General features: G+C 40.7%; 1 protein-coding gene across 2 annotated transcripts; it reads left to right on the top strand.

The window, feature by feature from the left end:
* The first annotated feature begins 47,127 nt into the window (after positions 1-47,127).
* Positions 47,128-60,712, top strand: fgf3 (fibroblast growth factor 3). 2 transcript variants are annotated; one of them, XM_062967823.1, is made up of 4 exons: positions 47,128-47,918; positions 54,427-54,530; positions 55,509-55,569; positions 59,552-59,722. In XM_062967823.1, exons 1-4 carry the CDS (start codon positions 47,624-47,626, stop codon positions 59,572-59,574), a joined length of 483 nt encoding a protein of 160 aa, XP_062823893.1. In that variant the 5' UTR covers positions 47,128-47,623; the 3' UTR covers positions 59,575-59,722. The 2 variants fall into 2 exon arrangements, with proteins under 2 accessions (XP_062823893.1, XP_062823892.1); XM_062967822.1 differs by lacking the exon at positions 55,509-55,569 and having other exon boundaries at positions 47,167-47,918; positions 59,552-60,712.
* Positions 60,713-72,089: the final 11,377 nt, after the last annotated feature.

The raw sequence follows: 72,089 nt of genomic DNA, 5'->3' as shown, positions 1-72,089 counted from the left end.
TTTGGCTGCTCTAATAAAGGTGTGGTGGGTGCAATGTGTATTTTGGACTTTGTTATATTTTGTTGCATGGCTTTTGCAGCTACCCAGAATATGTTTTGTCGAATCTCTTATAAATTATCGATACGTATCAAGTGATAATATGTTTGTGAATATGAAACGACAGTGCAATAAAACACCTTTATTCAAATGGCTTGATAATTATATTTACATGAATAGTTTATTGTTATGAATGGTTTGTTAGACGCTGAGGCTGAATAATATTTGTGATAATTTTTAGCTAGGAGCAGCCAATTTCCAAGCTTGGATTTTTGGACAGGAATCTTTCGTTGTCCTGCCCACTCTCATTTACAATTTAGAATACATTTTCTGGAATGATTTTCAGTTCCAAGTGTTAATTATAGTGGCTCTGCAAACAGTCCATCTTTCTGAAGTATGAGCTAAGTATGAGTTATTGTCAGTGTAAGAAGAAAGAATCATGAACATAGCTGTGAAGATGGAATTTTGGTTAGAAATATCCTGCATATGAAAAATATTCTGCCCAGTTAGTGTAGTAGTTATTTGTGGTTGGTTGTGGTATGTGGCAGGGGAGAGAAACAAATAAACAACAGGAAACAGAGACAGAGGAAAGAGGGAGTTTAAATTAGCAGTGTGTTCCAAAAATAAGAGATTGCTCACAAAAGCACAGGAAATTGTACAATGATCATTCATTGACTAATTATATAGGCACATCTGGATTTTTTAAAAACTGTAGATGAAATACCGCAAATGTGTAGTGCTTCCTGGGGAGCGTTTAAACTACTAAATAGAATGTACTATTCTTACCTTCTGAAATATACCAAAATTTGCAGCTGCTCAAATCTAATGTTTTCTACAATGGTATGATAACTGGTGTCCCTTTCATAAAATGGTTAAATCAGGGTTTGCACTTTGGATTTTAAAAATATATTTTCAAGCCACGAGTGGCTGAATCCATGGATGCAGTGGATTGACTGTATTTATGTTGCTTCTGCTAGTAATTTTGATTTCTACTAATTGACCTGAAATGAGAAAAATAACTTGGTTATAATGGTGAATCCATCCCCGCCTCCCCTTCTTTTTTGTGACCTAAATCTGATGCTGTGATTCATGAATAGGATGCCTGGCATATATATTTTTTGGAAATGTAATGAGGCATTGCAGAAGATGGGGATTGTATGGGAGCTGTGACACATCTGGTGGCAATGCGAGGAGGGAATTGTACACATTGAGGTCACAACCAAGCCCGTAGCCAAGGGGGTGGTTTAGGAATTCAAACCACCACTGAAAAATTTCAGGTAATAAATCCCCTGGTTTACTCATGCCAAGTATATGATAAGCAAAAAATAGTGTATCTCCAGAACTGCAAGCGCTATTGCTTTGGTAATTCACACTACCAATTTTACCAATTTACATTGCAATAGTAGCAATAGCTGACATAGTGGAAGTGACCATAATAGAAGCTGCCAAAACATGGTAGCAGGCAGGCAAAGCCTAAGGCGCAGGCGGGGGTGGCTCAACCGTAAGGCAATTTAGGCAGTTGCCTAAGGCGCCATCGTTTGGGGGACGCAGTTGAGGCACCTCTTGAGGCACCTACAAGTGCCCTAAAGCCAACTTTTTGTTCACGCATGGTGCCGCTTCCAGCGAGGCTGCCTCCCACTGGGTGAAACGGCTGGCAAGCGCACGCGGCACCACTTCCGGCGAGGCAGCCTCCTGCCGGGTAAAGCGGCTGGAGAGCGTGCGCGCTGCCGCTTCCAGCGCGGTCTCTTGGAAACTAGGCAAGTGGGGTTTATATGTATGTGGAATGTATATCCTTGAGGCAAGTGTGAATGTTGTAAGTGGCCACCTTAATTACCATTGAATGGCTTTGCAACATCAAAGCCTGTCTGCTTCCTGCCTGGGGGAATCCATTGTTGGGAGGTGTTAGCTGGCCCTGATTGTTTCCTGGCTGGAATTGCTGTTTTCTGAGTGGTGTTTCTGAGGGCATCCCTTCCTCTGATCTGCATAGGCCATACTTCTTCCAGGACTGAGCTCGGAAGTTGTAATGATCCATTAATCTAATTCCAGGGCTTAAATGGGCCAATGAGTGTATGAGAAAGAAACAAAGGAAGATGTACTTTTCTCCTGAAATGGAGGGCTGTTACAAGATTTTCAACACTTTTATTTCCAAATGGTCCTTTTATTTGTAGTCAAAGGCTTTCATGGCCGGAATCACTGGGCTGCTGTGAGTTTTCCGGGCTGTCTGGCCATATTCCAGAAGCATTCCATCCTGTTGTTTCTCCCACATCCAGAGGTTGTGAGGTCTGTTGGAAACTAGGCAAGTGGGGTTTATATATCTGTGGAAGTGGCCACCTTAATTACCATTGAATGGCTTTGCAACATCAAAGCTTGTCTGCTTCCTATCTGGGGAAATCCATTGTTGGAAGGTGTTAGCTGGCCCTGATTGTTTCCTATCTGGAATTCCTCTGTTTTCTGAGTGGTGTTCTTTATTTACTGTCCTGATTTTAGAGTTTTTTTTAATACTGGGGGCCAGATTATCTTTTGGTGGCCTTTTAATTGTGGATTATCTGCCTTGATATTCTGGGTTATATGGCTGTGTGGAAGGACCCTCAGGGCTCTTTCACACAGTCATATAACCCAGAATATCAAGGCAGAATAACCCACAATGTCTGCTTTGAACGCGGTTATCTGAGTCCACACTGCCCTTTATCCCAGTTCAATGTTTGGTGCTAAATTCGCAAATATAGTAAATCCTACATAACATTACCATGTATTGAACTGCTTTTTCTGTCGATTTGTTGTAAAACATGATGTTTTGGTGCTTAATTTGTAAAATCATAACGTAATTTGATGTTTAATAGGCTTTTCCTTAATCCCTCCTTATTATCCAACATTTTCGCTTATCTAACGCTTTTATATTTCAGTGATTGGTTTGGGGGGGGGTGCAAAATTCTTTTCGCCTACACTTGAAAATTACCTAGGGCTGGCCCGGGGTGCAGGTGGAACAGGGATTTAACCTGGATCGCAGGTGAAAACGGAGGGAACTGTGGAAACTGAGTTGTCCATCACTGGTTCATCTAACAAGCCCTGCCAAAGAAACCATGGAACAGGAGCAAAGACAAGAAGCTGTGTAATTGTTAGCTCTTGGGCATTATATGAACAAGACTGTTTCTGATGACCAAGTGAAAGCTCAATTAGTGCAAAATCCACAGACTCCATTGCCAGGATATGTATTTCCTGTGGATAAGAAGAGGCATCTCAGTTTTTAACTGAAATGGTTCAGCAGATTTCCCTGGTTAGTCTACTCATTTCATGTACAAAGTGCACTCTGTAAGTATGGTGTGGTGTTTGGAGAAGTTGGAGGTAAAAGTGGTCATCAGAAACTTGGTGCATTGGTTGCTAAACGAGTCATATGATGGCAAAATGCAATAGATGTTTTCAATAGACACCAAAAAAAAAAAAAACAACAACAACAGAGTATCATCAGAACAACTTGTGCTTGGCTGAAAATTCATTGCTAATGCACAATGGAAAATGTCTTGATGTAACCTGTCATCATGATAAAGGAAATAAGAAGAAAGCAGAAGAAAACAGAAATAAACTTCTGCCAGTTGTGGAAATTATTATCCTTTGTGGCCAAAAAGAACTGGCTTAAAGAGGGAGCAATGATTCAGGATCTATTGCCTGTGAAGAACCTTTGCACAATGATGGTCATTTCAGGGCCTTGTTGAGATCTTCTGCCAGATTAGAAGACACTGACCTGAAAAGTCATCACATCTCATGTTGCGTGTAAGAGATTCACAAATTCACCTAAAAGCGCTACTTTCTGTTGAAGTTTTAAAGCATCTATGCTAAATGTTGCACAAATGTTAAGTTGTGTGAACCCTTTCTAGCAAACAGGTGCATTCACAAATCCCAGTAGAATTATTATTATGCTTCGAAGAGTTCTTCCTCCCACCTAGATTCTTGCATCAGCAAGCTGTTGCCCACTCCATTTTGATCCAACAAGGGTATTACAGGGGAGGGAGGGCTCCTGCTATGTCACATTCTTTAGATGTGGTTTTGTTTTTGACCTGTAGGTCACCTTAGGCATCAGTAAAGGGCTTCATTGTACAGTAGAGTCTCACTTATCCAACATAAACGGGCCGGCAGAACGTTGGATAAGCGAATATGTTGGATAATAAGGAGGAATTAAGGAAAAGTCTATTAAGCATCAAATTAAGTTATGATTTCACAAATTAAGCACCCAAACATCATGTTAGACAACAAATTTGACAGAAAAAGTAGTTCAATACGGAGTAATGTTATGTAGTAATTACTGTATTTATGAATTTAGCACCAAAATATCATGATTTATTGAAAACATCAACTACAAAAATGCGTTGGATAATCCAGAATGCTGGATAAGCGAGTGTTGGATAAGTGAGACTCTACTGTATGTACAAAAATAACCTGGCATCACTGTAGACCAAAGATGGGCATCTTGTCATCCAGATTTTGTTAGTTTGTAGCTGTCACCAAACCTAGATCACATTTACATTGGTACTATAATACAGTTTCACTGTGCAATCGATTAGATTGAAAGTTCCAGAACTAGTTTGAAGCCAAGAAGGTAATCATTACAATAACTATGGAACCTGGTCTCAAACAGCTCTGCCAATCATCTTCCCGCCATAGGAGGTGAAAAAGGTAAGAGTAAGAAGCAGACAAAATCAATTACCCTTTCCAGGGAAACAATTAGCACCCTGGAAGCCAACCATTCGTTTAAGGCATTTTTGGCAGTCCCAATCAGGATTCTTTATTGGGCTTCAACAGGGGGCGGTGTCTACAATGGGCTCGACATTCTGCAGATCCAATTTTGCCCTGTTATCTGGGATACAATGGGATCTGCTGTAGAACATTAAAGGCCTGAACTCAGACCTTCCTGTGACTTTCTTTAATGTACTGTGTAGCCTTAAATGTGTGCTGCAGCACTCACTGGTGCCGTGTGTTTTGTGGCGACTGTGGTTTTGAGTCATCTTGAAGCTGCATTATGGAGTGAGAATAGATGGACCCCCAGTCAGCATAGTTCCCAGTTCAGGATTGTCCCAGCCCTTGAGGTTTATGGGCCAAAACTTGAGACCTCGGCCCCTTCTACATTGGTACATAAAATCCAGATTATCTGCTCTGAACTGGATTATATGGCAGTGTAGACGCAGATAATCCAATTCAAAGCAGATAATGTGAAGTATTTACTTTGATAATTTGGGTTATATGGCAGTGTAGAAGGGCCTCTAGAAATGCCCCATGTGATGTCATTGAGCATTATAGGCTTACGGTTTGTCATGGAGGGGGAGGGGGCATACTGTTCTGTTCATAAAAGAAAACAGAAGTCTTAACAAAGGGAGCTGTTCCCATAGGAGGATTACTCCTTCTCACCTATTTAGGGAGATGGGATAAGGCAGTGGTTTTCAACCTGTGGGTCCCCAGATGTTTTGGCTTTCAACTCCTTGAAATCTTAACAGCTGGTAAACTGGCTGGGATTTTTGGAAGTTGTAGGCCAAAACACCTGTGGATCCATTGGGATAAGGAATATTTGCTAGAACGCAAATGCAGAGCAGAATAGAGGATGAGCTCTAGCACCATAATGACTGAGATAGAAGTAGGAAGGTAAACATGTAAATACAGAGATAAGCCCCCCTACCCACCCAAGAGAGTTTTGGAAAGTCACAGCACCAAGCCTTACTTATTGTCACAAGCTGTTGCTCTAACAGAGCCTTTTCCCCCTGTCTGGAGCTGAGCCCACCAAAGGTGGAGAACAGGGCCCTAGTCTTCTACCTGGAAATGATCCATGAAAACCAAAAATGCCAGGCCAAGCCTTAAACTCTGGCAACCCTAGTACAGTAGTTCAATAAGGAAATGAATACCATTTTTTCACATAGCACTCTAAATTTCATAGATGCCAGTATGCCTTGGGAACTCTGTTGGGTCACGAGCAAATAAATAAATGGCATAAATGCTTAAACAAAGATATAAATGTATTGTTGAAGGCTTTCATGGCTGGAATCACTGTGTTGCTGTGAGTCTTTCAGGCTGTGTGGCCATGATCCAGGAACGTGGCCATACAGCCTGAAAGACTCACAGCAACCCAAAGACATAAATGAATAATAAGATTGGCACACTGGGTGCAGTTCCTAAAGACTTTGGCCTGCACTTAAACACAATCGGCGCTGACAAAATTACTATCTGTGAGCTGCAAAAGGCCACCCTACTCGGATCTGCACGAATTATTCGCCGATACATCACACAGTCTTAGACACTTGGGAAGTGTTGGACGTGTAATCCAATACAACAGCCAGTGTAGTAATCTTGTTTGTTGTATACTAATCCTGTTGTGTCCCAAATAATAAAAATAATAATTTTTATTTCTTACTCACCTTTCCTTATGGCTTGTGGTGGGTTACAGAATAATTAAAACACACAAACATTGTAAAAATGCCACAAATACATATTAAAATGTATTTGTATAAAATATATTAGCATGTATTTCTATAAAATACATATTAAAATACACAAAACAGATATTAAACAAAGGACACAAGTTTTAAATACGTGTTAAAAAACTGTTTGGATAGGCCTGCCGGAAGAGATAGGCCTTTAGATGGTTTTTAAATTCCAACATCTCATTTAGCTGTTGGAGTTCTTCTGGCAGGTTGTTCCACAGTCTTGAAGTGGCCAATGGAAATATAGGCATGGATTATTAGTCTACTACCTAGGAATGAATTGAACACATGTGATATACCAGTATTTATGCATCCATGTCAGCGGTCTACCAAAAATGTTGGATCTGTAGTATCAAGAACAAGATATTTTCATTGTTTTGTTATTTTTTAGGGAGCAAAGTATTGAGTGAATAGAACATTTTCACTGGTTTTATGCTGAATCTAATTATACTGTGAAGCATCAAGGAATGCCTATTAAAATCATGCTTTCTGTGAATGACAAGAAATGGGTAGTAAAAGTGCTTATGGAAACACAGCATGACTGCATACTGTCCCCAGTGATCAATAATAAAGTCAGTACAGTACTGTAGTCAGGTTTTACAAAACAGAAAAGGACAATCCACTTCCCAATGCCCCTGGGAGGGAATGCTGTGACATTTCCCTTGACAACTAGGGAAGTAATTGCATTTGTAGTTTCCCTGTAAAATGGCAATTTGCCACTTCATTATCAGTTTGATGGATGGGGACTGTCTTAAAATTTCTGTCAACATTTTGATTGTTCAATTCTGACCTGTTGGCTAATTCCTGGTTCCTTTAAAAAGAAATGTTGCTATGCATGACAAAATGTTTTCCTTGACAAAGAGACATTGATAAACTTTGAAAAAAAATTGTTTGCACCGAAACCATTGTGAAAGAGTCCTTGCATGTGTGTGGTGCTGGTGAATGAAGAGTTAGGCAATGTCTACAGAGGTGGCTCTATTGTAGCCGTTGGATGTGCAGGGTGGCAAAAATGAAAGGGTATGCCTCGTTGCTCCACAAAGACAGAAGCACACATTGCCTTTTGCAGTGATACTGCTTCATAGGGTGCATCTACACTGTAGAATGAAAGCAGTTTGACACCAAGCTAGCTGCCATGACTCAATGTTGTGGAATCAGAGGAGTTGTGTTTTGTTGAGGCACCAGTACTCTGGCAGAGAAGGTTCAAGACCTTGCAAAATTACAACACTCACAATCTCCACAGAACAATGTCCCACATCAAAGGTTTCCACTTTTGTATTATTTTGTGCTGACATTTTACCAAGTACCCGTACAGATTTCCAAAAAGGTAGTTATGTTAGTCTAGAATAGATAGCAATGATCAAAGAATGTTAGAAAATCCTGGAACTGAATGATTAATCTTGTAGATTAGAAAATATCTAATGTAGGAGTTGAGAATGTGCAGCCCCAAATTCTTGTTTTGACCCAACCCCCCTGACTAAACACCCTCAATTTTTTTCAAAGGAAATATCCCCTCCCCCACAAAATCCGAAAACCACGTCTGCACATTTTCTTATATATTGCAATTTTTCAAAAATCAAAACTAGTGAAATCTAAGTGTTTATGAAATGATACAAAGTTCTACACAACAACAGTAATTTTCTGTGGCAAAATGGAGAGAAGGAATCACATCTTCATTGCCTTCACCTGTCCAGAAAATTAAAACAAGGGGAAAATGCTTAATACAGGCTTCTCCAATCTTGGCGACCTACTCAGATGGAATACAATTTCCATCATCTCCCTAGTCAAAACATCTGGAAGCCACCAGGTTGAAGAAGGATGATCTAGTTGAATCTCGACATTCTTAAGGGTTGTCAATTGTCTTCTCAAAGAGGGAGAAGTCAAGAATGTGTCACTTTATAATTGATGCCCCTTCTCCAATGAAATGGAGGCGAGTAGAAGGGAAAGGGGGGCATTCTGCCTTTTGTTTGTTAGCTGTGCCAGAACAGCACTGTTATTCTCCCATGCCTTTTCAATGAGTCAAGCAGCTTGTTAGACAAGACTGATGACAAGGCATGGGCTGACTTAGCGATAGCTAGGGTTTGTCAGTGCAAAAGGAAGGAATCTGCTGATCACTTAAGGAAAGAGGAGACACGGTTTCTCCTGTGAACCTTTCTGTTTTTGTTTTTTCTAAGTCGAGAGGGAGAGAAGAAGGCCCTTTGTTATGTGCCTTTCATCTGCATGAAAACAAGACTTGTTGATAACATAATGTTTGAAACATGAAAGGGCCAGCAAGACACTGGCTTTAGTGGTTACTGTGCAGATCTCTCAAAAGAATACTGAGTTGCAAGACTTTCCCCTTGGAAATAGGGGTACTTATTTTATTTTATTTTAATTGTCTGAGGGAAAACAAGCACTGCCTCCAGGTTAGGTTGGGTGCTCCATCTGTAACCATAGCTGGTGAACAAGGGGAATTGGGATCCTATAGGTAAAAGCCAATTCCTGATACACTTTTGCAGTGCTTCTTTTCAGGGTCTGCAATGGTTGGAACATTGCTAGAGAGTTACAGGACCACTGGAACAGAGTTTGGAAAGGTGGCATCTCCAATGTGGATTTAAGGAAATTGCTGTGTTAATCTGGAATTATGCACAGACCTTGAAACACCTTAGAGACCAAGAAAATGAAATTGGTAGCATAAGCTGTTGCAGACTTCAGGTGCATCTATACTGTAGAACTGATGCTGTTGGACACCCCTTTAACTGCCATGGCTCCATCCTATGGGAGTTGTAGTTTTACAAGGTTTTAAATCTTTTTTGCAAAAGAGTGCTGGTGCCTCACCAATCTACAGATCCCATGACAGTTAAGTGATGTCAGATTATATTAAATCTATGGTGTAGAAGGTGCTACAAAATACCTTTACATACTGATGTTCCATTGATAGCTAAAAAGAAAAAAGAAACCCTCAGAATTACACAAACAAACAACACAACCTCCTGGCACATTTGCCTCATCTGGAGAAATCCGCTATCTCTGTCCACAAGGCAAGTGCTCTACTATGAGGAAATATTTTTATTTGCTTATTATCCCTTTTCTTCAGTTAATGCTCTGACCAAACTAGGAAAAGGAGAAGAAGCGGAAGTCGTTTACACTGAGATCACATTCTCGGGGGCAATTGTCACCAGAGTACATTCTTCTGGATCCTGACACAGTTTGGCAGGCGGTTTTTGCAACAGAGTCATGATTTAATGGACAGCAGCTGCTGCAGAAAGGATTTTGACCCTCCTTCTGGTGGGCCTGCTTCCAGGGAGATGTTCCAAAGTTGTTTTATATCACATTACATAGCAACAAAATACACAAGGCTCCTGCACTTCTCCTTCTGGACTTGGTCAATGCGAGGTGGTAAGAATTATCATTAATAAGAAGGAACTAACAAGGAATTATAACATTATGTCCTATAACTACACCTTTAAATTCATAACAGAAATTTGATCCAAGACACACAAATCATTCTTTTAATTATTGCAATCAAGCAGCTCAAAGACTTTCCATTTCTCTAGTGTCTGTTCCCAGAGGGGTTTTATAGAGAGGATAATGTCCCTTTGCTAATACCACTAGATTAGGGTGGTTAAAACTTGAGCTGCTGCTCTCAGGCGGATTCCATTCACCAGCATCCATGATGAAACTCTTATGAACAAGTGGCACTATGGTGCATTCCACCAACATCAAGAACTTAACATGGATTTAGTTATGACACCATTTTTAAAGCAATTGTTTTACTCTCTGGAATATTGGAATTGCCTGCCTAGAATGGAATAATTCCCTGGCTGGCGTTCTGATTGCTATGTATGGGGAATCTGAAATGACCCCCAAGAGCCACCCCAGCCTTCCAGATGACCATTTCATACACATTTTGCAGTATGGGAGAAGCACAGTATCACACTGTAACCCATCTTGCTACAAGATGGGCACATTTCACATTTTCAGGATCTGTTTTTTGATATTTCCTTGAATGCCAGGGTTTGCTAAAGGATGGTGACATGAAAAACGGGGGCTCAGAGGAGCATGGAGTCACCCACATGCAAAGGGTGGCTTGAAGTGGAGGCAGTAACCTCCTTGACTCCTAGAGTCACTCAGTAGGATTGCTTATAGGTGTGTGCATAAGTCTGCACCAGAGTTCCTGCAGATCAGCATTTCCTCTTTCTCTGTGCTGATGAGTGCAGAGAAAAGGGGATGGCAGTGGTGGCTCTTGTGGATGGCAAACTGAGCTGTACCCAAACTGCATGGATGCTCTCTATCAACCCAGTTTACTCCACAATAAGGAACAGAAGTCCCAGGATGTCATGAGGACAACCAGGAGCAACTTCCTGGCCGATGATGGTTATTCAGCCACTATAGACCAGCCCTGGGTCAAAGACAACTAAGTAATTCTGCTATTTTTACAGGTGATAAATACTGAAGCTGAGAGATAAGTCATTAGCAAAATGCCAGCCATACCTGATAATGTGTTTAGAATTTTCAAGTGTAGCTGTCAGTACTGCTTAATTATCGGGAATCTGAAATCCTTGGATATCTTATTCCAGTTATGCAGATCTACCAGTAAATTCTGATATGCTTTCTGTTCAATCTTTTTATATATATATATAGGGTAGATTGAGATACATTGTGTTACCTGGATTCTAACAGCTGGCCTACACATTTAACTGGACAGACCAACTAAAAACTCTCTAGGGGTACAGATACAAAATAGTATGTTTGTGGTTTGACTTAAACTACTATGACTCAATCCTATGTAATCATGAGAACTGTAGTTTTACAAAGTCTTTAGCCTCCTCAGCTAAAGACTGCCGGTGCCTCACCAAACTACAAATCTCAAGAATACATAGTATTGAGCCATGGCTGTTAAAGTCAAACTGCATTAATTCTACAATGTAGATGCGCCATTTGTTGCAAATCTTAGGCTTTTTGACTGCATCATAACAAAATCCTGGGGAATCATAATACTATAATTCTGTAGTGTAGAAAACATTCCAGTTAGTTATACCAACCAAAATAACGAAACAGTTTTGCCTTAGGTAATATAAAATAATAGTGGGGAAACTTTGACCCTCCAGATCTTTTGAACGTTAGCTCCCAAAACCTTCAGCAAGGAATTATGAGAGATTTGGTTCAAAATATCAATGGATTACCAAGTGCAAAAAGAAAAGTGACTTCGCTTTCTTTTTATTAATTCCAGTATTGAAATCTCAAAAGGTGATGAAGAAGTAATTTTTTCTGGGTGAAATGGATGTTCATTTCCTTAAAACAGTGGGGGGGGGGGGGAGTTCCCTCTGCTGTTGCAAGTAAATGAAACATTGTTGAAAATGTCTTTGTGGTAGCTACCTCGATTTAATAAGTAAATAGTTAAATACTAGTTGAACATCTCTTGTTCAGAATTCTGACATTCAAAATACTCAAAACCCCCAAATTAACCACATGGTTAAATGAGATAGAGATACTTTTGCTCATTAATGGTTCGATGTATCCAAATTTTGTTCTATGCATAACATCATTTAAAACATTGTGTATAACATTATCTTCAGGTTATGTGTACAGAAAGCATATGAAATATGAAATAATTTCTTATGTAGATTTGGTTCCCATATTCAAGCTATCTCAAATATCCAAATACAGACTTCAGATTTGAAAAAATCTGAAATCCAAAACACCTCTTTGTCATAAGCATTTTGGACTAAGGATGCTCAGATTGTACAACTAAGTAGCACGTGTCCACCAGATGGCACTCTTGTGTGCAAGAGAATTTGATTCTTCTCATTTGACATGATCTGAACATGGATTCAATGATGTTGAACTGAATCCTGATGCAGGGATTTCTAGGTTTACTATTCGAGTTGATTGGCTTCTTGCCATGCCTTTCATGGCCTACATTTTTATGTTGATATAGAAAAATGTCTGTTTGCAATGATATTTCTGCCTGCAAGCTGTGTGCTAAAGTAATCCCATGACGATGCTGTTAGATATCCAGATTTAAATTCCAATAAATCAAATGAGGAGGTGAACTGAACTATTTGATATTATGAACTAGGGAAAGATTTTCTTCACTCAGAATTAAGTTATGCAAAAATTGTCTGAGATATATTAGATACAAAATGTGTTGAGTCAAAAGATGAAGATACATAAATCAAGGGAATAATTTAGTTGGAAGATAATAGAAATGAAAACAATGAGGTCCTGAAAGTACAAGAAGAAAACTTTACATGGCTTAGTGCTAAAGGCTGATGATGAAGCGTCTTAGAGGAAAAAAAGAGCAAGACAAAAAGATTCAGAGAGTGTAAAAACTAAAGTCAAGTTATATGACTTTATTGGAAAGGTCAGCCATCTATAAAGGCATTAGTCTAATACACTGTCCCAGTTGCTGACTTCCATGGATAACGCTAGGACTATATAAACACCTTGCAAAACACATTTGCTAATTTTAATATATGTGTTTGTGTATTTTTAGACATGACGAAATGAAATAATTCCAAGTTTCTAGTCGTAATATCTATACTGTTCATACAAAGTTTTGGAATCCATGGCTGTACATTTTGGATAAGGCCAAATAATATGCTGAATTGGAATGTCAGAATTTTATTGGATAAATATATGTGATCTTCAATTGCATAGTATATCTCTTACTAATATAATATTTGTGGTAGCCAAAAATTAGACTTAGGACATTGTAATTGATTTGTATTCACATTGCAATCATGGCACCATAGCCACAGTCACAAATGAACCTGGAACATATCTTAAAAACAAGGGCAGACACCTGGATTAGGAAACTCTTTGTTGCTGCTTAACAGGGCACTGCAGGCCAGCCCTGTTTCTTCAATGAGTAATGCTGTGAGGATTAATAGCAGGGATCCTAATAGGGACCTGTTGTAACTCTTCACTGTAGCATCACTTACTGATGGGAAGGGTTTCATCATGTCATTCTACAATGCCACACCCACCAACAACACAGACCTCTCCTAATCTGGATGTTTGACTGACTTTTAAGATGGGTTTCTGGGATTGGATGGGATGTTAAAGTATAAACACATACACCATTATAGGCTACTTTGCGTGATGCAGGATCTCATACAGCATGTTTCATAGTGTATATATAATATGAAAGGGAACCTGTTTTTAATACGCTGTGTATCCCTTATCAAAATGCTTGGGAGCAGAAGTCTTTTGGATTGTGGACATTTTTTCCAATTTTGGAATACCCGTTTTTGCAAAATATGTAGGTAAGGTAAAGGTAAAGGTTTCCCCTGACATTAAGTCCAGTCGTGTCCAACTCTGGGGGTTGGTGCTCATCTCCATTTCTAAGCTGAAGAGCCGGTGTTGTCCATAGACACCTCCAAGGTCATGTGGCCGGCATGACTGCATGGAGCGCCATTACCTTCCCACCAGAGCGGTACATTTGCATGCTGTCGAACTGCTAGGTTGGCAGAAACTGGAGCTAACAGCGGGCGCTCACTCCGCTCCCCGGATTTCGGTCTGCAAGTTCAGCAGCTCAGCGCTTTAACACACTGCGCCATCAGGGACAAAATATGTACGCATGAGTTGGAACTAAGTCCCAACCAAATACACAATTCATTTATGTTTCATATTCACCTTACACAAATACCCTGAAAATGTTAGACACAATATTTTAATAATTTTGTGAAGGAAACAGTTTATGTACATTGAACAATCTGAAAGCAAAGCTGTCACTATCTCAGTGACTTGTGTTGTGCATTTCACTGTAAAATGTCTAGATACTATTTTTGTTGGCAAAGCATTTTCAATGTACAAACTGTCAATCAGCTTTCATCAACACTGATCTTAAAGTAGTTAATGAAGGAAGAATGTTCTTCCTCCTGTAGTCATCATTTTACAGTGCTGATGAACTAATCAGACCAAGAGTGATGTCTTTAGCACCACGCAATAAATCTGGGGGGTTATTTGAACCCAATTCTTGCACTCTTTCAGATGTCCTGATCCTTCTATGTGAAACAGCAGTGAATGGGGATTCTTCAAAGTATAGATGATCATACAATGAAATGGTAATGACACAGTTCAGCAATGAAAGGTTTTCAAACCTTTAGTAAACAAAAATATGTTTGCATCAAAGAGATTGTGCTACTGTTTGCTGAAGAGCTTGACAAAGCAAACCAAAACAAATGAAAAATGAAAGTCTCTATGGCTTGGCTTCTTCACATATTGAAACAAATCAGATAGGTCACATGATAAAAATGATTAAGTATAAAATAAATTATTTGAGTTCTGAAATGGATAAACATCAAGAATACATGAGATAAAGTATTGCAGTTAGTTCTCCATTTCTATGTTTTTAACCTTTGCGGATTTCATTATTATGGTGTTTCTTTAAATCTCTAGGTCTCCAGTGCAACTTAATGGACAGCTTCAGCCAGATATTGATCATAGAGTTGCCCCTCACCCCAGAAGATGTGGAGGGTTCACAGAATATTCACTTTGTATTATTATTAATAATAATAATAATAATAATAATAAAATCCCACATTTTCTGCTTTGAACTGGAATATATGGCAATGTGGGCTCAGATAACCCAATTCAAAGCAGATATTGTGGGATTTTCTGTCTTGATATTCTGGGTTATATAGCTGTGTGGAAGGACCCTGAGTGATGTAAAGAGTTTACTTATTAATTTGTACTCTGCTTTTCTGTTTCCAAAACTAGTGATCATAAGAGTAGCAGTCAGCTAACAATGTTCACTCATTTGACATTAAACTATTCAAATATAAGAATCGTCAGCCTAATAACACAAATAAGCAAACCAGTTGTTTTAAAATATCAGTACGGCTAATCATCAGTACAAAAATATTATTTCCCCACAAATTCCAGAGAATTTGTTTCCAAGAGTCACTAAAGTTGATAAATACATCTTTACATGACACATGATGAGAGAAAAAGAAAGAAATAAGTCAAATCTTTCAGGGCACAGAATTTAATACATTGGGCAGAAGCACATAAAATACTATATGAAGCACCTGGAAAGTAATACTCTATATAAACACCCTGCTCTGTGTTGTCTCCTTACCCTGGCATCTGTCAGGCCCTGAGAGAGAAGGTAAAGATGGCAAGCCTGGTATTAAAGAAGCAGTTGGTCTCAGCCTAGAGATGGGAAAAAACAAGGGGCCACACATAGATGGAAGCTTCCTCATTACTGGAATCTTTTTCTATTTAAAGCAGGCATGGGCAAACTTCAGACTTCAACTCCCACAATTCCTAATAGCCTACCAGCTATTGGGAATTGTGGCTGTTGAAATCCAAAACGCCTGGAGGGAGGGCCGAAGTTTGCCCATGCTTTGGTTGTCTCTTTTTGTCTGTTATTTACTTTTGATATAGTATACTTTGTGAGAGTATGACATGGATATTGTACCTTTGTTTATGAAATCCTGAAAGCAATTTTGTTATATGCAATATAGTTTGAAGAGAATTACTTTAATATAGAGTTGTAGAAACCTGAATTGTATTACATTTCTTGGGATTGTTACAAGAGTGTATACATATACATTATTTTTCTGTATTATTATAGATATGTGTGCATTATCAGCCATGCCTGATTTAAAGCATAGCAATTATTTGCACACAGTGATATCTTGACTCAAGGGTTTAATTTGTTCCATGACTGAGCTCTTAACTCAGAAGCTCTTATCTCAAAACAATTTTACTCATGAAATGCTATTAATCCATTCTGCCCCCGCCCCATTTTTTTGTTAACATGTTTTTAAATAAGACAGTGTATTTTATAAATAGCAAATAATATATACATGCACATTCACATGGAACAATAACAAATGCAGGCTGGAACCAAGGAACTGTAGGAGGGAGGACTGGGAAACCTAACGATGCTTCAGCATAGATAATGTCCCTGCTTCCTTTTCCCACAGTACCTTTGCTTGAGCATACATTCAGTACAAGAGCTGGGCTCCCTCACTCTTGGCAGCATGTGGGATCCATAGCTGTTACCATTGTATTTTTCCTTTCCTCCTTCTTCATCCTATAGCAAAAACTGGAGAATGGGAAAGGGCAGGTAGCCCAGGAGCCTTGTCCTTCTCAGACTGTCCCAGCCCTAGCTCATCCTACTACATGGAGCCATTCAAGGACACTATACCCTCCTGAACATGCCATGCTCATGTAATTCTGGAACCTGTGGAGGTCAAGTCTTGTTTGAATGGAGGGCCACCAAGTAGTAACAACAATCCTGATAGGTCTAAGAAAGAATCCTATCTGAAGAGGTGCTGTGAAACTCATGGTTTGTTCCTGCTTAGATGTACACTCTCTCATCTGTGCAACTTTATATGCCACACCAAGCTTTGGTATTCTGATTTGTGTTTAAAAGTTTTCTGGATCATACCACAGTTCTCAGCTTTCCATTAAACAGCAAAATGCCAGAAAGGGGATCTATTCATTGTTAAACTTGTTAATTCTCTTTGTAGCAGTGTAGGGATGGGAATTCCCTGTTTACACGTATACTGAACAATATTATACACATGTACATAGTACTACATACATATGCACTGAAGTCAACTCTCCAGCTGATCAGCATGCAATATTAAAACAAGAAGTCTAAACTGGCTTTCACTACCAATGAAGAAAGAAATAAGAAATTATTCAGCAGGCTTTAAATAACACCAGGTTGTGACTGGTAGCATGTGTCTAGGTTACATGACTCAAAATACTTTTTTCTAGTCTGCCTTTTGTTCCCACTCTTTTGATTTATTAACATAGGCTTCTTTTTAATCAGGCCATACCCTGTCAGTCACTGAGGTCCCACCCATGGACTTTTGATTTCTTTGTCATCTAGTGGCCCTGGCAGAGGACTTTTTAAAAGACAGAGGGACGGCATTTGGGGATGTCATATAAAACCTGTGTTTCTCAGCTTTCAATATCTCATTGAGCCTATTGTAAGTAGGGATCACAATAAAGGGACAACAAATGACTGAAAAGGTAATGCTGTATATTGGGCTGGTTAATGGCTCAGTATGTCTCAGGAAAACCTGTTGAAAGAAGGGCTCCTTCCCAGGAGTGCTATTTAATTTCGACATGAAGTTTGCCCTGATGTGTTTAAGCAAATGTCTCATTTTAATTCCATTCCTTTGCTGGTTTTGCTTCATTCTATTCAGTAAAGCCTAGTTACCTATGTAACTAAAGGATACTCAAAATACATATTAAAATAATGTGTGTGCATGTGCATGTGCTTACATAACCTTACATCTCGTATCTGCCTTTCTGCATGGCAGCAAGTTCAGTCAAGGTAAGGGAGAATGACACACTCTTTTGCACAAATGCTGTCTCCTGATAGTAATTATATTCTTCCAATTTGTCTCTTTGGTAATGATATACTAAACTCAGTAAGTATTTTAAATAGTGAATTCCTAATTGGAACATGAAACCTGGAGCACACTCAATACTTGCTACTGAGGGTGGTGAAGTGCGGCATCTGTTGGGGTGCTGGGCTCAACAAAAGGCTTGCTACATGATATTGCTGTCCTTTTCATTTTGTACAAAACTTCCTAAGCAGGTCAGGGGCACAAAAATACACATGACTTGGTTTGCATGCCTATCTAATTGCATATCTGAAGTTCATTCTCCGAGGAGGCTTCATCAGAGGCTTCCTGAGGTTTGGAGATAACACCAGTGTTTTGAAAATGTTACTTTTTGGACTGCAACTTCATGAATCCCTAGTAGCCATGCTGACTGGAGGATTGTGGGAGTTGTATTCTAAAAAATCAGGTCAATGTCACTCACATCTTTAAACTAACATTATTGCTGTTGGATACAGTAATTAAATTACCTTTCTGGAAATGTGTGTCCCTCTGTTTTCATCTACAAATAGCTTGTATAAATTTGAAATAAAAAACAAGTATAAAACAGTCAAAGTATTTTTAAGAAACCCCTGTTCAAAATCCACCACCCTCAAATTATCATTAAAATGAAATAAATAGGTGGTTAGTGGAAGCATTAGCAAGATGGGCAGAATGGTATTAACTTAGCTTTCATTTTCAAAAGCTCTTGGGCATTTCTTCTAAATAGAAAGAAAGAGGTATCACTGCGTACCTCATTAGGAAAAGCTAATCATTTGATAAAAGTGCAGTCCCATGACAAAGAAGACTGGCATTAATTCCAAATGCATGTTAATCTCGCAGCATAAAAAGGATGAAAGGTGTTGATGTGTGAAAACTATAAATAAGCAGATCTGTATTGCTCTTGATATCACTTTCACATATTGAAACTAACTACTGTAAAGATTTTAAAGACCTATATCATCTCATCCATTCCTTTGATAAGCAAGGAATATGATTTGTGCCTTCTGGGCCATATACATTCTAGTACACTCCCACAACTGTATAAATAATATGCTTTGTACATGAGATCTTAATACCACTTGGTACTGCATCTGAGAAAGAGGGTTTCTATCCATAACAGCTCATGCTAAAATAAAAAATCAGTTAGTTTTAAAGATACTACCACATTTCTTTAAATGGCCATTAAACATGTTTTAGGTGATGCTGTTTAAAGATATAAAATGTAAGAGCGTTCACTTTGGAACACCTCAAGTAGTCCTTCCCCCTTCAAATGCAGGCACTGATACAACCATATTTGATATAAGCTTCACACAATGATAATGGCTGTGGGTTAACTGACAGGGCTTTGGGTGCTAGAATAAAATTCAACAATATTGGCTCAAGTAACTTAAGGATCTGGGAACTTTACTGGTCCTTTTAGCATCATAAGGAAAAATTCTGCTTGCAATGTTTCTTCTGAAGTTTGTGTATTTGTTTGTTTGTCTAAAATGCGAAAGACCTATGGTCTAAGCATAAAATAAATTTGGATTTGGAGTCACTGAAGTTGCTCCATATGACACAAAAATTGTGTTTCTCTTAAGAGGAGAAGAGAAATAAATGGCATGAGTGATTCATTACATGAATTCATTAGAATTTTATGCCTAAAATTAAGAAAAAGATTGAAAGGAGTGACTGATATCATTGGGAGACTATGTCCAGTTATGTATAACTTCAGGAAACCTGAAGCCATGACAGGAATATCAACTGTCACCATCCCCAAAACAGTCATTTTCAGTTAATTCCATTAAACAGATTCAGTTGCAACATGATGTCCACTGAGTAACCAAGGGGCTAAATATCCATTCACGATACAAAAGGTACTGCATGCAGTAAAAAGGTTTGGATCTAGGCCCCTAGGACACAAATCTTCTTAAAAAGTGCATATAATTGGTACAGTTATGGGTACCTAGGAAATAAATTCAGACAGGGGTGGGGAATATTTCTCAGGCAAAGGGCAAAATTCAATTTCAGTGAAATCCCAGGGTCTTTTCATAGTGTTCATCAACATATTATCATCATTATTATCATTGGCTATCACTCATGGCTGAGTATAATTGTCTTCCAAGTGTAGAGTCTTGGCAGTGAGTTCGCATATGACTGTAGAGACCAATTCTGGAATCCACATGTTCTTTTGCAGTGAGGACATACATACAAATGAGATTCCACCTGAACATCAGGAAGAACTTCCTCACTGTGAGGGCTGTTCGGCAGTGGAACTCTCTCCCCCGGGCTGTGGTGGAGGCTCCTTCTTTGGAGGCTTTTAAGCAGAGGCTGGATGGCCATCTGTCGGGGGTGCTTTGAATGCGATTTCCTGCTTCTTAGCGGGGGGTTGGACTGGATGGCCCATGAGGTCTCTTCCAACTCTACTATTCTATGATTCTATGATTGTATGATTTTCAGATGGAAGATGGTCCTAATAAGGGTTTGCTTGGCACACCATCCTCTTGGCATGTTTTTCCCTTTCACCCTCTATTCATGCATCTTCCAAATCCACAGCACCACTGGTAACAGCTGGCCTCCAGTCAGAATGCTTAAGAGCCAAGGCTTCCCAGTTCTCTGTGTTTATGTCACATTTTTTAAAGTTAGCTTTAAGTTGATGTTTAATAATAATAATAATAATAATCTTTATTTATACCCCGCCACCATCTCCCCAACGGGGACTTGGGGCGGCTTACATGGGGCCATGCCCAGAACAATACAATATCACAGAATATAAATAGAACAACAAATCATAACACATTAAACAATACAATAAAAGATAATATACACTACATTAAGCAAAATCAAAAGAACAATAAAACCAAGGGCGGGCCACATGCACACTAGGTTTAGATCTCTTTTGCTGTCCACCAGCATTCCGTTTTCTGTTCTTGAGCTGAAAGTAAAGTAACTGCTTTTGGAGACAGTAATTGGGCATTTAAACAATGTGGCTGGTCCAGCAAGGTTGATGGCAGAGAATCATGGCTTCAGCACTGGTGATCTTTGCTTCTTCCAGAACTTCTTTTGTTCACCTGTCTTCTCAAGAGATTTGCAGGATTTTCCAAAAGCAACGCTGATGGAATCTTTCCCGAAGTTGAGAGTAACATTTGTAGATGGTCCATATTTTCAGGCATACATATAACAGAATTGGGAAGACAATAGCTTTATAAACAAGCATCTTAGTATACCTGCAGATGTCCTGGTTTCAAACACTCTCTGCTTCATTTGAGAAAATACTACACTCGTTGAGCTCAGATGGTGTTATATTTTGGCGTTGTGTCAACTTTTGTGGAGAGGTGGCTGCCTAGGTAGCAGAAACAGTCAATGTTACACCATTAAGCTTTATTTCTGGCATTGCAGAGAGACTGCTAAGGTGTTTAAAATGGCTTGTAGGTCTTCCTCTGAATAAGTACAGACTATGTTATTATCAGCATACTGGAGTTCTATAATAGAAGTTGTTGTGGCCTTACTTTTGGCTTTCAGCCTTGTAGAGAGGTTTTGTGTTAAACAGAGATTATTGATATGATTTTATTTATTTGTTTGTTAAGGGAAAAGGGAGTTATATATTAGCAAGGAAAAGCCTAACATGGAAATCAGCTGGAAGCAGCATTTGGTAGGTTGCCATGGTAACACAGCTTCCCTTGGGAGAAAAAGGGGGCGTGGCTAAGTTGACAGTTAGAGTATATTCCCTCTTTTTTAAAAAAAGGAGTTGCTGTGAGGGTTTAAAAAGGACAGTTGCTGTTAGGTCTTGGAAAGATTAGGAGCTGTGGAAATCAGCTAAGGACGGCAGCTTATTGTTCACGCAGGGGAAAGGCTGGTGATATAAGTTGACCGGGTGTTTTATTTACTGTTCGAAGAGAAGTTATTTAAGATATATCCATTCAAGAAAGACTACATTGTAACTTAAGATCCTGAAACGTTTATGTATTGGAACCATACGCTTATGTACAAATAAACTTGAATTTTGTTATTGTTCACAAAGATCAATCTCCTTGCCTCTCTGTAAGCCTGAAAGAAACCCATTACCTCACGTTGGTGGCAGTTACCGTACCTATCTATATAAGTTACCGTACTTTTCTATATAAGTTACCATCTTACTCATTTAAACCCAATCAGTTCCGTTATCCTTCCTTATCCCCTAAATCCTCCCTGTCATACATTCACACATCCTCCATCCCTCCCTCTCACACGCGCGCACATCTCCTCAATTGGAGGCAGCAGTGGGATTTAAAAAAAGGATTTCCCCTGCCTGAGTTGAGTACCACAAATTGGGCTCTCTTCAAGCCTGCTGAGGTTAAAGTGCTTACCCTCTGTCTGATATGTGATTTCCACACGGTGGGAAGCTTCTCATCAACAAGGTGCATAATCGTGGCTATGAAGACGGAAAATAAAGGCAATAATACATTCCAGTTTGACACCTGATCCCACCTTAAATGGCTCACTTTGGGAGTCATTGCTGTCCAAGACCGTTCCCATCATGTCATCATGGAGGAGCCACAGGATATTCACAAATTTATCATGGCATCCAATTTTTAGGAAGATAGTCCAGAGAGCACTGCAATTAATTGTGTCGAAGGCCTTTGCAGGGTCAATGAACAGAGGTTGATTTTGTCCCCTGCATTTTTCTTGGAGCTGTCATGCAATAAAGATCATATCCACTGTTCCTCTGGAGGGGTGGAAGCCATTCATGGAGAATGCCTTCTAAAATAGGTAGAAGGCAGTCACAATCAAAAGTGTATGACTAAACATGCTAATATTTGATGTTAATTATCTTATTTGCTACTTTGACCCTCCTTGTAGCTCCTTTGAGTCTCCCTGTGAAGAGAAAAAGTGGGGTATAAACAAACACAATAATAATAACAATAATTTGTCAGCAATGAAGCCTTAGAAGTGTCATTTCAACCTTTTTGGATGGGGAAAAACATGCTGGCCTTTCACAATATCCAGTAAAGGCATCTTGGTCTCATTTTAACTGTTCTGGATGCCTCCTATGGAATCCTGGGGTTTGTAGTTTGGAGAAGCACTAGAGCTCTTGGGCTAAGAATTCGAAACAGCCCTCCCTAAACTTCAAACCCTTAGATTCCAGATGGAGCCAATACAGTTAAAGAGGAATGTAGCACTACAATTGTGTAGTGTTGAAAGGGCCCTGGGACAAAAGCTGGGAAACTGCCACACAATGGAATCATAGGAAAGGCTCTATGGCCATCTGGGGCCACAGGAGAGTTAGGACTTGAGCTTTGTCGCTTCTGTTCTAAGTGATGATTGACATTTTAAGGAAAAGTACGTGGTATGCTGTGATCGCACTGCTTAGCCATGGTATATCAGATCATTTGCACAAATGGCCCTCACTTTGGAGCTTTACAACCTCAGCTGTGCACATTAATCCACCTACAGTGTACATTAGTGTCACGGCAAAGAGAATCCTCACCAGGGCTTGATTAATGGAGTGTGGAATTTCAGAAATGGATTGCTGAACATACTGCCAGAGTCTAAACATTGTCTTCTTTATCAAAGCCAAAGTGATTTTTTTTAATGAGCTCTCACTGATCTCTACTTTAAATATGATAATTCCATGGAATAATGCATAATGGACCATTTCCAGTAGTAACTAGAGACACCAGCCATGTAAAGATAGGAGCAACTTGAGACACTTGCTTAATGCAATGAGATCTTCATCTCCAAAACACCTGTCCAGCCTGTGACTGACAAACAATCATGCCATCATTCATCTCTGAATTTGTCAGGCTAAATACCAAGGGGCTGATAAGCTAACTTCAGCACAGGTGTCAGATTTGGTTAAATAGTTAAACATGTTCTCATATAGAACTCAATTAATTATTGGATGAAGTCACCATCTCATTGCCCTGTTACTTAGAGACAAGGGATAGGATTTATCATAATGCAAGGTGAATGCTAACATTAATTTCTGGTATTAAAAAATCACCAAGCCCCTTTAATACATTCTCTGTTTTTAATCTCCCATCCTTAATTTATAATGTAAATGTTTGTTGTGATAGAATGGGAAAGGTCAGAATTGTGAGAAATGTATGTATGAATTTCCAGTGGTAGCTGTGTGTGCCATATAGCAAAACACAATAATATCCCAAATCCACAAAATTAAACAACCAAAAATTCTGCAAGCTTTCAAAACTTGGCCCACTTCTTTAATTCCTTTGCTTGTTGAAGAAGCCAGTAGAGTTTCAAAAACTTTTTGTTTGTTTGTTTGTTTTGTTTTGCATTTTGGCCCAAATATGGGAAGCACGCTTTTGTGTGTGTGACAGAGAGACCTGGGGGTGCTAAAATTCAAATTGGATCACCTCACGAAAAAAATCCCACTTCGCTGATTTTTTAATTGGTGTTCCATGTTTGGGCCAAAATTATGGATTTTTATGTGATCCACTGATAAGTTGAGAGTCAGTCTACAGACAGGGTAAAAAGACCAGTGCAGCCTTAGGAGGTCAGCTACCCCTGGCCACTGCCACCATTTTCCTGGTCAGACATTTTTTAAAAAGCCAGAGGGGCATTGCAGTGGAGAAAGTAGAGGAACTCAGTGATCCCCTTGAGTTCCTGAGAGAAACTAAGCTCTTGCCTTTTGCCACTCTTCACAGAGAAGGGAGTGGATGCTTTTTTGTTAAGATACATGATTTAAGACATCATCAGATGGATGTCCAGAAGCTGGGCAAACGTGACGGAAACCATGAGGCCCAGCTTTGTCTCCTTACCATGGTTGGTCATGGGCTGCCATCCCACAACAGGGGAAAAAATGATCTGATGAAGTTGCTACACTGACCTATGGATAAGTCGACTCAAGTTTAACTAAAATGTCTAGACTTATATATGAGAATATACTATAGATCACTTGACCTAGACTAATTTGAGTTGCACAAATCATCAAAATATTTGGACCTGTCCCAGTGAATTAAATTTACATTTCAAACAATGGACATGTTTTACGTTCTTCTCAGTGAGGAAGATTTAAAGACTTTTTATGGTTTGAAGTATCAATTAGGTCTCAAAAGATATTCACTGGCATACATCTGTTACCAAAGCCTCTCACAGTGAAGGGTTTTGATACCCACCCAGTCCCTCCTTTTCTCTTTATCCTGTGTCTAGTTGGAAGTTTTGTCATAACATCAGTATTAGGAGGGATAGAGAAAGACAAATGTTTGCTACTTGAATGTTGTTTCCTCCCACAAGTGTCTAATGTTATATTTGCTGAAACGTGTTGGACTGCTATGCTTTTTTTTAGGTGTCGAGACCTATAGTGATTCTTTTTATATAATTTCTGCCTCTGGAACCAAATTTTCTGTTTAAAACGTAATGTCCATGAACATTTCTACTTTGTTTAAAGAAGTATATTTGTATTGCAGTCTCTGAACATGCAGAAGTTGTTCTAAAGGAGGCGAATCAGTCTTTGCTATGCATTCTGTGAAGAGGGCCATTGCCCTAATAATCTGCTTTTTGTACTATTAATTGGGATATGGGTAAAAGACAACAATGTTTTCTTTTTACTTGCCATGCAATCTATGTAAACATTACTTGACCTGGAATCAAGTAAGTAAGCAATCTGAAGCAAAAAATAAAAAAGGAAAGGGGGGATAAAGAAGGAACTGGGTATCATGTCTTTAAGATTGGTTTATTTTAGCATGAGCCTTTGTGGATTTTAGCCACCTTCTTTAGACACACTACAGATAATATAGCAGTTGCACACTTGTGAAGGGTGTCATCAGAATATAATGAACTATCGAAAGGTGCTAATTGTGACCTTGGCTATAAACCCTTGACATGTTGTGTAAAATTATATATAATCTTGAAGTGTGAAGGCTATAAATTAGTTAATAATAATAATAATAATAATAATAATAATAATAATAATAATAACAACAACAACAACAACAACAACAACTTCTCAGCGGCCTTCGATACCATCGATCACGGTATCCTTCTGGGATGCCTCGCGGGAATGGGACTTGGAGGTACTGTTCTACAATAGCTCCACTCATTCCTGGAGGGTCGTTCCCAGATGGTGTCATTGGGGGACTCCTGCTCGGCCCCACAACCGTTGACTTGTGGGGTCCCGCAGGGCTCTGTATTGTCTCCCATGTTGTTTAACATCTACATGAAGCCGCTGGGAGAGATCATCAGGAGTTTCGGGGTCCGGTGTCATCTGTACGCAGATGATGTCCAGCTCTGTCACTCCTTCCCACCTGTCACTAAGGAGGCTGTTCAGGTCCTGAACCGGTGCTTGGTCGCTGTGTCGGACTGGATGAGGGCCAACAAATTGAAATTGAATCCAGACAAGACAGAGGTCCTCCTGGTCAGTCGGAAGGCCGAACAGGGTATAGGGTTACAGCCTGTGCTGGATGGGGTCACACTCCGCATGAAGGCGCAGGTTCGCAGTCTGGGGGTGATCCTAGACTCATTGTTGAACCTGGAGCCCCAGGTCTCAGTGGTGGCTAAGGAAGCCTTCGCACAGTTAAAACTCGTGCGGCAGCTGCGACCGTACCTTGAGAAGTCGAACTTGGCCATGGTGGTCCACGCTCTCGTTACATCCCGTTTAGACTACTGCAATGCACTTTATGTTGTGACTGCGCCTTCGGGGATTATGGTTGATGGGGATGGAATTCGAAGAGGAAGAAAAAACCCTCGTGATGAGGGTTCACTGGAGGAGTTGCGCAGGAAGCGACTTAGAGAGCTATATGGGGGATCTTCTGAGGAAGATTCAGATGGGGAGATGGATGCTGAGGAACAGGTGGTGGCTGGGGAAGTGGGCACTGAATGGGCACAGCCACCGGAGATGTCTGGGGATTTGGGGCCTATGGATACTTCTGAACCTGGGGTTTCTGCAGGAGCTGATCCCAATTGGGATGCTTGGAGAAGGGAGGATGGTTCTTTAAGTGTTCATGGGGCTAAGTGTGGGCAGGATGATTGGGACTCCGACGAATTGCTAGGTACTCCAGATCCACGAGCTCTAGCTGTGTGGAGCTCAGACTCTGAGTAGATTTGGGACACCTGGTGTTTGGGTGTGAGTGTTTGGTCACCCAGGAGGAAGGGGAATAAAATGGGAATGTTTGGCCACTGCACTTTGCGTGTGGCAAGGTGTTGCTGAGGCGCCATTGGGATCTCTGTGTTTCCATGAAGACTGGACTTGGACTATGATTTGAATCTGCTGTTATCACCTAGCTTGGCTCTCGCTGTGTCTTATCGTGGACCTGTTTTGGATGACTGCACCCTCTTCAGACCTTGGATTGGAATTTGACCTTGCTACTGCCTTCGCCCTGTGATTGATGACTACTATCGGCTTTTGACTCCTGGCTTGCTCTTTGGACACCGCTGTTATCTCCTGACCTGACCTTGGAATCCCGGACGATGTCTTTTCACCATCCTTTTGGAGCCTTCGGCTTTATCCACATTGTGGAAGCAGTCTACTGCATTCTTAGTTTGTTTGTTTGTTTCCTGACCAATTTGGTGTTTTCTTTTGGGAACTGTTCCTTTGAAAACTACAGAGCTGGCTGGCAGGGCTTGGTCTCAGAAAGTGCAGTTTGCATTAAGTTTGTTTAGCTTTGTTTTTACCTGCTTGTGTTGCTGAATTATATTTTTGTTTGAACTGCTCTTGAAGCACTGATAGTGAAGTGTTTCAAGGTTTTTTCTGTGTTAACATTACTTTTTGGCTTATCTGCTGAATAAACTCTATTTTTGTTCGCTAATTGGCGTCTGACTCTTGACACTTTACGTGGGGCTGCCTTTGAAGACTGTTTGGAAGCTTCAATTAGTCCAATGGGAGGCTGCCATGTTAATAACTGGAGCGGCATTCAGGGAGTGTACTACTCCTCTGTTACGCCAGCTCCACTGGCTGCCGATTAGCTACCGAGCACAATTCAAGGTGCTGACTTTAGCCTATAAAGCTCTAAACGGTTCCGGACCAGCTTATCTGTCCAAATGTGTCTTCCGCTACGATCCATCTCGAAGCTTTAGATCATCAGATGAGGCCCTGCTCGCGGTCCCGTCAGCCTCACATGTGCGGCTGGTGGGGACAAGAGACAGGGCCTTTTCAGTAGTGGCTCCCCGCCTATGGAATGCCCTCCCCATTGAAGTCATTAAAACTTGGTTGTGGGGCCAGGCTTTCGAATAACAATTGGCAGCGTTAATTATTATCATGTACGCTGGAACTCAATCGACACACCCAGTTTTTTTGAACTGAACACACCTATCTGTATTTTATAATGTGTTTTATGAATACTGATATAAGTTAATAATAATTTTTAACTGATTTATATTGCACTGTATAATTTTTATATGTGTGTTTTTTGTAAGCCACCCTGCGTCCCCTGTTGGGTGAGAAGGGCGGGATATAAATATTGTAATTAATAAATAAATAAATAAATAAATAAATAAACCACTGCATCTCCTCAAGAAGACTCAAGGCAGTTTCCAACATGAACATAAAAACATTCAATTGTCAAAAAGCACCATACGACAAAGTTATATGTAGTAAACATAATAAAAAAACATAAAATAGAACCAAAACAATTCTATTAAAAACAGACATAAAATTTCAAATCCAAATCAATATACTCCATCAAGCATTCAAATACAGTAGAGTCTCACTTATCCAACATAAACAGGCCAGCAGAATGTTGGATAAGCGAATATGTTGGATAATAAGGAGGCATTAAGGAAAAGCCTATTAAACGTCAAATTAGGTTATGATTTTACAAATGAAGCACCAAAACATCATGTTAGACAACAAATTTGGCAGAAAAAGTAGTTCAATACGCAGTAATACTATGTAGTAATTACTGTATTTATGAATTTAGCACCAAAATATCACGATATATTGAAAACATTTACTACAAAAATGCGTTGGATAATCCAGAACGTTGGATAAGCGAGTGTTGGATAAGTGAGACTCTACTGTACCAGTAAACAGGACTTCAAGGTAGACATTATGTAGGGTTTTGCTACATAAATAATTATGTGTACAAATATGATAATACATGTAGCATGCAAAGAAACCATTATCTTTATTCATACTTCTATACTTGAAGGTTATTGATAATATCCAGGAGGATAATGAATTTTGCTACTGGCATCAGGATTATTGACATTTCTAATATCAAATTTGTGCCAGTTTGTCTTCTTAAATAGAGACAGTTCTCTTTGTCCAACATACAGACAGGCATTACTGACAGGGGGTGGCATACATCATATTGGAGTTTCTACTTTAAATTGAACCTTTGACTACTTAGATGGGATGCTGTCAATGAATACTAGGTGCTGTAGGCAATATTTCAGAGAAAGAAAGTGTCAAAAACATATCTGAGTATTCCTTGCCTAAGAAAACCCTATACATTCCCAAGCTTTTCAGGTAATCTGAAAATGCACACACACAACTTAATCTATCCAGATGATAAATTATTTAGGTGATTAAAATGATTCATTATCAGATAAGGATTCGCAACCTAACATACTTTTATTTTCTATTTTAATATATATTTTAAATTTAATGCAAAATTAGCAAGTTTTAAAATTCATATATTTTTTGGCAACCCATTGACTTCAAACTTGGTGACCCAAAGGTTCAGAAAAGCAATAAAGTTAGCTTTTCTCCATTAGTTGTATAAATGGCTGGAAAAAGATTAGCTCTTTGCTATATTAGTCTCTGGTTTGTGAGAGAATGCTGCAGCTTTCAAAAATCAATTATCTTCAAAGATGGAAAATGAAAAGGAATGAACAGGGGCCAGTCTCAAGAGCATCCTTTGCATGCTGGAGTTAACATTAGTTAAGTACTTTAAATGATCACTAATTAGAGCCTTCAGCAGGCACTTTAAGGACCACCCGACTCAAAACATCTTATTGTGATAACTTATTGGGTGAAATAGCCCAAATTAACTCTTTGATATGGCATATAAAACAATTCCACATTTTTGTTTCTGCATCTTGCAGGAATCTCTACAAGATGTTTAAAAGCCATTTATAGTTGCTCCTCTGTATAGTGCCACAACAAAATCGGACTTCTAAGAAAGCATATTATTGAATAGAGATTTAGTTCACTTAAAAATTAAAAAGAAGAGAAAACAATGTGTGCAGCGGACCCTTGCCAAGATTTGGTTCCAGGACTCCTGTGGATACCAAAATCTTGTATGTTCAAGTCCATTACATAGAATGGCATAGGAAAATGGCATCCCTTTTATAAAATGGCAAAATCAAGGTTTGCTTTTTGGAATTTTTAAAATTTATTTTTAAGCTATTGGTGGTTGAATCCATCAATTTGTGGATTTATAGAAAGTCAACTATATTCTCTCTTTATTAATTTCAGTTAAACACATGTCTGTTAAATAGGTTTCCTTTTAGTGACAATTTACATTCCACCTACATCCATAATTAATAAAATAATGCCATTGATGTCCTGTCTTTCCTTGGATACTTTTTACTGATAATGTCGAGCAGGGGGTCTCAAACATTTTTAGCCAAGGAGCCCTTTTTGTAGCACAAGTTTCTCATGAAACTCCAAAAGTGTTTATATATTATATTATATATGGTGTGTGTGTGTGTGTGTTTGTATCAGGCATGGACAAACTTTTTGCCGCCTTGTGTTTTAAAATTAGGCAGATGGTCTGGACTAGTGGAAGATGGGTGGAGAGTACTTGTGTGAACTAATTAAAGAAATGAACAACTTCCTATGCACACTGCATATGTCATGTTTGTAGTGCAAAAAGGGGGAAAGAAAGAACAATACAATATTTAAAATGAAGAACCATTTTAACCAACATAAATGTAACAGTATTTCAGTGGAAGACCCCAGGGGTCATCCAGTCCAACCCCTTTCTGTCATTCAGGAAAAGCACAATCAAAGCACCTCCAACAGATGGCCACCAGCCTTTTGGCAGCAAGGGAGGCAGGGGAGAAGCAGGAAAGAAGAGAGAAAACTTGGAGGCGAAGGAGGGGAGGGGAGGGAGGAGGAGGAAATCGCAGAGCCCCTCAGTATGCTTTGCGGAGCCCCAAGGGCTCCACTGAGCACAGTTTGAGAACCGCTGATTTAGAGAACATATTGAACTCAAAAGACTGCGCAGAATTATATTATTTAGAATAGGAATGGCTGAAATGCAACTGCCTATATGTTTTTGGACTGTAAGTGATATGAGAGCCAGTATGTTGTAGTGGTTTGAGAATTGGCCTTCAGCTCTGCAGACTGGATTTGATTCCCTGCTTCTAATGCCATCACAATGTCTAAGAGTGGTGATATTTCATAGTCAATAACATATACCATTTTCAGGGATCAATGGGATACAAGCACATGATTTTATGTGCCACAGCTCAATAAGCTGTGGGACTGATCTGAACAATCTTTAAAGGTAAAGCATGTACATTCAAGTTGCCTGTCAACTTATCGCAACCCCATGAATTTCACAGATTTGTTCAAGGCAAGGAGTACTCAATAGTGGTTTGCCATTGCCTTCCTCTGAATATGTAGAATACAGCACCTAGGACTCTCATGGGTTCTCCCTTACAAGCACTAAGCAGATGTTACACTTGCTTTTAATCTAATTTATTAATGAGGATGAATGGGCTGTTGCATGTTGGTAACAGAATATCAATTATAATGAAATAAAGTTTCAACTAAAACTTCATTGTTGTTGCTGTAGATACCTCAAGACACCAAATTTTCACTTTGCAGTGCAAAAGATGACAGCAAAACTGTTCTTGTACATGTTCTTATATATACACAACAAGAGCAGTGAAGTTTGATCACACAGCCCTTGTGCTGTGCCTAAACCAAGCTAGTGAATGTTCTAGTAGTTCCATAATCTTTCAGGACAATACTATTTTTGCTGCTATATCAAGAGCAACTGATGTGGCTGCATCCATGATTATTTGGCAGCAACTGACATCGCTCAGTGGTATAGGGAAGATGTCAACGTATACCATTGAGCTCTGTGGGAACATGGGCCAGAAAGACTGATAATTTTGTCACAGAAAACAGAAAGAAGGGGAAGAGAGGATTAGAGTATTTTCAGAATATACTTGTGGGAAGGAAAGGGAGTGAGTAGAATAGTTTTGGTGGCCGCAGTGGTGCTGTTTTGGTGGTTTTGGCAGCAACACGTAGACTTGTGTAGTGCAGATTTAATTCAGTAGGAGCCACCAAAATGCCTTTGCTGGGGAATCCTGCAGATACTCCACAGAATGAACGTCACACATTATGATTTAAGCTGTGCATGCTAGCTATTGAGTCACAACAGCACTTCATAAGTAGTAGTATGAAAAGTATAATGAAGTTATACAATCCTGAAAGACGACGGGGTGGTTTCTACTTAAAAGAAATGATAGGATAGGTCATCTGTTGTAATGGTCTTACTGTTGATCTCCATGTTCATTAGTGCATTATGCTACAGTGTTAACAGGATTGTTTTAGTGATTATGGAAAAATTGATCTATTAAAAGTTTAACACTGACCATAAACACATTTGCAAAGTACAGTACATCTAACTTCAACATGCATGCCCTGAAGATCACAACGTAAAACTCTAACCTTATTTGGAAAAGGAAATTTTTCAAGTGAAATTTCTGTACTTGAAGATACAAAAAAAAAAAATCATCATTGTGTAATGCTAATTTTCCAAATGGAAAAAAGAAACACTCTCACTTGATATTAATATATCATGATTGAGGTTGGCTCTTTGAAAAAAATCACCTAGGACATTAAATGCATCCATGATTGTTTACAATCAGATTAATTTCATTCACACTGGAGGATGCCCGTTATATTTTGGTTTATACCCAATAAGCCACATAATTAGAAGAAATTTATTTTCTGGTAAGCTTGCAACTCCACTTAGATCTAACAATGTTTTTGGTTTGCCCCACGATTCTCCACCTTCTTCCCCCACAAGTTTTTCCCTCCTATTTTATTCCCTGATCATACTGGGCCACTGCTTCCTGGCATTCTGGGGTCAATGAAGGGGTTAAAAAATTCTCTATGTCTATCTTGATCTCTGTTGAAATGGTGTGTATGGGAATGAAATGGTTGCCAATTTGTTTGTAATGCATTCTGACTGTACGGGAGTTCTTTTTACTCCTGACAGGCAGGTGAGATCAAAGTGATGGAGGACAAAAGGGGCTCAGCAGTGATTTGTCAGGGGACGAAAGGCAGTCTTGTCTGGGAAAGTGGCTGTAGCCCAGAACGATCCTTCAGATCACTAACACGCTAAAGAAATCATGGCATGAGAAAAAGTACAGCAGAAAAGGTTCAAAGGTCAGTTTTATTTGGTTTAGATTGTTGGTGCCTCCTTTTCAACCACAGACCAAGAGGGGGGAAAGAACAGGCTAATAACTGCTATTATTGTCCAGGGGGGAAAGGAAAACCCCTCTTTTGTACACACACTGTTCAGAAATTGTCCGTAATTAAAATGCTGTTGTTCGACCAAAGGTCTGCTTCTTGAAATCTTTGTTCCCTTAAGTAATTCTTAACCACAAGTATAGTCAATTCTTCAGAGGGATTGCTTATGCAAGTCAAGGTTACTTTCAGAACAAGGAGCTCAAGCATTAGGTTTTCTTTTCTGTTTGCATGTTTGTATGGAAAAAAATCATTACTCTCAGTTCATTGTTGCTCTTTAGGAACATTATAGGTTAAAAAAAAACCCCTGCAAAATCTTGGTTCTGAAGTGGCCATGAGACATTTGAATAAAATAGAAAAAACTGAATAACTTAATTCAAAGGAATTTTGGGTGGCCAGACTAAACTTCACCAGGAGCCCTTGAAATGCAAATAGCATCTGCAGGGAAGTGATTTCTTTTGGGACTATGGCAAGGAGAGAAAGGATTAAAGGTTCCCTCCCAACCACCATGGTTGGTCACCAAACATCTGTAGGTTTCTCTGGGACTGCAATTTACAGAGCAAAAAGAGCCATGCATGTTAATTGCATGCACACATTTAATGTGCTGTTTAATTAAGCCAGGCACTCTGTCATCTTACTGCTTTGCATTTTTGTTTTTAATTGATACAGGGATGAAGATGGGATGATCAAGTGGAAAACATTTTGGATTTGGAAGGAAAATGGTCAAAGTTTGCTTCAAAACATAGGTTTGGAAGTTCATAATGACATTTTTCTAATTACATTTTTGCTTAGTTGGTGATTCAGAATAGGTGAGAATTATGTTTCCCTTCATTTTTTTTAAATCTTAAATTACCCATAATGGGCAAATTTCTTTTTTAAAAAAAAGGGATTAAAAGGACATGAGCTTTGAAAAGTCCAAAGTGTAAGGCAAATAGCAACTGACAAAAATTCCCATGATGGAATGCTAACAGTAGATAGAAAAAAGGCAGAATTACTCAACACCTTCATCACCTCAGTCTTCTCCCAAAAAATTAACAGTGCTTAATGTTGGGAAGACAAAGAAGATAAGGCAGGAGGGGAAATGTAGCACAGAATAGGGAATGCCAAAGTGCAAGAATATTATCCAGCTTATCTAATCAGGGCTGTGGTGGCGCAGCGGGTTAAACCATTAATCTGCAGAACTTGCCGACAAGAAGGTCGGCGGGAAGGTAATGGTGCTCCATGCAGTCATGCTGGCCACATGACCTATGGGCAACACCAACTCTTCAGCTTAGAAATGGAGATGAGCACCACCAACCCCGAGTCGGACTCGACTCGACTTAACATCAAGGGGAAACCTTTACCTTAATCTAAACAAATCCAAGTCTCCAGGGCCAGATGAATTGCATCCAAGGGTATTCAGAGTTATGTTCCCTCTCTTCCACCACTCTACTATACTGCGGTCAAAAACTGTGTTCCCACTTCCCCATTTATAACATCTACTCTCTCATAGATATCTGTAAATAGAATGTCAAGTAAACTGCCATGTGCTTCTTGAAGACAAGGAGTGGATTATCAATGGCAAAAATAATTACTTGGCATTTTAGCTCTTTGGCTGGACTCAGATTAGTAGGAAGAGAAGGAGGAGGTAGAGTTAGGGATGCTATTTTGTTGAGAAAGCTCTTTAATGGGTCTACAAATCTGCCAACATTGGGAAGACTCAGGCCCTTTCCACACAGCTTTATAAAATCCCACATTATCTGCTTTGAACTGTGTTATGTGCAGTGTAGATTTAGATAACCCAGTTCAAAGCAGATATTGTGATTATTTGTTCAGTGCCTCAGGGTCCTCCCACACGGTCATATAACCCAGAATATCAAGGCAGAAAATCCCACAGTATCTGTTTGGAACTGGATTATGTGAGTTCACGCTGCCATATATTCCAGTTCAAAGCAGAAAATGTGGGGTTTTATTCAGTTGTGTGGAAGGGGCCTCAGATGCTTAGAGTAAGAGCAAAACCTACATTTTCTCTTTAAATCAAACATTAGTTTGGTATATTTACAGACAGTTGCCTGGTATTCTGGCACATATCCTTTGGTTTAGAAATCCACACCCTCTATATTTCATCGTTCCTATGTGCCTTCAAGCTGAATCTGACTTATGATGATCCTATTAGAGAGTTTTCTTGACAAGATTTCTTCAGAAGATGTTTGCCATTGCCTTCCTTTAAGTTTGAGGTAGTGTGACTCAGGGCCGGTCCAACAATGAGGCGAATTAACAGTCGCTTCGGGCGCAAAACATACGGGGGCGCAGTCGAGACTGCTTTTTCTGTTGATTTCTTGTAAAACATGATGTTTTGGTGCTTAATTTGTAAAATATTAATGTAATTTGATGTTTAATAGGCTTTTCCTTAATCCCTCCTTATTATCCAACATTTTCGCTTATCCGATGCTTTTATTTTTCAGTGATTGGTTGGGGGGGGGGGGCAAAATTCTGTTCACCTACACTTGAAAAATACCTAGGGCCGGCTCTGGCACTGTGACTCACTCCAGGTCCAGTGGGTTTCCATGAGTGAGTGGGGATACAAACCTGGTCCTAGTCCAATACTCAAACCATTATACTATGCTGGCTCTCCTTATTATTATATAGGCTTCAGCATTTATTTGGTCCTGTCTGAAGAAAGAGAACAATTTCTTAGAATGTTTTTATGTGGGATGTTGCATATGAGCACTGGAGAGCAGTGTGGATAAACTGTACAGCAGTGCCTACTGCCTAACATGGGCATAACACATTAATGGTAGTTATATCAACAACTATATATTTGACTAACATCCCCTGTACGTTGTGATATGCTGGAAAGGGAGATAGATATTGCCCTTTAATCCAAAGTGCTGTCAATGATAGTAGCTTTTTTATCCTGATGTTCAAATTCATGAGTTGCCCTTGCTTCATTCCCCCAGCCCTATGACCTGTTTGGCAAGGAAGAAAGAAATTGGAGAAAGAAATGTTTTCAGACATTGTTACATTTGTTTCAGTGCTTGACAAAATCAAAGGATTATCTGTGGCTGAGGTTTGTTCTTTTCCTTGAAAGAACTTGAGCAAACATAATCCCTGAAATAAACTCTATTGACATTTTCCCCTAAGAACAAGTTACATTTCCAGATGAAGATAAGAGAATGACAAAGATCATGCACTTGGCCTAGAAACATTTAATATAATACATTGAGTACCTAACCTCAGCCAAAAAACCTGGTTTGTCTTACCATTATTTTCCCTTTGGTAACATAGCTCAATATGAATGAAAAAGACTGACTTTGCTAACATGTAGTGACTTTTAGATGTCATTTTATGTTACCCGTTCCCAAAGGACTGAGGTTACAAAGAGAATCCAATCCATGAACTGTGTAAAAACCACACTTCATTTAAATGCTGCTTTTTAAAATAATGAAATTGTTACTTAAAACATGCTTTTTAAACTAGGCAACGAGGTGGAAGATTTGTAGACACTCTTTTCAGATCCATTATGAGTTGGTTCCAGTCCTTCCCAGAGTTACAAGCAAGTAGACCCATTTGGGGACCAAGAAAACTGAGCTTTTTACAGGGGTTTCTCAAAGCACTTTCTTGCCAGTCCTCTTTTAGTTTACAAAGGCAGAAAGTGGGCATTGATGAGAAATTGCCATGAGATGAACTCGCTTTTGTGGGCTTAGAAACTTTTGTGGGCTTAGAAACTTTGGCAAGTGGGTTTTGGCAAACTTCCATCATCCAGGCACGACAGGATATTTAGTCTGTGGTTTGTGATATCGTTTGACACTGCTGTGAGCAGAGCCGGTCCTAGGTATTTTTCAAGTGTAGGTGAACAAAATTTTGGCGCCCCCCCCAAACCAATAACTGAAAAATAAAAGCGTTGGATAAGCGAAAATGTTTGATAATAAGGAGGGATTAAGGAAAAGCCTAATAAACAAATTACATTAAGATTTTACAAATTAAGCACTAAAACATCATGTTTTACAACAAATCAACAGAAAAAGCAGTTCAATACCTCGCGGAGGCAGGCCACAGGAGACAGGAGTTGCCTCGATGGCGCCCCCAACAGGATGGCGCCACAGGCAACTGCCTAGTTGGCCTGGTGGTTGAACCGCCTCTGGCTGTGAGCATACACAACATCCAGGGAATCCTAAAATAATGGGAAGTGCCACCCCCATATTTCCCAGTGTAACTAGAGCTGACACAATGCCTGAGTGGTTTCTAGAATCCAGCACTTGGAATAGATCAATTTGGTGCTTTGTCTTTTGGTCCTGCCTCATTCTCTGTTGTGGGTATTGAAGAGGTGGAAAGGTGTATAGGAAGAGAATGTGTTTTGTACTACAATCTAGAAGCTTGTAGGATTCAGGTTTACTTTTTGCTGAGCACTCTATTTATTTCTGCCTTAAAATCTCTTCTAGGAATAAATAAGATGTAGCAAAGTTATTTTTCAGTGACATAGTTGATGCACTTGAGAATCTGAGACAGATCAATTTGTTGTAAAACTGAGGGCACTTCCAGACAGTGCCAAAACCTGCTCTGGTGTAGATTCCCATCCCGACCCCACTCCCCCCCCCCCCCCAAAAAAAAACCTGGGCTTTTTTGGGGGGTGGCTACATTATGGTATATAGGATTTTTGGTGAAAGTAGAGGTGCAGCAATGAGAAGAAAGAGGTAGCGAAGTCACTTCTTGCCAGATCAGTCACCGTGGGCGTTTTGTGTGGCAACGTGCTGCTGTTAATAAAGTAGAACATTATTCTGGGGAATTTAAATTGCAGTCATGGAAGGGGACATTCACAAACACACTCACATACACAGAAAGAGGGAGTGAGTGAGCTCTATATCCCTTACTCTGGATCTCTTGAAGAAAGGCAGTGGCTTAGATCCAGATTTTGGTGACTGCTCTGGCAAAAAGTGATTTTGCTACCTATTTCTCATCAGTCATACAACTGAACAGGGCATAGGGTTACAGCCTGTGTTGGATGAGGTTACACTCCCCCTGAAGGCACAGGTTTGCAGCTTGGGAGTGATCCTAGATTCATCGTTCAGCCTGGAACCCCAGGTCTTGGCGGTGGCTAGGGGAGTTTTTGCACTATTAAAACTTGTGTGCCAGTTGCGCCCAAACCATGGGAAGCCTGACTTGGCCACAATGATCCATGCTCTTGTTATATCCTGAATAGACTACTGCAACATGCTCTATGTGGGGTTGCCTTTGAAGACTGCTCGGAAGCTCTAGATGGTCCATCAGGCAACAGACAGGCTGCTCACTGGAACAGCGTACAAGGACACACAACTCCCTTTCAGATCAGCCATGAAATTGGACACAGGCTCTCTCTAACATAGAAGGGGGTCCTGAATCCAGTTCTGTGTTGTGTGTCCATATACACAATATTAAAAACCACTGATGACAGAGAATGAAAAGAAAGGAAATTATATGCGGGCCCAGAATTCGAACATTCAGAACAGTTTACAAAGTGGAAAGTAGAGAAATCTTGTTCAAAGGTTCTAGTGCTATAATTATTGTGTATATTTATTAATTAATTACCACCAAAGTTCTTATTGGTTTGTTAAATAGTTGTTGTTATTCCAATATTTGTGGAATGTTTTGTGTTTGTAAATATTTTAGTTTATATATAACACTATATTTTAGGATATCTTTCTACACAAGAATGTTGTTTGAATGTGTACTGTTGTTCCACCATATCCATGGATTCAACCAACTATGGCTTAAAAATACTTTAATTCAAAAAGCAAATCTTTTAAGGTATACTATTTTACGATGACATTGTGTGTAATGAGATTTTGGTATCTTCAGGAGAACCTGGAACCAAACCTCTGTGGAAACCAAGGAGCCACTGTATTTTTACAGATGCTATGAACAGAGATAAAGATTCATATGAAATGTAGGATGAATTCAATGTGTATGTTAAAAATAGTTACCCTAATGTAATATCAGTATGTTCAGAACCACAGCAACCAATACAATAATTCAGTCTTTAGTTTATGATGAAAATATCCAACTTTATAGAAAACATGCCACAATCCAGGACCACACCTGGATCTTGGGGTGTTTTTTGAATGATCCTTATCAAAATATCATGATGTGAACGATACTACTGAACTATTTCCTCATCTGGAATTCTGATGTAGCTTTAAAATAAAGTGTAATTCCATCAACATCTTCTTTGAACCCCTCCATCTTTAAAAAAATCTGATAGTGGACTTCTGATCACTTTTGTTTTGTTTGGATTTTTAAAAAATTGTCCCAAAGGGGCTTTCCAGTTAGACTTTCAGGGTTTGTTCACCGCCCCGCCCTACTTTATAGTAAGACATTAATATAATGTCCTAGGCAAGATCCAATATGGCACTTCTGCTATATGTTTCTGTTACAGCAAAGATGGGGGTGCTGGGGCCAAAACATTTTCTGGTTTCCAAAGGCTCCTGAACTCCCTGGCAGTTTACCTGGCAGATTTGGGAATTATACTACATACTATTTGTGCAGTAATAACTATATTTTGGAGGGGAGGTTGAGATTTTTGGGGTACAAGGAAAATGGGCTTTGGACCTGGCAAATTTGGGGGATGCTGCTCCCAACTAGCCCCAAATTGAGGGGATACTGCCCCCAACTGGCCCCAAATACAAGAAAGCTGCTTGCAAACATGCCAGTTATATTTTCCCCACCTTCAAGAGTAGTGTGGTGTAGTACATTTAGTATTTCACTAGGATTTTATGGTCCACAAACATCAGTTTTTCTTCTTTAGGTCTTCCTCTCACCTGTCCCAGTCTTAAGGTGTAGCATAAGGAATCTCTACAACATTCATGTTTTCAGAATAATAACCAGAACTTTTCACTTGGTCTGACTAAGTTGGCTTTCCCATGAAGAATCCTTCAGTTTAAAATCCCATGATTTTGTCTGCATACACTGCTGTTTTGGTTGCTGCAGGGGTTTTTCATAGATGCTGATTTTGTCAAATTTTCTGGTATGTTAATGACATTTATTGGCCTCCTAAAGGAGGGAGTCTGTAAGGATGATGCTATGAGTTTACCGCACTGGGAGATACGAACTCCAGGGATGCCACTGGTTGGATCTTGTCTGACACAGGGTGCATCTACACTGTAGAATGAATATAGTTTGATACCACTAACTGCCATGGCTCAATGTGATGGAATAATGGCAATCGTAGTTTTACAAGGTCTTCAGCTTTCTCTGCCAAACGTGTGTTGGTGCCTCACCAAACTCCAGCCCCCATGATTCCAAAGCATTAAGCTGGCTACCACATCTTGGCAGCTTCCACTATGGCTGCTTCCAGTATGTCAGCTATTGCTGCTATTGCAATGTAAATTGGTAGAATGCTAGTGCGAATAACCAAAATTTGTCTGAGGCAGTGCTTGTAGTTCTGGGGGGACTCTAACTTTTGCTTCTACTTGACGTGGGGATTTGGAGAAGGAGAGGGAGGCCAAGGAAGCTCGCTCCATCTCCATCCACCCTAAAGAGCCTCGTGGAGGCGGGGGCGTCCCTCAAGCAGAGCTGCTGCTGTTGCTGTGTGGTCTGGGGAAAGGGGAAGCCATTGCCAGCAGATTAGGCGGTTCGTGGGGTGCAGCGCTGCCCCATGGAAGGAGGAGGGAGGAAGCGCGCAGGCGCAGAGTAACAGCATGTGCCCGCTTCCCTTGCCTCGCTCTGTTTCAACGAGTAATTGCTTCTTAGTTGGTGGAAGAGGGGCCTTTCCTCCCAAGGCTCCGCCCTCTCCCTCCTCGGTATTTAACGCTGGACAAATTGCCTTGGCTTTGCTGCGCCTCAGGCTTCAGGGAGAAGGGCGGGAAGACGTCGCGCGGGGGGGGGAGAAACACTCCTCCTTCGGCACCAAGCAGTGCGGGAGAAGGGGAGGGATGGCTTTCCTCTCCCCATTAGAACCAATGCAGCTTGACACCACTTGAACTGCATTGGCTCAGTGCTATGGGATCAGGAGAATCGAAGCTTTACAAAGCCACAGAGTGCCTCACCACCAGACTACAGATCTCAGGATCCCATAGCCTTCAAGTTGGTATCAAGCTGTATTAATTCTACAACTAGCGATGCCACTTTGAGTCCCTACATGGGGATAAATGCGGGATAAATATAAATACAGACGAATAAACCAATATTTCCTGACTCAGTTTGGCGCTCTCTGTGCCTTCAGATTACTGGTGAATTTATGGCGGCTCCATGAATTTCACAGGGGTTTCTCTTAGGGAAGAAATATTCTGGGTTGCTGTGAGTTTTCTTGACTGTATGGCCATGTTCCAGAAGCATTCTCTCCTGACGTTTCACCCACGTCTATGGCAGGCATCCTCTGAGGTTGTGAGGTCTGTTGGAAACTAAACAAGGGAGGTTTCTATATCCGTGGAAGGTCTAGGGTGGGAGAAAGAACTCTTGTCTCTTGGAAGCAAGTGTGAATGTTGCAATTGATCACCTTGATTAGCATGGAATAGCCTTGCATCTTCAAAGTCTGGCTGATTCCTGCCAGGGAGAATCCTTTGTTGGGAGGTGTTGGCTGGCCCTGATTGTTTCATGTCTGGAAGTCCCCTGCTTTCAGAGTGTTGTTCTTTATTTACTGTCCTAGTTTTAGAGTTTTTTAAAATATTGTTAGCCAGATTTGATTCATTTTCATGGTTTCCTCCTTTTCTCGTTTCTGCTGAAATTGTCCAGGACTGACCCTGCTTCGGTTCCAATCAGCAGGATCTGGTGACTTTAGGGTGCTCTTTAGCTGTGCGGATCGCCAAGTAGGGAGGATGGAAGAAGTAGAGCAGATTTGTTTGGGCAGAGAGGATGGCGGTTTTCTACATCGTTTGGACCATAATTCCCATCATCCATGACCACCGTCCTGGCGGCTGAGACTAATGGGAGTTGGAGTCACATGGTATCCTGCCTTCCAGATCTGAAATATAATTAGAGCTATCTCGCCATATCTGCTGTAGATGAAATCCTGGAGGTTTACATCTCATTAGAGTTCAATAATTCCCATCAGCCGTCACCATTGACCGGATAGCCTCGGCTAGGAGGAGTTAAAAAAATAGGACAATTTAGGGTGCATCTACACTGTCGAATTAATGCAGTTCGACACCACTTGGACTTCCATGGCTCAATGCTCAATCATGGGAGTCATAGTTTTACCACCTCTGTAGCCTTCTCTGCCAAATAGGGCTGATGCCTCGCCCAAACTACAAATCTCATGATTCTATAGTATTGAGCCAAGCAGTTAAAGCGGTGTTAAACTGCTTTCATTCGAGGGAGTAGATGGACCCAGAATTTTATCTGCTGTAAATGAAATCTTAGACGTACTCTTTTGACGCCAGGAAAGCGGGTCGTGGATTGCAGACTTCACAACCTGTTTTGGAAAGAGTGTTCCCTTCAAGGAACTGTCCATGCATGAATTGGGGGGGGGGGGGGGGGGAGGGGGGGCTCTCCACTTTTTTGGAGTTCAAGGAATAGAGCAGAATTATTTCCTTCTACGACTTGAAGCACCATACTTAAAAGTGTTGTCTGATTAATATTTGGGGAGAAGGAAGGAAGGAAGGAAGGAAAGAAAGAGGGTGGGGTGGGGGTGGGAGAGAGAGAGACTTTGGGGGTCATAATTAAAAATATTTCCAGCAGGAGTCTCTCGACCACATCCGACGTGCCACCCTGAGTTCGAATCCCACCACATCAAAGCCTCCTCTTGGGTTTTCCAAGGGAGGAGAGGAGGAGGAAGAGGAAAGCCCAGGCCCACGCAAAGAGCACCAGCCACTAGTTGGGGGGGGGGGGGCTTGTATATTGCTCAGACTGCGTGGGCCAGACCAAGGGCTTGAGGCTGCCTGGCGGCGGGTCTTTCATACTGAGCCAGGCAGCTGTGAGCACTTTGCTGTTGCCACGGCTATCGCGTTATGATTCCACAGACACTCAGTTCCAGGCTTCTCAGAGAGAGATCTAGCACCTCCCTAGACTACAAATCTCAATACTAGTCCATACTGCAAAGAAAGCAGAAACATAGCGCTATAAATGTCTTGTGTAGAGAAGGACCCTGGAGATAAACTCATTTCTTTTAAGAAAACATCACATATGGACAAGTTTCTTCCCTTCTTTTTCCAGATTCGTTGTTTCGTTTCCTTAGTTTCCAAAGGCTGAATAATAACAATAAGTTGGTGGAAGATGTGGGTACCAATGGGATGCTGTGAGTTACGTTTCGCTTGCATCTATGGCAGGCAACCAGAGAAGTCGGCCATAGCAGAGCACTTGGTGAACCTACCTGGACACAGCCTATTACTTGAGAACACAGAAATGCTCGACCACTCTCACAACCACCATGCCAGACTACACAGAGAAGTTATTGAAATCCACAAGCATGTGGACAATTTCAACAGAAAGGAGGAAACCACGAAAATGCACAAAATCTGGCTCCCAGTATTAAAAAAAAACCCCTCTCAAATCAGGACAGTACACAAAGAGCAACACTCAGAAGACAAGAGAATTCCAGATACGAATCAATCAGTGACAGTTAATACCTCCCAACGTAGGATGTCCCAGGCAGGAAGCAGCCAGGCTTTGAAGCTGCAAGGCTTTTCAATGCTAATCAACGCGGCAATTGCAACATTAACATTTGCCTCGAACAGACAAGAGTTCTTTCTCCCTCCCTGAATATTCCACAAATATATAAACCCCACTTGACTAGTTTTCAACATACCCCATTAACTTCTGAGGATACATGCCATAGATGCAATTAAAAGGCAGGAGAGAATGCTTCTGGAACATGGCCATACAGCCCGGAAACCTCACAGTAACCCAGTGATTCCAGCCGTGAAAGACAACACATTGTGGGTACCAAATTGGGAAAAAACACGAAGCATAACGCATCACCGCTGCAGAATGAATGCAGTTCGACACCACTTAAATGACAATGACTTGATGCTATGGCATCATGGGATTTGTAGTTTAGTGAAGCACTAGTACGCTTTGACAAAGAAAATTAAAGACCTTGTAAAACTGCAGCTCCCATGGTTCCATAGTATTGAGCCATTGCAGCTAAAGTGCAGACAAACTGCGTTCATTCTACAGTGGAGATGGACCCTGAGGCAGTGGAAATGATCAGGGTGGAAGCAGCCAAGCTTTGAAGCTGCAAGGCTATTCAGTGCTAATCAAGGTGGCCAATTGCAACATCCACACTTGTCTCCAACAGACAAGAGTTCTTTCTCCCACCCTGGACCTTCCACAGATATAGAAACCTCCCTTGCCTTGTTTCCAACAGACCTCACAACCATAGATGTGGGAGAAACGTCAGGAGGGAATGCTTCTGGAACATGGCCACACAGCCCGGAAAACTCACAGCAACCCAGATCAGAAAGTCATTTCTATTCTTTCGAACCGGGTCTCCGTTTCTCTGAAGGAAAAGGGCAAAGGCAATATTAATCTGAGGGACAGAAGTCCTTTCCTTTCAATGTATTGATTTGTCGCATTTGTGTTTTTACAAAGCCACAGAGGCTTGGAACGGATTGCGAGTCCCCAAAGGTTCGGCTGCGAGCGACAGGGGAGCTAAATAATGCAGCAGTAAAGCCGGAGTAATCCGATACCATTGTGTAATATTATAATATTCTTCTGGCCTGCTTTTTTGCGCTTCTGTCAAGATCAAATTCTACCTGCGAAGCCGGGCCAGACCGTGGGAACTGGAGGGCGGCTTTCAATGCGGGTTGGGTGTCTCAGGGCGGGCGCTTCGCAGTTTGCTTTCATCCCCGCTTCCAGGTGGCTGAAAGATGGGCTCTTTGGGCCTTCCAAAAAAGGGGGAAAGTGACGAGATCCCTTGCTGTGGCCCTCCAGGGGTTTTGGACTTCAACTCCCACCATTCCTAACAGCCTCAGGAAGGGGCCTGAGGCTGTTTAGGAATGGTGGGAGTTGAAGTCCAAAACCCCTGGAAGGCCCAAGTTTGCCCACGCCTGGTGTAGTTGCATCCTTAGTCGCACATCACCTATATATACCACGCCGGCTTTGCCCGCATGTTATCTTTCTATCTTAATTTGGAGGAAATTACGCCTTATTATCAGGATAACCACGCGTTCCTGCGCCCATTTTCAAGTAATTACACCGGATCGGCTTTAGATCCGATTCTTCACAGCCACGACTCCAGCCCCCCCCCCCCCCTTTCCCCCCGGACATCCTATCAGTGGGATGGATACAGCAGTGAGTGGTTTTCTTTCATCGCTCCGGACAAAGAGAAACAGCTGAACTCTCTCCCAAGGCTCCGGGGCTAATCCAGGGAGGCTCGTGTGGTTGAGCTAAGACTTATTTTGCCGCCCGCCTCTTTTGCTCGGAACTCTTAAGGTCTTCTCAAAAACACAACACACAAGGAAATTCCAAGGCGCCTGTAGTCCCACTTTGGGGATGCGCATCCTCTCCGAAAATTGCGTAAAAGTGTGTGTGTGTGTGGTGGTGGTGGAGGGGGGGGGGGGAGACGAGATGGGGGGAGAGAGAGAAAAAGAAGAAACTGCTTGTCTGGGCTGTTGTGAGTTTTCCGGGCTGTATGCCCATGTTCCAGAAGCATTCTTTCCTGACGTTTTGCCCACCTCTATGGCACGCATCCTCAGAGATTATGAGGTATATTGACAACTAGGCAGATGAGGTTTATATATCTGTGAAAGGTCCAGGGTGGGAGAAAGAACTCTTGTCTGTTTGAAGCAAGTGTGAATGTTGCAATCGGCTAACTTGATTAGCATTGAATAGCCTTGTAGCTTCAAAGCCTGGCTCCTTCCTGCCTGGGGGAATTCTTTGTTGGGAGGTGTTAGCTGGCCCTGATTGTTTCACGTCTGGAATTCCCCTGTCTTCTGAGTGTTGTTGTTTATTTACTGATCTTAGAGTTTTTAAAATGCTGGTAGCCAGATTTTGTTCATTTTCATTGTTTCCTCCTTTCTGTTGTAATTGTCTACATGTTTGTGGATTCCAATGGCTTCTCTGTGTAGCCTGGCATGGTGGTGGTTGGAGTGGTCCAGCATTTCTGTGTTCTCAAGTAATCCGCTGTGTCCAGGTCAGTCATAGCAGAGCACTTGAGGAACCAACCTGGACTCGGCATATTATTTGAGAACACAGAAATGCTGGACCACTCTAACAACCACCATGTCAGACTACACAGAGAAGCCACTGAAATCCACAAGCATGTGGACAATAGCAACAGAAAGGAGGAAACCATGAAAATGAACAAAATCTGGCTACCAGCATTTTAAAAACTCTAAGATCAGTAAATAAACAACAACACTCAGAAGACAGGGGAATTCCAGACGTGAAACAATCAGGGCCAGCTAACACCTCCCAACAAAGGATTCCCCCAGGCAGGAATCTGCCAGGCTTTGAAGCTGCAAGGATTCCCAGTGCTAATCAAGGTGATCAATGGCAACATTCACACTTGTCTCCAACAGATGAGTTCTTTCTCCCACCCTGGACCTTTCACAGATATATAAACCTCCTTTGCCTAGTTTCGAACAGACCTCACAACCTCTGAGGATGCCTGCCATTGATGTGGGCGAAACGTCAGGAGATAATGCTTCTGGAATATGGCCACACACTGCCCGGAAAACTCACCGCAACCCAGTGATTCCGGCCATGAAAGCTTTCGACAACAAACTGCCTGTCTTCCCTCTCTGTTTGGGGGGAAATAGAAGTGAGTAGGTGAGGTTCGAAAAGGCCAGGGCCTGTCAGTCAGCCAGTCAGTCTGTCAGTCTGTCAGTCTCTCCTCCCCCCCCCCCCCCCCAGGCCTGCAGCCAGGATTTTGATTCGGGAGGGGCTGGGATTTTGGTTGGGGGGGGCTGAGTCTGGGTGAGAGAGGATCTACCCTCGCAAACCTTTTGTATCGTTATCCCAATACCCCCATGCATGTGGGATATATTGAGCATGGTGATCAGATCATGATATGAATAAACATAACAGTTTAAATAATAAATATAAGGCCTTCTCGTGGACCACCCCCCCGCTACATGCCTGCCCCCCCTCTTTCTTCGCGTGGGCTGGAGGCGATGCCACCTTTGCTGGATTCTGGGAGGCTCCCCCGACTCTTGACCCGCCCTCCCTTCCCTCTCTTTCTGTTTCGTGGACCCTCTTTCCGGCCTGTGCCCCCTCTGCGTCAGGGAAGGCGGCCCCTCCCCGCGCTCCTCCGCCGTTTCCTTGGCCGTTTGGGGGGGTCCCTGCCGTCCCGTCCCCCTTTCCTCCCTCCCACCTCCCCGTCTTTCTGTGTGTGTCTTTCTGTGTGTGTCCTGCATGCAGTGGGGCTTTGGGTGAGCCCTGAGACGGGAGCGCTCAGCCCCTGCGCCTGGAAGGAGAGCTAGGGCAGACCGACGGGAGGGAGGAAGAGCAGGAGGGCGGGGAGATCCTGCGGACGGGCAGCCCAGCCCCGACGGCCCTCTCCGATGGGCGCCCTTTGATGGGGCGGAGGCGGCCGTCATGCCACGATGCTGACCCCGGGGCTTGCGCTCCCGCTTCTCCTGCTCCTGCTGCCGAGCCTTCCGGGGCCTGCGGGCGCGGCCGGGCTCGGGGAGGCCTCTCGGGGGTGCGCCCGTCTGGGCGGGGCCGGGCCCGAGGGGGGCGCCGGGCGCGGGCGGCGGGATGCGGGCGGGCGCGGCGGGGTCTACGAGCACCTCGGCGGGGCGCCGCGGCGGAGGAAGCTCTACTGCGCCACCAAGTACCACCTCCAGATCCACGCCAGCGGGCGCGTCAACGGCACCCTCGAGAAGAACAGCGTCTTCAGTGAGTAGCCAGGGAACCACCCGCTCCATGGGGGAATCAACGGGGAGGTCTTCTTTCCCAGCGGGGAACATTTCGGGAAGGAGTCCATGCCCTGGATGGGGATGTCCAAGCGGTCGGTTCCTGGAGCCATTGAGGTCGCGTGGGCGAGCTTGTAAGACAGGCATGGGCAAACTTGGGCCCTCGAGGTGTTTTGGACTCCAACTCCCACCCTTCCTAACAGCCTCAGGCCCTTTCCTTTTCCTTAAGCGGCGGAGGGGGAAAAGGAAGGGGCCTGAGGCTGTTAGGAAGGGTGGGAGTTGGAGTCCAAAACACCTCGAGGGCCCAAGTTTGCCCATGCCCACTCTAAGACGATTGGTTTGCAAATAGAGCCCATGGATGTTAAAACAGTCCAGGGGTGTCATACTCCAGCCTTGCTTGGGAGAAGGCAGGGGCCAGGAAATTGTGACAAGAGCTGCAATCCAGAAGTACCTAGAATGGTGACATCATCATCACCCTTGAGAGAAAGGGATTTATATGTATGTATTTGCATGTGTGACTCTAAAATCAGGACAGTAAATAAAGAACAACATTCAGAAGACAGGGGAATTCCAGACAGGGCCAACAAAGGATCCCCCCAGGCAGGAAACAGCCAGTCTTTGAAATTGTCAGGCTATTCAGTGTTAATCAAGGTGGCCAACTGAAACATCCTCAGACAGATAAGAGTCTTTTCTCCCATCCTGAACATTCCACAGATATATAAACCCCACTTGCCTAGTTCCCAACAGACCTTACAACCTCTGAGGATGCCTGCCATAGGTGTGAGTGTAGCATCAGGAGAGAATGCTTTAGGAACATGGCCATAAAGCCTGGAAAACTCACAGCAACCCAGTGATTCCGGCCATGAAAGCCTTCGAGACACACACACTCTTACACATTCTGCCTTTCTCACTGGTGGCTTACACCTTGGATGCATTGACAACAGGATTGTAAAGACAAACCACAAATTGGACCAGGTGCAAAATGTTTTCTCTCTTTACTCTGCAAGACATCTGTCTATAGCTGGAAGTTAATTGACAGACAGTCTGGCAGTAACCCTCTATGTGGTGTGGTTTGTCTAGGACTCTAGGAGACTAGGACCATGGAAATCCAGAGGGTGACTTTGGGCAGGTCACATTCTCTCAACATCACTGGGAAACAATGGACAAAGCTTGCCAAGAAAATCCCATAATAGGTTTGCCTTTGTTGTTAATTGCAACAAGGTCACTCCATCCAAGTCACTTTGTCCTCCTCAGCCCTGCACAGGTCTTGCAGACTCAGGGCTTGTCACTCACTTGACTAAGTCTCGCCACCTGGAAGGTGGTCTTCCTCTTTTTCTATTGCCTTCTCCTTACCAAGGATTAGTGCCATGTCTTTTCATGATATGGCCAAAGTAGGACAGGCTCAGTTTAATCATCCTTAAAATTGCCATAAGTTGGGAACAACTCAAATGCACACAACAAGAGCATCTTTGTTTTAGGAACCTATCCATCCTGACCATACTTCAACATCTTCCCCCAATAATAAACCAGAAGACATTAAAAAATCCCATTAACATAAAAATGTGGGCATGATGCCAAACAAGCTTCACGTGTGTATTAGGATTCTTTCAACTCTGAAACTGAAATTTTTCTTTTTTTTCCCCTTGGGGAGTCATATGAAGGGTTTTGAAAAGTAGCTTCTAAGCATGCCCCCCCCCCCCCCCAGCAAGCTTCTCTCTTCACAGTTGGCTAGAAAGCTAGAAAGCGAGGGGCACAGGGAAGCCAGCAAACATGTTTTGTTTTCATGGCTTTCTTTTTCCTTACCAAAAAAAAAAAAGAAAAAGAAAAAAAGAAGTGCACAGAACTCAGGAGGTTTTTTCCCCTCTGCAATAGAATCATGGAGTTGGAAGAAACCATAAGGGTCATCTGGTCCAACCCCCTGCCATACAGTCAAAGTAAACCCAGTAGATGGACATCCAGCATCTGTTTAAAAAACTTCCAGAGAGGGGGCTTCATCATGCTCTGAGGCAGTGTGTAGTCAGGATATTTTCTTAATGTTTAAGGTTGAATCTCTTTCTGAAGTCCTTGCTCTATGTTCTTGTCTTTGGAGCCCCAGAAAACAAACTGGCTCCATAAACCTTCTCTTCTCCAGGATCTGTCTCTCTTGTTAGGGCTGCTTGAAATCTTATGCTCAAATCCCTTTCTTTTACATGCTCTTGTCATCCCTCTGAGAATACATTCCCTGTGAGGGCTGGAGCATCACTGAGAGAAGCCATAATTTGCAAATGGACAAGCCCAGCGGCTGTCACTTGGTTTATCCATCTTAAAAGGTGTGACTTCACAGGATTCTTTAGTCTTTGAATCCGCTGGTTGTAAATAACGTTTGGAGATGATTTTCACACTTGTCTGTTCAACTTAACTGGTTTGTTTGGTTTCTCCTTCCCTCTTTTCTTCCTGTTAGCTTTGTTTGATTTGTGTTTAAAGGAGTGAAGGTATTTAGGGTAGAGGAAATGACACCTGCTTGTGCTTTTCTTAATAGACTGCCAAGATTAGTAAGGAAATAGCACCTAGCAAAGAGAGATAAGACCAATGAAAGTCTATGCAAAAGGACAACATTTACACGAAGGTGAATTCATTCAGGTGTGCATCTTCATGCCTTGATAAAGATGGCATATATGTATGGTTAGCAACATCACGGACAAAAATTTTAATGGGTTCATATGCCTCAGACAAAACTTTTCAATGGATTGAGTTTACATATCCAGCTGTAAATCGTGCCCTGTGGTATACAAAGCGCATGATCCAACTCAAGATAAGTCCATTTGCAGATCAATGAAATTAGATCGAGTCCCCAGTCTTGTGGGGAAAATAGGGTAAATTATTAATTAAATTATTCAAGATATATCCGCACTGTACAATTATAGCAGTTTCATATCACTTTAATGGCCATAGCTCCATCTTATGGAATCACAGAATTAACAGAGGTATGTGTGTTTACCTATATATTTTAAATAATGCCATCCTTTCACAAAGATGTCATTCAGGGATGGTACACATATGTGGACAGAACCATGGCATTATTTAATGTGTATGTATCATTACTTACTACCTCTCCTAAATGAATGCATTCACTGGCAGTGAATTTTGAGTACTTTTGAAAATTTGTTTTGGGCCAAGTTTTACTTCAAAAGATTAAGATGAAATATTCACAGATATGCATGCCCAGATCCCTGTTATATTTACTGAATGAGGGGTTAACAAAGCTTTATAAAGATGCTATGGAAGGGGGAAAAGTACCACATTTTCTTGAATGTATTATGTAGCAAGCAGTGCTTGCCTCCAAGGCTAGAGAGTGAGAGGATCCCCAATGAATGAATACATGCTTTCAGTTCATATATCAAATATGTATAACATATAAGTGTGGAGCCCCTGGTGGCACAGCATGTTAAAGCACTGAGCTGCTGAACTTGCGGACCAAAAAGACGCAAGTTTGAATCCAGAGAGTGGAGTGAGCACCCGCTGTTAGCCCCAGCTTCTGCCAACCTAACAGTTCGAAAACATGCAAATGTGAATAGATCAATAGGTCCCACTCTGACAAGAAGGTAATGGTGCTCCATGCAGTCATGCTGGCCACATGACCTTGGAGGTGTCTACGCACAACGCCGGCTCTTCGGCACCAACCCCCAGAGTTGGACACGACTTGACTTAATGCCAGGGGAAAACCTTTACCTAACTATAACATACAAGTATCATAACTCCAGTTTGATTGTTGTTGTCTCTTGGAAAGAGAGGGACCCATCATCCTAAAAATCAGATTGCTGAAAAGGAATCTTCCAGTCCATAATGAAGCTAAATCTGAACTACAGCATGATGACACATGACTATCAAACTTTTTCTGAATTCCAAGGAAAGAGATATCATGTATGGAATGTCTTTTGCTATCACAGAGAAGAGAGAAAGGGGGATTGAATATATGTGTGTGTGTGTCTTTCATTAGACTTTCAAGGATGAGTTCACACATACAAATGCTCAGTGAAAGCTTCAGTGTGCGAAACTGACTGCATTGAGCAAATATCACAAATATAATATTGTTAAACGATAGCATTCAGATATGTTGTTATGCAGTAGGTACTTCCATGGTCCTACCATGCTAGTGGCTCATTTATACCAGTATAATGTTGCTCTTTCATATTTTTTCCTTCACATATTTTCCTTGCTAGAAGAGGCCAAATGTTATGTGTAGTATGACTATATGTTGCAATGTCTAGATATCTGGACTTTTGCAGAACCCGAATCCATGAAGTCTACAGTCGTAGGCTTCCTTGGCTAACATGTCCACACTTAACCCATGGATTTCAGGTGTGGGTCAAGGGAAGCCACTCAAAATGATATTAGTGTTGCAGTTGGCTGCGTCTTTCTGCATATGAGTCCTCTTCACATGTGTAAGGATCATGTGCTGTGTTGAGATGGGGTGGGAAGGAGAACATTTTGGGCCTCATGTATTGACTCAACTCTCTATGTTTTGACTCTTTTGTTGGTGCAGTGGTTTGGCAGCTTGGGTACCAAGAGCTAAGATAAAGGAATTCTCAGATTCAAATAAGAACCCAGCCATTTCTGAGATCCCCCATTACCACCTCTTCCCAGCCCCTCAGATAAACCAGTGGCTCAGGATATGCCAGTATATTGTTTTGCTTGTGTATCCATGATGTTATGCCACGTAGTGTTCCAGTAGTGGGGTACTTCCATAACCGTATCAATGCAGGAGATTTACATACATGTATAACTTACTTATGAATTAGGAATGTATCAATAGTAATGAAATCTAAAACTTCTCTTCTCATAATCAGAAGTGCAAATCATGATTCAATGAATGAATCATTCCTACAGCATCTCACAGGTGTTTCATTTTACTGGATGCAACACCACTCCACATAAAACACACACTAGACCTTTCCACATAACACACACATATAATCTCCTTCTCCTTCTCCCTCCCATATATATACCTGAAATTTTTATTCTTATTTCCACTGCACATCTCCCTCTAACACTATATCTAAACCTATATCTATATCTATAAATAGTGTACACCTGAGATTTGTCCCAGTGTTTCCATTCCCACCTCATTTTCCCCTCTACCTTTGAAAACTTTAAAAACTGTAATACATTAACTACGTTTCCTATAGGGATATCTGAAATTTTGTTTTGATGTATGTTTTTACATTTTGTGTATGTGTGCAGAAAACATGACTGTTTTGTAGTGTGCTTCATGGTGAGTCTTGAAGAGAAAAGAAGTATATATATTCCTCTCTCTCTCTCTCTCTCTCTCTCTATATATATATATATATATATATATATATATATACACACACACACACACACACACACACACACACACACACACTCATATGAGTGCCTTGCCTCTTGTATACCCTTAGGCATACAAGTTGTGGCAAACCTGCAGTTGCTGCTGAGTGCAAAATGTGAAACAGTATTCAGAGAGAATTCAGAGGCATATCTTTGCTTTTCTTGTCCCACCTGCCTGGGCTATGAGACATTCTCTTTGAAGGGCTGAAGTACTCCTTTTCTTTGAATCAAGCATAGACAACCACATTGTCCTTTCCCCCAAAGGCCATGCTGACTTTGTAAATGACAAAACTCTTTTCATGCTGCCATAGTGGCTCTACGATGCTACATCCACTCATCTTACTCCAGTTGGTCCTCTGGAGACCTTAGCAAGAGTATTGTCCAGAAATGGGCAGCTTTGTGGTTTGTTTCAGTAAGTCAAGCACTCTTGTGTCCTTAAGAAAGGCATTAAAAGGGATTTAAACTTTTTATAGACATATAGGATTAGGTGACCCTCTAGTTCAATGTCAGATCTTTCTCTCTTGAAGCAGTTCAGTCTTAATCAAACAGCTGGGGATTTGCTACTCAGTGATTGCTTCAAACAGTTCTTATGCTCTTGCTCTCCTGCGTATTGTCATATTTGATAATTGGAATTTAGTTGTGAGTTTATAAACAAGTCATGCCAATTACTTTGTGGTGCGGAGCACAGTATTTTCCAGAAGGAGGACAGCATTTTGATGATTGAACATTACCAGCTTGATTGAGAACCAATAAAAATATAGGTTTGATATTCTTACTCCATGCTGGATATGGCTGATAATCATGATAATGTTTTTTTTCATCTTCTGTTAAAATTAAAGTGCTGATATCTGCTAGTGGTATGCTGATTATGAATGTATTGGGTTAGGACATCCCAAATTTTGCACTGATCTATGTGTAGAGCTTTTATCCATCTCTAGTCTGGGTAATGATTCTTGTACGCAATCTGTGTGTTTCTGAATGGACACCCAAAGCACAGGATTTGGATAATGATGAAATCAGCAGGAGTTTGCTCTAAAATGCCCAATATGTAAAAATTCTCTGAAGGTATGAATGAAGAATTATATTATTCATAATTGTAAAATGTACACGAGTCAACTAAAAGTATCTTTACATTTCTGTTTTAGGTATTCTAGAGATAACAGCTGTGGATGTCGGGATTGTGGCTATCAAAGGCTGCTTCTCCGGCAGATACCTGGCCATGAACAAAAGAGGCAGACTTTATGCTTCAGTAAGTCCTATTTAAAAAACACAAGCATTTTAACTACGGTATACACCATGGGAGCTCCAGTCATTTTCAATGGGGATTTAAAGGTTATTGTAATCAAAAGGGCAGAAATCATAGAATAATCATTTATAGAGAACAAAAATCGGTCATTTGGTTTTATTTGAGGGATTAGGCAGCCAACATTTGGAGGCCTCTAACTAGAACATGAAGGCAAGTGCTAAGCACATTTGCTTTTTCTGTTGTGTACACTGCTTATCAAGCAAACCAAATAATATCTGCTTTGCAGACATTAAAAAAAGGACAAGGAGCCACATGGCAAAGATGAGCATTTACAACAACCTATATTTGTATCAGTTTAGGTTGTAAATCACTTCTTCAGGTGAATTAGCGTAAAGCAGTAAAGGAAGTCTACAATTGACATATGATTAGGAAGCTTTTCAGAAGAAAAGTCTCCCAGGGATGTCAATAGGAGCTCCATTTGCACAAGGGAATGAATGGGCTCTCAGTGTGTGTCAAGTAATTTGAGATACAATGCCAGAGGTACAGCATCAAAGCTACTAACTCACTGAAAGAATGAGATAAATTGAATCAGGTTTTTTCCAGGTTATTTTTTAATAAATGATTTTATACTTTTGTACTTCATGATATGCATGATACAATTACTATGTTCCAAATTCAGGCACTACATATTGGAGAGATACTGTTTTGCTAATGCAATTGAAAGTTGAATTGGGGGGGGGTGTCTAATATTCATTATTTAAGTCCATTGAAGAGGTGAGATAGATATATGAAATAAATAAATAAATAAATGCTTCCATGTTAGTAGCAGGCAAAACCATGGGAGAGAGCAGGAGTTTTCATATGTAGCAACAAGAAAAAAAATCCATTCTCCTTCTGAGATTTAAACCATGTGGTTCATGGCTGGTGGCTTTCATTTCATTTCACTATGTTCTATTTTGATTTCATCCTTCCCTCTCCAAGAAACTCAGAGTGGAGCACATGAGCTTCCCAGGTGGATTCTTGCAATCAGGCATTGGCCAAGGTGGGTTGAGAGAGTTTATGATATATAATCACTCCTCTCAGGACTGGCATTTGAGATTGGTGCAGTCTTAACAATAAAATGATATAACTGACAGATTAGCTGCCTAAAGCTGTTGCTGTTTCATTGCCAGAAGTCAAATTCAAACCATAGAGGGGACTCATAGAGTTCAGAGTGATTGGTGAATCTTCATTAGGCACTGAGACTTTCTCTTTTTGTCCCCTGTGCTGATGCCTTTCTTTCTTCCCAGAATCAGTGCCCAAGGATCTCCCCAGCAATCCAGAGTAGATTTGGAGAAGGGTCCTAGGCCACCTCATAGAAATAATAATAAGCAGAGAGAGCTTTTCTATGCTGTCAGCTGCTGTATTTTTTTTACTCCCTGGGAAGTTTATTCTAATGATGGGTGCATCTACACTGCAGAATAAATGGAATTTAATACCACTTTAGTTGCTAAGGCTCAATGCTACTGAATACTGGTAGTTTGGTGAGACACCAGCATCACTCTTTGACAGAGGAAGCTTGTAAATTTAAAACTCGAATTATTCCATACTACGAGCCATGGCAATTGAAGTGGTGTCACACTGCATTGATTTCACAGTGTAGATGCACCCGATATCTGCCAGAGCAGGGGCATTTCCCCCACCCCCATCCTCTATCAAAGAGCTCAAAACTGCTCAAAATGCACTCCCAAGCCTACCATGCAGCCCAAAAAACAAAAAGAACCCAAAGAGTGGCTGAAATTGAAACTATGTGGCACACCAGTGTAATCCTACAAATACACTGTGGCACACTAGTGTAATCCTACAAGGTAGAGGTGGGAGGGGAGACAAAAATTGTCTCCACTCTTGCAATAGATGTCTAAACCTATTGTGGGATATGAAAAACCAGAATCTCATTGGTGGCTTTCCAAAGAGAGATGGTTGGGTACTTTTGTCCAATGTGTAATGACCAATCAGATTAAGGTTGCAGAAGCAGGGTTGCGCATGTGGTCACATGTCTGCATATATGTAGCTGCATATACTGTATGCGACCTGTTGTTTTAAAGGACATTCCATGAATTTCATAGGGTTTTCTAACGAAAGGAAAATTCAAGAAGTGATTTGCCATTTCCTTCCTCTGAAATACAGCTTCCTGAACCTGGGATTTGTTGGACGTCTCCCATCCAAGTATTAGCCAATGCTCATAGCCCATGCATATTGGTCATAGTAATTTATTGCACATTGTATATAGGGATTTGCATTGTGTTGCCAGATGTTGGCCACTTATTTGCTGATTTTTAACCTAGCTTATAATATAGCATAACCTGACAAAAACTTATAATATAATATAACTTGACAAAACTGGTACCAAGCTCACCTTGTTGAGCTTCAGTGCGCTGACTCCTAAGGTCAGCCCAGTGCTCAACTATGTCTGAGCAGATGTAACAAGGCAGGCAAAGTAATATTCCTTTGCAATAATTGTCCCAGAGTAACCAATAATATTATCTCTAGCCTTTTTGCAGTCCAATTCACGAAACCTTTCCCTGCAATTGCACTACTTCTCTTCCCTGACATTTCACTGTTTTCATCTCTTCAGATTACTAAGGAGATAACCTAGGAACAGGATGTTCAGAAGTAAGGCTATATCCTCAACAAGCCCCCAGGTTCCTTGTGGGTAGACTATACTAATTATTTCCCCTATAAAGACTGTCATAAGTCAACAGGCAACTTGAAGGGACACACACTCAAATATTTATTTGTTTGTTTACTACATTTATATCCCACCCTTCTCACCCTGAAGGGGACTCAGAGCGGCTTACAAATTATATGTACTTACAATATATTATTAGCATAGCACAATATTAGCATTATATTTTGCTATATTGAACTGTACCATTATACTGTAATATTATTAGTAATATTACATGTAATATATAATATATAATTAATATTATTCTATTTCATTATTAGTATTATATTGTATTACATCATAATATTATTATCAAGTTTATATGTATATACAATATATTATATATTATTGTATATCATATTGTATATTGGCCCCAGGCTGGTTTTTCATATCCAGGTAGCAAAGTGCCCTGGTTAAAATGCATACATTTTCAAAGAAATCCCTACTCAAGTCAATACAGTCCAGATAGGCATCTATGGTCCTACTTCCATATATCACAGCAAATTATTTAACTACTAGGAACCATTCTATATGAAATTTTTGAGTAGCCTCACTGAAATCTCTTGCTAGTATTTTCTGTTTGTGCAATATTCCCCCTACCCAGTAACAAAATGTGCAACTTTTTATTTACAATTATTATACAATATGCCCACATATTCACGGGAATGATGCCTGCGGTTTCATTTATCCATATCTAATAAAATATGGCCCCTTTAGGCATTTCCTAGCTTGTCTAGTGCAACTCCATGGTATTCAGGGAACACGGGTTCTTATTTTCAATAGGGTTTGCTAATATCCATGTGAAGCCCTGGATACAGAGTTGTACTGTGGTCAATGGCCATAGCTAGGTCCCAATTGAGATTTATCTGTACCATAATCAACATGGTGGAGAATGGACCTATGGACTCCCTCTGCTGGGCTAATTGAGAATTCTTAAAGTCTTTCTTTGATCACATCATGCCAGATTAATAGCAGTCATGTTCTCAATCGTAATGTAATAGGGACTCTGAGCTCCATGAGTGAAAAGTGTGAAGGGCTGTGAAATAGAAGATGGAATGTATCCATATGAAACTGGACCCATTCTACTGAAATGCTTAAATTGTACTGGCACTGATTTGATGGAACAAAAGTGGCTATAATTATCTGGATTGTTTTCAGTATCCAGCCATTTTATATTTTATTTTAATTTGGTTTGTTATCTTAAAGTAAATGTAGTAAATGCATATGTCATTAGTGTGGTCAGATGAGAAACACACCAATGCAGAATCTTTACACAAAATAAAATGTGTCATTTTAGTCCAGGATTACCTGTCTTCCTTAAAATTAGAGAATAGCCCTTAAAGTGTTTTAAAATAATTTTGCACACAGGTATCCACTAATTTCATAGTGATGCAAAAGTGTGTTGGTGCACTTAACTCTATAAGAAAATGCTTAGTTTGAACTCTATAGAAATCAGAACATTGATTCCTGAGTTATTAATACACCTCTTTGTGACAAGATGGTTATTTTTGTGCTTCCCACTCATAAGATGGCAATGCTATAAAAATGAAATGTGTGTTTTCATTTTCATTTGGCCAGCTATTAATTTCCCCCTGTTTACCAGCTCCAGGGATCTCACACATCTTTGACTGCTGAGCTACAGATTCTATGTGGCAGTTGGTCATTTTTACTGTCATACAAAAACACAGCTCTGCTTGGCACAGAATGTGTAAATATGAAACTTTAAATATTTGGCTTAGAAAAGGAAATTTATGGTTATGCTATTATGTTTAAAACAGGTATATAGTCTGAACTGAAGAGCCTAATCTTCCATCCAACAGATGCTGAGTCTTTTCCAGTTGGTATATTAGTGTTGCATTGTTGTTACACATACCATTCAGCATATATTTGTCGCCAAGAGAACTTCAGGAATAACCTTGTAAACTATATGAAGGGTGCTTTTGGCACAGTGGCTCTTCTGCTGTGCAGCACTTGGAAAAGTTACTTTGTTAAACAAAAACTTTCAAAATCTTCCAGCCAGCATGGCTACTAGCCATGTGGTTGTTAACCTGGGGTTCCCAGATGTTTTTGGCCTTCAACTCCCGAAAATCCTAACAGCTGGTAAACTGGCTGGGATTTCTGGAAATTGTAGGCCAAAAACATTTGGGGATCCCAGGTTGAGAACCTCTGCACTAAGAGATTTGGAGCAATATAATCCAAAAAAGTAACTTTCCCAAAATGTCCTTTTGCATTCATGAAATGTTCATTGCAAATGTCTTTGAGTGTCCTAGTTGCAGGTTTTGCTGGAAGTGATGGTTTTATCATCCTTACTTTGCAGGAGACCTACAATGCCGAGTGTGAGTTTGTGGAAAGGATTCATGAGCTAGGCTACAATACCTATGCATCCCGCTTGTACCGGACTGTGCCCAGTGGAGCCAGCAGCAAACGCAAAGCTAGTGCTGAGAGACTCTGGTATGTCTCTATCAATGGAAAAGGACGACCTAGAAGGAGTTTCAAAACCCGTAGGACCCAGAAATCCTCCCTATTTTTGCCTCGGGTGCTGGATAATAAAGACCATGATATGGTCCGACTGTTCCATTCAAGTACTAAGTACCGAGAGGGCCTGCTAAAGCCTCCTAGTAAGAACCAGAGAAGAAGAAGAGGACACTAGTGGACACTCTGTCCATGGGATGGATAGACTGGAGATTGAAGACTAAGCCAGTATTCAAAGTGCTACTAAATAAGTACAAATACAATTGTGTGACCAATGTTGATAAATGACACAGTGTGTGTATATATTACTGGATGCCTCACTAGACATCCTTCTTAATAGATTTTTTAGAATTATAGCCATTGCTAAGAACTTAAAAAATAAATTGAAGCATGTATACATGTAAATTAGATGGATAAAATGATGACTTTTGGAATTCTTTGTCATCTTCTTCAGTGAGATCTCTCTTTAAGCATCTTGGGAGTGTTTTTAATGCAGTCTTTTCCAGTTCTCAGTCAGTTAATGAATTAAGTGATAATAAATTATTTTTGCCTTAATTTCTCCATGGCAAAACAGTAGTTTTGAAGATGGTGCACATGTGTGTCAAAGCAGGCACTACTTTAGAATTAACATCCCCTTGTCTGAGTAAATTACTCAATCTGATTAATCATTAGAGGTTGTAGCCTTCAGACATATTCATAACAAAATGCTATACTTGATCTCTAAGTTATAGCTAACTGAAGAGATTTAAAACCTGATTTATTCTGTAAACTTTTATTTAACTTATTTTGACTTCTGTTTTAAGAACAAATAAGTATCAGCCAATGCTCATTATCTTTCATTTAACTTTAATGTTGATGAGAAAAGTAATTTGTGCATTTCAGGAGAGATACATGCTGCTAGGCTTATTATTAGTTGATCAAAAATATGTTTTTCTTCATGAATTGCCATCAAGATTTTTTTTTAAAGAAAACCCGGTTGTGTAAATAAAGGCTTCAGGAGAACTTGGCAATGCTTACTCTCCATTGGCTAAAGGGTACAAAACTATAATTTCTGATTTTCTGTGTCCACGATATGATTTTCTATATTTTCTTCAGCCTTTACCGTACTACTCCAGAAGGTCATCCCAGTCTTCCAGAACAGTATCCAAGATAGCATTGAAAGTGCAGAGAAAATGAGAAAATGCATATATGTGTGTGTTTTATACAGTGGGTCTTTGGTATTTGCTGGAGTTTGGTTTCAAGACCCCCTGTGGATATCAAAATTCATGGATGTTCAAGTCGCATTATATGCAGTGGGATAATAAAATGGAGTCCCATATATAAAATGGCAAATTCAAAGTTTGCTTTCTGAATTTAAATATATATATATATATATATATATATATATATATATATATATATATTTTCAATCTGTGGTACAGAATACCTGGATGCCTGACTGTACTATAGCAAGCTTCCTTCTTATGCTTTTTTCACCATGTGAGTGACTGCCAGTAAGACTAAAGGAAATAATCTTTTTAAATGAAAATGAAAACATCTTGGTCAAGGAACAAAAGCAACCTCTGATATAATATCTGTTAATAAGTAATGCAAAACTTCAGAAAATGTATATATGTTGGTATCCATTTGTAAGAATTCTATTACAGGTCTGCCACAGAAAAAGGTGTTGGGTTGGTTGGTAGGATTCATTGTCGAAGTGAACAGAAAATCTCCTTCCTACAGAAACTCCAAGCCTTTGTCTGTTTTGAGCTATGAACTTTCAAACCTGCCTGTTTGCAGGCCTCAGAGTGTCCTCCCCGGTACAGAACACAACAGGAATCTTTAACACTGTGTGCTGATAGGTCATGTGAAGCTTTTTGAACAGAGAGATCTTCCAATGGTAAAATATGCTGAACAGTGGAACAGTTATCAGTTGGAGAAGTTACTTTTAAAATGATTTTTCCAGTTATTTGTTATATTGTGGGTGTCTAAAAGGTTGCATTACTACTTGCATAGTTTGATATGTCTTTGTTACTTTTGGTTACTTTTCCAAAACAAGAGAATGGCATAAAATGTGAAAAAGTTATAGGACACTGCTTCTAAAAATGCCCTTTGAAATAATATTTAATAGTAGCCAAGAAAACATCCTGAAGGTTCCAGATCCTGTCTGATCTTGGAGGCTAAACAGGTTTAGGCCTGGCTGGTACTTGGATGAAGGAACAACAAAGAATACAAGATGCTGTAGGAAATATTGCAGAGGAAGGCAATGGCAAACTACTTCTGGGAATTCTTCGACTAAGAACATCCATTCATGGGGTTGCCATACATTGACAAACCATGGAAGGCACATATTTTACTTTTAAGAGATCTTTATTCATAACCAGTAACTTTGCCCTCCTTGAGCTACTTTTGAAGTTTGACTATATAACACCTACATTAATTTGGTTATGTCTAATTGCAGTGCTAGTATCTTGTTGCTTCTAAGCTCGGAACAGATTGCATTAGCAGGCAGTCAGCTTTCTCCTGGAGCACTGTATACAGAGGCACTAATATAGTGTGACACTGAAACATACATGTGCTAAGGATGCTTCACTGGCACCCTATATTGACAATACTGCATTGAGCAGGAAGTTGGACTAGATGACTTTCAAGTCATTGTCCAACTCCATTGTTTTATAGTTCTGTGAAATATGAGGAACATGAATACTATCCTAGCTGGTCAAAAGGATATACTCTGCCCATAGTACTTTAGTTTTTATCCCAAGTATCGATTCTTACCAACTCTCCAGCTGTACGGCTCAGGGATTTTCCTGAAGTCTGGATTTATGTATGGCCACCCATGGCCCCAACCTGACCCCGATGTTATCACAGGGAGCAGGATGCTGTTGGGTTTAAAGGTTATGTAAGGGTGTAAATGTTAAGGTCAGACCTGTCACAAACAATAGAAAACATTGACAGGTTAATAATATGATGATCTGGCAATCTTACAAGGAGGAGGAAAAAGCAGACTAAAAGACTATATTGCTTTTCAGATAAATTCAAGAATCTCAAAGCCACCTGAATTGTCTGGTCGCTGAGGTTGAAAAACAAGTGTTCCAAGGAAATATGACCATGATGTTGGGTTTAATAAGGATGCAATTTTATGCTTCCCACTCTACCTATTTCCTCTTTCTTTTTTCTTTTCATTTCCCACTAGTAAAACCCCCGTTTATAGAGAAATAAGTATTGGATGCTTAAGACTTTTTTCCTTTGGGAGGGAGAGGAAAAAAAGAAAAGCCATTTTAAATAGACCTTTGAAGATTTCGGCAAAGCTCAAGTTCAAATGTCTCCTGTTTCCTTTTGGAAGATCTGAAGGATTTGGGAAGGTGAACAAGCAAAGCTATAATTAAAGAACAGAACAGTTGATGGTAACCATCTCCTCCTGGTTAGCATTCTCAGGCCATGTCCAAATATAGACTGCAAAAGAAAACTTCATCCCGTTTTAGGTTTGCAATAATTCAAATACCTCCAGTGAAGAGTAGAAACTAAGCCCAGAAACTAAACCGAGGGCTCTGTCCACCAGGAAAATGCTTTCTTCAGGGGTGGGATGCAGCCATTAAGAACATCTGATCCCATTAGTCACATATTCCTGATTACATGGTCCCCTGCCCATCAGTGTGACAAGTGGAGTCACACTGGGGCCTGCATTCTCTGAATGATTCAAAGTGCACACAACAATAGCATGCAGCTCAGCCTGCATCCCAGTCAGTCTCTTCCAGGACAACTCCTAAATATCTGCTTTAGGGTTAAAAACTAGAACTATATATGGCATCAAAGTCTCTATGTTACTAAAATGTATACATTCCATTTTGTCAAAGAGATCAAGAGCATAATATCGTACAATGTTTTCATGGGTAGGATTCGTAAACACAAATGAGAAATAATAACCTAAATGTAGTTGTTTCTTGTTCTTGTGTGCTTTTAAGTTATTTCCAGTTTATGGTGACCATTAGGTTGAACCCATAGGGGCTTTCCTTCCTCTAAGGCCAAAGGAGTGTGGGTTCCCATGCCTCATTGTGGTTTCTAACCCTGATCTCTAGAGTTGTCCAATGCTCCACCCACTGTATCATGGGTTTACATGGATTGAACAAAACACAAGAACATTTCTTTAGCAATGTCATGAGTGAATGATTGCAGCTATATAGTAAGGAATCAACAATTTCCCAAGCCCAACCAATTTGGTGCAGGCAAAGCTATGCCTGTGGCTTTCTGCTAGTTTTTAAAGCAACAAAGTATAAAGGGAGGATAGTGCATAAATCCTTCCTGTATATCTTATATACAATTCAACCTGCTGCCCCTGGTGGCGCAGCAGATTCAACAGTGGAGTTGATGAACTTGCTGACTGAAAGTTCACAGATTTGAATCCGGGGAATGGCTGTTAGCTCCAGCTTTGAAAACATGCAAATGTGAGTAGATCAATAGTTACCACTCTTGCAGGAAGATAACGACTCTCCCTGCTGTCATGCTGGCCACATGACTTTGGAGGTGTTTACAGACAATGCTGGCTCTTCAGCTTAGAAATGGAGATGAGCACCAACCCCCAGAATTGGACACAACTAGACTTAATGTCAGGGGAAAACCTTTACCTTTACCTAGTGCATCAATCTTTCTGGGAAGTCTAGAAGGGATTGGCCATAGTTTATAGAAGAACTCACACTGAAGTTCCAAATTCAGTTCCTGGTATCTCTAGTAAGGACTAGGAAGGAAACTTGAAAAATTGCTGCCAGTCAGTGTGCCTAATATTGGGATTCATGAGCCTCTCCAACTATGGAATATACTATGTAGTTCACTGCATAGCTGGAGCAATCATAGGCACAATCCAATTCATCAATAAGCAGTGGGGACTGATGGCTCTTATTTCAGTAGGGCACTGAATCTGCTCCAGGTTTTTGTCTGAACCTTTAAAAAGTTGCCTATCTCTCAACACAGTAGATAGCTCTGTATATTAGTGCCTGTTTCATTAGCCAAGAGAGCTCCAATAAAGGAATGCCAACAATGATCAAAAACCTCTGACAAATAAACTCCTTTTGACAACGTGTTTTTGGAGGTGTTCTGTCCAGTCAAAACCCGTCCCCTTTGTTTCTTCTGTCTGGAACTGTTGAAAGAAAAAAATCACTCTGGGATACATTTTGGAAGATGCTTTCAAGTACTCTCTAGGAGATTTGAAATGTTTTTGTTTACTTGTGCAAATTATATCTGATCAGGTTGTTTCATTTCATGTGTGCATAATGTTACTTTTTGAATAAAACATTGCTGAAACACCCCTGGTGGTGGCGCAGTGTGTTAAAGCACTGAGCTGCTGAACTTGCAGACCGAAAGGTCCCAGGTTCAAATCCTGGGAGCGGAATGAGCACCCGCTGTTAGCCCCAGCTCCTGCCAACCTAGCAGTTCGAAAACATGCAAATGTGAGTAGATAAATAGGTACTGCTCCAGCAGGAAGGTAACAACGCTCCATGCAGTCATGCTGGCCACATGACCTTGGAGGTGTCTATGGACAATGCCGGCTCTTTGGCTTAGAAATAGAGATGAGCACCAACCCCCAGAGTCGGTCACGACTGGACTTAATGTCAGGGGAAAACCTTTACCTTTACCTTTCTTTCTAGTGATTAGGAAACTACCCCTATTCTTTCTGTTTTATTTCTTCCTCTGATACCAAAGTTCTTCATTATGGTGGTGACAGCTGGCTCTCAGTCTTGGGAGTGCTTCATGTCAGAATCAGTCTGTGTACTGTAAGAGGAGTGAAAACTGGTTTAAGAACATACCAACATAGTTCTGGGAACAGGCTACTTTCTTGATAGAGAGTAGGATTCTAAAAGTTTATTGTCAGTGCAAAGGAAACAACAGTCATGTTTGTGGCTAAAAATGGTCAAGGTGATGCCTTTGAAACAAATCAAAGTAATTACTAGCAATGGTGTCATTAAGCTACTATACGCACTACTTTGCCACTGTTTCAATAATTAAAGTTTTAGGTGTGTATGCCAGTTAATGTCATAATTTTCTATTTTTCAGAACTTCTACAAATTTTGTTGATGTTTCCCCTCTTTAGTGGCTAAAGGTAGGTTACCAATTTGCTGCATGCTTTAAAATTCCTAATAACAGCCCAAGAGTATTTGTGCCACAGAAGTGATATGCTTACATACTTTGTTTAGGACACTAGGGGGCATACTATGCTAAAATTGGGTGGATGAAGACAGCCATGGATTCAGCCGCTGCACTTGTCAATTTTATTAAGCCCCCCCTGCTCCCATTCAAAACTTACTAAGAGGATTCACTGGTGCCCAGTATACAGCTGCATGCATCTGATAATACTGATCTGGAATGTATTCTTTTGCATATTCTTGGGAAAGTATATGAAATTAACCATGGTGTTTTGCTTATGTGTCATTTACATCTATACTCTTCTTTTCCAGAAGAATAGCATTTACAGAAAATAAGTCTTGTGCACAGAAATCAAGCCTAGTTACACACATCTTTCCCCCCTTTAAAGCACCAGTGTGATACACTCACTTTAAATGCCTGATCATTTGATCTGCAGTAGTCAAAGCTACTCTTATTGCTGCAGAAAACCCATAGTCCGGAGGAACAATTGCAGTGAAATTAGCAGTGTGACTAAGTTGTTAAGCATAGACCAGCTGTGCCACTTTCTCAGCTGGTTAAGGTCATAATCTATAGAACAGTTATGGCCACTTAAATCTCACTGAAATCAATAATATGTAAGTGCTGCTTCGTGATACATGTCTTTGCCATAAGATCCTCTTTTTGAAATTGTTTGACATTTATATGAGTGACAACTGGAATGTTCATATCTACAAGGCAGGTCCAAATATAGTTCATTCTAAATGTGCAGGTAATGCTTGTTGTTGTAATGCTCTCCACAAGGAGAGGTAAGAAATAAAATTGTTGTTGTTGTTGTTACTCTTCCACCAGCTTTTTCTTGGCCTATGCACTATGTTGCCAAGAATCACTACGTCACTTTCTCCCAGTGCCTCAATTCTTTCATTCATATCAGGTCCCAGATCTGTTTTCCTCTCTTTGGAAGACATTCAACCATGGCTTGGATTTTGTTGACATATGTGATACATTTCTTTCACTTCCCTCCCCCCTCTGTTGACATCACAACTTTATTTTCAGCTCAGAGGCTTTCTCTGCTTGGAGCAATGAAACACTGCCTGCTCTTCAAGACTAGTGTATAGCCCTTGAGTGAAAGCAAAGCTGTGATCCAAATCAAGAGTTTTGTTGATACCATAATCCTTAGAAGGGCACAACTGGAACATTTCATTAGCAGTAGGCAAAGGCTTCCTATTGATTTATGGCCCTGGTATTCAATCAGGAATCCATGTTCTGTGTCACTAGTGATCACTTGCAGACTTCTAATTAAGGACATTAACTAATTGCCTGACTTGTAAGAGGAGAAAGATGATTATATATAATAGATGGTGTGATGCTCCTTTTTATGGATTCTTCCTATTTTTACAGTAGATAGGCTCCAAGCATGTAAGACTGTCAAGTGTGTCTGAAGCAAGATATATCCTTTATTAAAGAGTGTGATTATGTGGTCTTCTCTTCACCAAGTGGTTCATACTCATCTCCTTCAAAGCATGTGCAACTTTCTCCCACACTTTATTTCAAGCCAGGTTTTTTTTCCATACTAAGATGCTGTTAAAAGCAAAAAGTTAGATCTGATGGTGTTGGGGTGGGGGAGTGGCAAGCCTTTTTATACAGTCAAGATTTGTTTTATCTCATCCTGAAAAGAAACCCCTTCTGCACAAAAACAAGGAATTCTACATAATTCTACCTCCCCTGGTTTCTTGACAATCTTATGTGATTATTCATGGATTATTGTACAGAACTGTGAAGTTCATTTGCTAGTGCTAACAAGTGATGCTGCTGTTATTTACATGGTAAGCAGTAGCGGTTGGTGGCTCTGATGTCAGTGAGGTGGTGAATTTAGCTTAAGAGCCAAGGTCTTACCCATTGTATTTGCCTTTTTTTTTAAGCAGTGTTGTCAAGCTGCATCATAAAAAGTACCAACAATATGGGTACTTTTCTTACATTTGTTACATGCCATAATTTTCTCTGTGTTCTATGTTAATGAGTAATGACATCGTAAAAAATATTTCATGAAACCATTTATAAATGTTATAGTTCGCCTCTCTTTCTCACATGTTATAGTTCACCTCTCTTTCTTAACCTTCCCTTTCAGTGCAATCCCAGCACCCCTCTGAAGCCGGGAAGGGGGGAAAAGTGTGAAGAAGCACCCATTCCCAAGGTGAGGCCTCACTGAAGCCAGAATGAGTGCTGCTTCACTCCCCCCCCCTTCCTCACTTTGGAGGGACGGTGGGAGCCTCCCAGCACCCCTCCGAAGCCAGGAAGGGGGGGAACGTGGAAGAAGCCCTGCACTGCTGCCACCGCCGCTGCCTCTTTGCCTCCTCTTCCACCTGGCGGGCTGTGCGGGGCCGGGGGGGGGGCTGGGTGCCGAGAGTGAGAAAAGCACGTAGCGGGCATCGGGGGCACCTCAAGAGGTGCCTCAACTGCGCCCCCATACGATGGCGCCTTAAGCATCTGCCTAAATTGCCTCACGGTTGAACGACCCCTGGGTACAGGCCTGTAGCAAGGGGGTGGTTTTAGGGGTTCAACCCCCCCCCCCCCAAATCTGGTTTACTCATGAATTTTAACTGGTTAACCAAATCCCCATGCTAAGTCTATGAGACGCAAAACATTAAGAGTCCCTCCAGGCACTATCTCAAGCAGATATTGACAGGTTTGTAACGGGGAGGGATGTGTGCTAGGGGCTCAACCCCCCCCCCCCCCCGAAATTTTCAAAACCCCTCCCGAAATTTCTTTCTGGCTACGGCCCTGCCTGGGTACAAAGTTCCAGATTTGTATTAAGCCAGAGTTCCCTATTACAAAAGCTGATTAATAAACCAGCATAAGATAGCATGATTATTAGCTCACACCAAACTAGTGTTCCCTTGTTCAGAAGCAAAAGTTTAATGGACATTAACATCTCAATGATGAAAAGAAGTGATGGCCAAAGAGGATTACATAACTATGACACTTTACACTTGCCACACTAGTACAGTGTGTGAATTTATGTCATTACTTAACTTCATAATTCAATATAAAAAGAAATTGCCCAAGAGAAAGACAACATCTAGAACATTTTTCTCTGAGAAAATTCTGCATCATGATACGGAACATTTTAATTTTTTCAGCTCTGGATATGGCCACATCATAAACGTATCATCTGAATCCACATCAAGTAGATTTACCATGGTATGTCAAATTAGCATTTATATCAATGGCAAATGATCCTGAGCATCCATTAACGCTCAGTTCAACATATATATAGCTGTCATTCATGAGTCAAGAGGTTTTTAAAAGACAGCCCTTATATGAAATGCTCCATCCTATCAAACTCTGGGATTTTAGTTTGTTGTGGCATCTCTAACATAGAAGAGTAAATATCTCATAACTACAAATCTGAGAATTACATAGCATTGAGCCATGACAGTTAATGTGGCATCATAGAATACCAGAATCCTAGAGTCGGAAGAGACCTCGTGGGTCATCCAGTCCAACTCCTTACCAAGAAGCAGGAAAAATAGAATTTCGTATTCAAAGCATCCCCGACAGATGGTGGGCCAGCCTCTGCTTTAAAGCCTCCAAAGAAAGAGCCTCCACCACACTGAGAGGCAGAGAGTTCCACTGCTGAACAGTTTTCACAGTTAGGAAGTTCTTCCTAATGTTCAAATGGAATCTCTTTTCTTGTAGTTTGAAGCGATTGTTCTATGTCCTAGTCTCCAGGGCAGCAGAAAATGAGCTTGCTCCCTCCTCTCAATGACTTCCCCTCACATATTTGTACATGGCCATCATGTGTCCTCTCAGCGTTCTCTTCTGCAGGCTAAACATGCCCAGCTCTTGAAACCACTCCTCATAGAGCTTGTTCTCCAGACCCTTGATCATTTTAGTCGCCCTCCTCTGGACACATTCCAGCTTGTCAACATCTCCCTTAAATTGCGGTGCCCAGAATTGGACACAGCATTCGAGGTGTGGTCTGACCAAGGCAGAATAGAGGGGTAGCATGACTTTCCTGGATCTAGACACTATACTCCAACTTATGCTGGCCAAAATCCCATTGGCTTTTTTTGCCACCACATATAATAATAATTTTTATTTTTATATCCCACCCCATATCCTCGAAGGGACTCGGGGCGGCTCACAACAGGGACAAGTCCGAAACAACAACGCAACATATTTGACAAAAACTTAAAACATTTCAACGATACACAAAATAAAATAATGGACAATACATTAAAATCCAAGCAGATAAAATCAGAGTAATTAAAAGCAAACCAGCCAGGACAGGCTTCATAAAGTGCTGTATCATGGAAATGAGTAACAATGATAAAGTGCCATATGCTTTTAAAACATAAAGAAGTATTCTGGTGACAGCTCTATTGGGCCTATTCATTCAAATGCACTCTGGAACAACTATGTTTTCAATTCCCACGTCACTTTGTTGGCCCATGTTTCACTTGTTGTCCACGAGGACTCCAAGATCTTTTTCACAAGTACTGCTGCCGAGTCAGGCATCCCCCATTCTGTATCTTTTATTTATAGCATCAAACTACTATAAATCTGTAGTGTGGATACAGTTTAAGTCAACAAAATCCTATGCCACCAAGCTCTTTATCTCAGTTTCTCTCTAAGGCACTGTAAGACCTCTTTGCCTACAGTCTACTACCCACTGCCTCTCCAATCCAGTACTATGTGCATTTATTGTAACAGGCAGCCCTCCCAGGTCACAATGAGGCTTTAATTATTTCACATCAGTTACTTATTATTTTATTTCTTAAATGAAAGATACCATCAACTGAACCAAGAGTCTTCTGGATGCAAAGCATTTGCTTTATCACAGAACTCTAGTCCTATACAAGTTAACTTCAGTTACTTAGACTACATAAAGGACAGCAGTAATAAAGGACTTTTTTCTTCCATTCCCTGTGTACTTGTGAATATGTAAACCCGAGAGAAGAGTAAAACTTGCTATTACATGTTTTGACTTTCAAGACAAGTGCCTTTCATTGCTGCAGTGCAATTAGCTGATAGACTGTGCCTGGGAGTGATCTAATGGCAGCCTTCCTTCCTCCCTTCTCCCACAGAGAGAGCAGCCTGCCACGCCACTGCTCCCCCTGACCTAAAGTTCTCTAGATTGTTTCCAAGCCTGCATTGCTAACCTCACTGGGCCAATAGTATTTACAGTATTTTAGGTGTGGTGACTCACAAGACAGCTATGAGGGCTCCTTAAGAGACTCTTGGGAGTCTTAGTGCAAGCAACAGTCTCTTTTGACCACAGCTGTAAGCTTTGCATACATTGGAGAGCTCTCTCCCCTTCCCTCTTCCTTTAGCAGGTGTCTTTTTCTTTTCTTTCTGCCTTTCTATTTTGTACTAAGCTTAGCACCTTCAGTTCTAAAGATGCTACTTGAGAATATTTTGAAAATCAGGGAGATAGGGTGGGGCCCTTTTTATACTTCTGAAAGGCATATTGGTTTGTACAGTCAGGGTCAAAGGAGACCACATATTGTATCTTCATGTAGACTAGAGCTTTTCTCTTCCCTCACTTTGTTCATATTGCAGTTGATGGCAAGTCCTTCTTATTATATAACCTCACAGGTGGTTTCTATATCAGTGGAGCAGTGAATCTGATCTGGGTTTTACTGTATGTTCTCACTGAACTATGTCATGTGCAGAAAGGCCTATAATCCAGCATAGTTTCAAGTACCCTGGATAGCTCCTTTAAAATTCAAACAGAAATCTGGAGTCAATTTACCATACCATTGCAAAAGAAAGTATCAGCCACTGTATAGCTAACTCTTGAATACAGGGCCCAATTGAGACAGGTAGAAGTTCTAACTTATGTCAAGGTTAAGGGACTCCATATCATTATCAATATAGCTATATAAACACACAGATACACTGTTCTGACAATTATATAATAGTTGACACGTGTTGCTTATTTTTGCATTTAGTTTTTTAAATATGTATGCTTTCTTAACTGATATTATGCTCTTTTAAATCATTGTGTATTTTAAATAGCTGCTCATGTTTTTAACTCTGTTATGTGTCTACTTTTTACCATATTTTAATTTGTTATTCCTTGCCTCAATCCATAGGGTTCTCTAGTAAACCGGTAAATATTACAATGATAGACAGGTAGAATATTAAAACAGAACATTTGTTGTAGAGAGGGCTGCAGCACTGAGTTTAAAAATGACCACAGAGTCATACTATATAACCTAGAGATTTCTAGAGAGGCGTTCTCTCAGATTTAAAAAAAAATAATTTTCTCAACTATCACAGGG

Source organism: Anolis carolinensis, chromosome 1, assembly GCF_035594765.1.
Source record: "Anolis carolinensis isolate JA03-04 chromosome 1, rAnoCar3.1.pri, whole genome shotgun sequence".
NCBI lineage: Eukaryota > Metazoa > Chordata > Lepidosauria > Squamata > Dactyloidae > Anolis > Anolis carolinensis.
The sequence above is the reverse complement of the archived record's forward strand: the minus strand, read 5'-3'. Positions and strand labels throughout refer to the sequence as shown.

What these genes read in the sequence shown, in the direction of transcription:
- fgf3 (XM_062967822.1), top strand. Translation starts at nt 47,624, where the DNA reads ATGCTGACCCCGGGGCTTGCGCTCCCGCTTCTCCTGCTCCTGCTGCCG. An exon ending in CGAGAAGAACAGCGTCTTCA is followed by an intron (nt 47,919 to 54,426) that starts GTGAGTAGCCAG and finishes TTTCTGTTTTAG; the next exon opens with GTATTCTAGAGATAACAGCT. An exon ending in GAGGCAGACTTTATGCTTCA is followed by an intron (nt 54,531 to 59,551) that starts GTAAGTCCTATT and finishes CTTACTTTGCAG; the next exon opens with GAGACCTACAATGCCGAGTG.